At 35.7% G+C, this 64,354-nt stretch overlaps 1 protein-coding gene across 1 annotated transcript; it reads right to left on the bottom strand.

Annotated features, from left to right (window-relative positions):
* Positions 1-4,597: 4,597 nt before the first annotated feature.
* LOC142354635 (chymotrypsin BI-like) lies at positions 4,598-19,703 on the bottom strand. The gene is made up of 3 exons (XM_075406970.1): positions 19,496-19,703; positions 5,900-5,962; positions 4,598-4,924 (listed from the first exon to the last, which is right to left on the bottom strand). Exons 1-3 carry the CDS (start codon positions 19,605-19,607, stop codon positions 4,767-4,769), a joined length of 333 nt encoding a protein of 110 aa, XP_075263085.1. The 5' UTR covers positions 19,608-19,703; the 3' UTR covers positions 4,598-4,766.
* Positions 19,704-64,354: the final 44,651 nt, after the last annotated feature.

Genomic DNA, 64,354 nt, shown 5'->3' with positions numbered 1-64,354 from the left:
AGAAAAAATCAAGAAAAAATCAAGAAAAAATCAAGAAAATCTGAAAAAAAACTTTGAAAATCAACGAATGCAATTGAAGATGGAAGGACTAATAAGTTGATTCAATAAATTGATTCAATAAATTAATAATAATTTTCTACAAATTTGTAGATTCAAGTATTGCAATCTTTAATTTTTTTTTTTTTCAAGTCTAGGTCTTAAGTATAGGATTCTAGGATTTAAGACGAACGGATACCGTATAAATAAGACGAACAGTTATCTTGTAAGATTCTTTTAAGACGAACGGTTATCTTGTAAGATTCTTTTAAGACGAACGGTTATCTTGTAAGATTCTTTTAAGACGAATGGTTATCTTATAAGATCTTGTAAGGCGAATGGCTATCTTGTAAGATTCTTGTAAGACGAATGTTTATCTTGTAAGATTCTGTCAGACGAATGTTTATCTTGTAAGATTCTGTCAGAAAATCTTGTAAGACGATGCATCCTCTTATAAGATTCTGTCAGAATCTTGTAAGATCTTACAAGATAACCATTCGGAGTTGTCCCGGGTATACCACAATGTTGTTTTTATGGGAATGTTTTTTGTATTGGCAAATATACAATAATGTTGCTTATATGTGGTGGGGCTATATTGGGAAAAACCCCATTCATTTCTAGAACGCATCGACTTAATTGAATTTTTCAAAAAGATTTCTTATGCAATTCTACGCTACTCTTATGTTATAGCAAGTCGTCTATTTGATAAGATTTCTCTCTTAACAAAAACTCAGGCAAAAATACTTTAGCAAAAATTTATGCTAACCGTCTCTACATTCGTCATAATCTTCCTTCGGTCACTAAAATTTTAACTGAAACTAATTCAATAACTTTCACACCGTCATAATCATAATTTTCCCAAATCTTATTTTAAGATCCTTTTTATCCAATTTTCCCAATAATTATTACGGCATACCACGCTGCGCGTTATGCCTCTACTCTTTGTAAAAATTAATGAGCTATTAACAATATGAACAGATTATTTGTGCCCAACTTAATTACTTGTGCTCAACAAATTACTGGACTAAACGTTGCAATGATATGTACTCTCTAAGTTGGACCGCCAAAAACGGAATATAACCCAATTTTCCATCTTTTTCGTTTTAACCCATCCCCCAGTACGGTGTTTACCAGCTAGATCCCCCCCCCCTAATCTCACCACAACAAAATTAGAAGAAGCAAGTGTGAGTGAATTAAAGATCATAATGTAAAACACGACAAGTGCTATTGGAGGTTGCAAACACTATACAGAGAAAATATTCCTGTTTGCATATTATCAATTCAATGTACCTCAGGTGCCAAACCAGGGATATTCTCAGAGATTGAGATCAAAAAAGCAGCACTCTTGTCAAAGAGTGTTAGTAACTACCCGAGTCGGAATCGGATGTTAATCTTGCAAGATCTTGCAAGAATCTTGCAAGATCTTGCAAGAATAACATCGGCTCGCAAGAATCTTGCAAGATTACCATCCGTCTTGCAAGATTCTTGCAGGATTAACAACCAAAACTTGCAAGATTTTTGCAAGATTGACATCCAAACACCATCCAAAAGAAGGCAAAAAAACGTCTAAAAAAACAAAAAAAACGTTAAAAAAACGCCAAATAATAGCCTCTGAGACTCCAAAAAACCACAAGAGAGCCATGTTAACACAAAATGAAAAGTCAAGAGGAGCACGCCAAAAACTAGTTACCGACAGCAAGGATTATAGATGATATAGGGCATATTAATTTCTCCTGAATTTTTCTAGTTTTCTGCTCGGACTGACTTTGCTTCCTTCTAATCTTCCATTGAGGAATATTATCTAAACCTCAATAAGATTTTTTAAATGTTTTTTTTTCACTTATGGCTACATTTTTAATATAATTTTGTTGTTTGAGTATGCAGGCAAATTCTAGGTAACGTATTCTAGGTAAATTGCACGCATCAAATTTTTGCAGGTAATTTTGCAGGTATTGTTACCTGCAACTTTGTTTACCTGCAAACGTTAAAATTACCTAAACATTTTTTAGAGTGAAGCTATGAAACGATTTTCAAAAGGATTGGAAGGCCAAGAAAAAAGACAATTTGCGAATTTCACCATGTACCTATTTCATCAGCAAAAAACGTTATTTCACCCACCACACAAAACGTATGATCATTCGGATTAGAAATTTTGCCGATTGAATCATTTTTCTTTTTTTTCTGGGGTTTGAAATTCGGATGTTAATCTTGCAAGAATCTTGCAAGATCTTGCAAGATTAACATCATCTTGCAAGATCTTGCAAGATTAGCATCGTCTTGCAAGATCTTGCAAGATTAATATCCTTTTGCAAGAAGCTTGCAAGATCTTGCAAGATTAACATCGTGTCTCGACCAGGGTAAATAGATGTAAACGAGAGATTATTAGCCAATCAGATTCGAGTATTTCAATTGCGTATAGAATTGCGTCCAATTCACGTACAAAGCTCGAAAAAAGTGCAAATAACATAATTTCAAGTAAAACTAATCATAAGACCTATCAAATAAGACATGATTCGGCTCAATAATTTCCGGGTTTTTGGATTCATTGGTACAAAATGGTGACTGGCATTGAGCTGATTCGTTATCAGACAAAATACCGGCCAATAGAGCATCAAAAAATGCCGTCTAAAAACCACTTGTCGATATGTTCGCCGTAAGCTTAATACGTTACGATCTTATTACGTTGATTTGTCGATTTATAGCATTATGTTGCTTAATATATCGTCTGATCGAATTGAAACTATTCATCACGGTTGAGTGTTTTATACCAACAAAGAGTCCCATACTCACTCAGAAACGGGATTTTTCCCATTAAAGCCCGCTCACCCCGAAATTACATCCAGGTTGAAGTCATGCTGTCAAGACATCTCCGATCAGAGCGACTTGGTTCGCACAGGTTACGTATGCTACTCAAAATTACATGGACATTGAAGTGTAATAGTGGCACGATAATCCTGGAAATGTTGAAACGAATGTCTGATCAGCTATAATGTTTCAACTAAGGTCTGGACAATGTTTCAGCAATGTTCTTAAGAAATTTTGCGCAGGGGTCACACGAGAGTAGGTTCAGAGCGCAAAGTATGGAGATAAAATGTCACAAAATCTGATTACAGAGCGTCAACTGACCGTTTACAATTGACTTCACTTTTTTTACTCTTTTTTGAAGACTCAAAAATTCCAGGCTTTTCAACATAATTTTTTTTAAAACTTTAATCACTTAGTTATGTTCTCACCAAAACAAAATATCTCTTATTCAATTTTAGGTTTAATACTATAGGCTGGAGTTTCATTTTTTGTACAAACTTCAGCTGTCCATAACATGTAATAGAGAATGGTTTGATCAGAGAGCAAAGACTGTCGTATGGTTCTGTCTTACGGATTGTTGATTGTACCAAAGTCTACAAAAAATCTTGGGCCACACGCAAAACTTGCTCAAACGAAGGACTAATCAGAGACCACTTTGATCAGGCATTGTTTGACGAGAGTTGGCTGATCTTGCACAAAAATCTCACTATTTCTGGGTTGCACGAAGATCTTATTAGAAGTCATTCCGGTCTGGCACGGTCTGATCAGAAGCTAAAGCCTGAACACAGTCTGATTAGAGGTGCCTTGGGTCTGAGACCTTAACTTGAGCGTTAATTCCGAACAGACAAAAACAGTTTCGAAAGGTGTTATCATTCTGAGTGGAATTTTTCAGTTTTTTTACTCATCGCAGTCTCTTAATTTTTTTCCGACCTCTCGACTTTGTCAGCCCATTTTTCATTCAAGGAAAAAAGACTTATTTGAACAAGAAAATGAGCACATTAAAGTCTACAGAAACTGCATTAAAGTCTACAGAAACTAAAATAATACACGTACGCAACTAAAATCCCAATCCGTCACACACGTACACAAACAAACACAATTACACACAAAAGCAAACACACAGAGAAAGACACCGATTTACAGACAGGGAGAGAGAGAGAGAGAGATATATATATACAGATACATTCAGATACTTACAGACACAGCCAAACACATAAATAAACGCACAGATGAGCGGATACATGAACACACATACATAAGAACAAAGAATCTTACACACACATACACAAAGAGCGATGCACACACACAAACACAAAGGACACAAAAACACACAGAGGGAAGAGACAAAGACACACAAAGACACCCATACATAGATACATGAACACAAACCCAGAATCATGCATACATCCAGAGGGACGGAGACACAAAAAGGCACCCCCACATTGATACGTGAACACATACAAATATGCATGCATAAATATACACACAGATACCAGCACACACACACACACACTCACACAAAAACACACACAAACACACACACACACACATACACACACAAACTCATGAAACTAAAAAAAACGTCCACTAAACTAAATAACTTTGATGACGTTCGTTTGATTTTCAACAGTCGGTCTTAACAATATTTGGACTCAGATTTTTTCGCCCTCTACAGTTTCAGATCGTCTCTCCAACAAGTCCGACAAATCTTTTCTGACTATTCAGATAAAAAAATGGAAAACCAAGAAATGTGACATTTTAATTGCAGACAATCTTGGCAATATTTCCAACAGTGGCGTTTCCCACCCAGCGATCGTTTTTGTTTAAAATTATTCTTCAGGCAGGTGTTTTTTTATCTCGTCGTGAACACTCAGTTCTGTTGGTTTCCAATTGTTCACGTTCAGATTATGTCTAGGGATCTCGGCTCAATAATTTTCGTCCATTTTTTGTTGTATCCAATGACGGAAATAAGGAACTCTAGTGTAGACAGTCCACCCATTACAGTTACCTTCTGGACTATAGCTCACTACACCGTACAGACACATTGGTTTATCATCCGGACCAAAAGGGTACATGGGGCCTCCTGAATTGGAAATAAGTGATTATGTCAGAATTTAATCACACCTCTTCATATTTTGGGGGCTGTTTTATCAAATATTTTCTCAGTGTGTGAAAGATTGATAACATATTTTGGGATCTATTCTGCCCCCCCCCCTCCAGCTTAGTGGGCTTATATCTTTTACGAACCCCCCCCCCCCCCCCCCCCCCGGCTCACGTGTTATTTTTTTTTACATCGTAACCTGCTAATTTGTAACAATTTTTTTGGTACGGTCTGGTTTGATATGGGCGAATCATATGGGCGAATGGGGGGGGGGGGGAGAGGGGAAATGTTTTCACTCTAAAGACGATGTAAGAGTGAGAGGATAATGACAGAAATGTAAGATGGCATTATCTGTAGTAATCTTGCAATAATTTGGAAACTACTATACTAACTTCTCCCGAAGCTATGTATCAATAGGGTAACATTAGGTGGAATGGGGACATGAGGGTTTATTTTAGAATTTATTTCCTGAAATTATCATTTTACCAATAGAAGTTTCACCCAAGAATTATATAATGGTGGGGATTGCTAGTGAGGGTGGAATATCTTGCTGTAAATCAAAATAATGAAAGAATTAACTTTTTTTCTCAGTAATTAAGCAATCTATTCCAAAAATTTTTGGAGACTCTTCATTAAAACGGACCTCTGACTACAGTATCTGTTCGAATTGAACAGCTCCTTAGAACAACTAAAATGCTGTTAAAAAATTTTGCCTATAGTCTACTAACAAAACCCATGAAATTTTTTAAAATCTCAACAGAAATCCTTAGAAATAGAGGGCGGCTTAGACTTCACCTCAAAACAGAAACGCTTAGAGTCAGTTTGGTTCGATCTGACCATTTTTGCGAAAGGACTTTTGGATTAATGCCAGAAAACTCTTACTGTCGGTTACCAAACTCGGTAGGAAGTGGCGGTTGAAACTACCTAAATAATTTTTATGAAATTAATAATTCTTACCTGAATCACCATAACACGGGTCGCCATCGGTTGAATTGACACAAATGTAGCTGTCGTAAAGAGCTGAAAAACATGTTTTCTTTCTCTTAAGAATAAATAAAAACAAAATCCTTCTACAAATTATGGCAATGCCACGTAGGTTCTGAAAGTGGGGTCCGGGTTGCAATCAAAATCTTTGATTTCATACAAGGATTGTATATGATTTCACACCATCCACCGACCTCCAACTAATGAACTCGATTGTACCTAAACCATATATGATTCTCATGAAATGTTGATGAAAATAGAAAATCACCTGCAGGATTCGGAGTTAAGATCTATTCACATGCCAATCATGTAAAATATTTCTAGCTAATCTAAGTTTTCTCTGTATATTTTCGCATAGATGACCACTATAAATACAAGCTAATTTTTGTATATTTTCAGTTCAAAATTTAATTTAAAAGTCAACTTATTGAATTTTTCGACCCGTGTTATCGACCATTTCTGAGTACGATTCTTATATGAGACCAAAAAAAAAATTATATGATCCTTGTGTGATTATCAGGAAATCACACATGAACCTAGTATGATTACCAAGAATATGCATCTATTTTTCATAAAAAAATTTTATTTAGATTTTTTTCGGTAAGGCATCACCTAGGTAATTCCCTGGCATCAGATTGTCATCCGCCAAAAGATCCTAACACACAATGTTATTTGCAAAGTTGAGCACTAAGTAAAAGAGTAAGTCCAAATAGATAACTAAAAATTTGACATTCTCTGAAGCCAGTTTTTACCAAAAAATGCTCTTTTATAGGGATTTTTTTTAAAAAAAGTGCATTTAACCTCAAACGCTTTTTGAATGTGTTTTAATTGCACAGACAATCTTTTAGCGCACACGAAGAATGTGGATGGCAAAAGCAATATAATAAATTAGTGACTTTTGACCTTGCAAACATCTCTTTACCCCCTTGTACCCAGGGAACCTAGCACCCAGAAACCCAATGTTTTCCGAAACTCAACTAATATCTTAATTTTTCAATCCTCTGACTCGTTATCAAAAACCCTCATATCTCTTATTTTGAAGGTCTATCAAGATTGAGACGAACTGAAAGACACTTCAAGTAGTTAATCAAACATTAAGACGCTACTGAATGACTGCTGCACTACTAAAGCTGTTGCACTTTCACTCCAATGATTACTTCCGTTTTCTCCAAATCAACTTTTTTCAAAATTTTGCAAAATTAATAAATTTAATTACTTTGACTTGAATTAGAGAAAATATGCAAAAATATGGATCTTAAATCGCTTTTCAATTTATTCATATGATTGAGGAGTGGGATAACTTTGAAATGGTTGTAATTTACCATACATAAAAGGAGGCAGATAACTAAGAGTTGCAAATCCAATTTCATAGGATTTTTCAGTTTCTACAGTATAACCCTGGCCAACAGAACAAAATTTTTTAACAAACAAATAAGTCTGACGTTATTGGTATGTTTATATGTATTTTTCGTTATTTTATTTCAAATGGTTATGGAAATATGAACCAGATGATGCAAAAAATAAGGCCTTGATTTAACAAACCAGACAAAAAAGTCCGAATTAGCTCAAATAAGATAGCTCTACCACAAAATAATCCGACAAAGTGCGTTTATGTATGACTCTGCTGAACCACGCAAAGTGTAGCTACTAAAGATTGAAAGAGTGACAATTCAAATGTGTGCAATATTGATCAGACCGCGTGATACTGGCGAATCGGCGTTGATCAGATGATCAGGCAAAAAATTAATATGATTCAAAGTTGTGCGAAATAGTTTAATTCTGTTTGACGTTGTGCAATTTAAGATAATTATGATCCGAAATAGCGCAGACTGAAAGAAGGCGAGTCTATGATTCCACAAGTCAGAACGTGAAAAATAGCATCATTTAGAGCTAGCATGCTTTATATACTAAAATTCTGTTGTCAAATTATATTTTAGACTTTTTATGTCACATCCTCCATAAAGCTTCTTAAAATAGTAACCTAGGAAACTGCAATCAAGTTTCACGATGAAAAATAATTCAAACAAATGAGCAAAATATTTAACAATTTTTCCCGGTTTGCAGCAATCTCTAAAAAAGAAAAAATATATAAAACTGTATACACATGTAGAAAGCCATGGTACTGATATGAACCAATAGGCACAAGTTTGACAATATTAGTGTTGTTTGTTTCCACTTGCAGTATAAACTGATTGATAGGTTAACCGATCAATCACTCTCATTTCACACAGGTAATTAAAGTAAAATGGCGACAAAAAAGTTAATTCGGCTTGACTAAGAGACGGACAAAATCGGACTATGAAAGAAGCAATCTTTTTTGGGAAATTTTGATCTGTAATAGCAGTTTCATGACTTGAATATGTGGTGTTTGTAACGGCTGCTCTTCTATCAAAGTCAAGGAAAACTTTACACCGCCCAGTTCGTTTCTGCGGATATTGTGTTTTTGCAGTTAACTTTTGTGAACTGTATTATCCGCTATACTGTAGATTACCGTTGCATTACTTGTTGCTTTATTACTCCTGCTAATTAATCGCTCAGTTTTGCTTTATAACAAACTTGTTTCGCTCAGAATAACAAAATAATTCAAATTGAAACACTCAAATTTTGTTTGTGTTTTGGTTAATAACTCAACTTATAAATCGAAATTTCAAAGTATCTCGAAGTACAGTCCTTGGTAATAGACTGTCTATAGAATGCAGTAGTCTCTATACAGTCCTCTCAATAGAATGCAATAATGATTAACCTGATCATTTAAGTAACCAAAAAGCGCGAACGCAAAGAAAAACTTTAACTTTGTTTTTTAAATATTCGCTTGAATATCTAATTTCTTGTCATTAATTGGCCTCAATGACACCAATACTCAAACTATCCTAGGCTTTGGTAAAAAAATTAAGAGAAACTGACTATGTGCTTTGTAGAAGTTAACCATGTAGAACTTTGTCGTATATTCTGTATCAATAACAGGTTGATTTGCAATCCAATCGCAAATAATCTGATGCAATACTGTTAAGTCGCAGTATTGTTTTGCAGGTGGTTGAGGTAGTTCGAGTTTGAGTTTCAGTTTATCTTCATTTATGACGATTGCGTAATAATAATAGTTGCTAAATATTAATGTTGAACAAATTGAACAAATCCGTATGGCTTCGATAGAATGTAGCGTTAAACTTCGCTTGTCATGCTATTCTAAATTGGACTGCCTGAAGGTACCTTGAAGCGCTATTTAATTTGATTTCTGAGTTATTAAGCTCAGCTGCAATATTGCCGGCCCTCTTTTCCATCGCGAAAACATCTTTCCCATGTAGTACTGGGGCGAGCTTCACTAGTGGTCTCTTGTACACTCCGTCGTTCGTTCGAACTATCGCCGATGGAATCGCACCGTCATACCGTCATACTCCGTAAATCGACCTAGATTGTAATATCCACGCTTATTGCTGTTTTCGATCAACCAAACGAGACCGCCTTCCTTAAGGGTTTTCTTCGCCGTAGAGCGCCATTTTTGTCGGTTGTTCAGAAATGGCAGGTATTCTTTACGAAATCTGTCCCATAAGAGCTTTGTATAGGCTTGAGTTTGTCGAAAGAACTTTCGATGCTCCACAGATTCTTCTGCGCATGGTAGATAGGGTAGGCAAACGTTCCTGTTGCCAAGCAAGAAGTGATTGGGGGTCAATGCTTCTAAGTCATTAACATTTGAACTGACTGGAGTCAACGGTCTTGCGTTCAAAGTCTGCTCCACAATAGACATCGTAGTTGAAAGAACGTCCTCGGGGACTGATCTGTTCACAATACTGCATACATTGCTTTCTAACAACTACTCACCAAACCGCTCCCATACTCCTCCAAAGTGAGGTTCTGCGGGTGGATTAAACTTCAATATGGTTCCTAGTTGAACTAGATGTTCTCCGATCCCTTCTTTGTTCCATGCTGCAACGTACTCTGCAAACTCTCTTTCAGCTCCAACAAAGTTTGTCCCGTTGTCACCGATGATTGTACTTGGTTTGCCTCTTCGTGCAATAAATCTCATTATTGCATTGAGACAACTATCGGTGTCCAACTTGGGTACCACTTCTATATGCACCACTCTCATAGTTAGACATGTGAAAAGTCAACACCATCGCTTTTCGTTCCTTCGCCCAATCTTCACAATTAAAGGGCCAAAGTAGTCAACTCCAACATTTGTAAAGGCTGTTGAAGCATCCAACCGCTCTTCGGGTAGATCTGCCATTACTGGTGCTATCGTTTGTGCTCTGCCCTTTCTGCAGGTAACGCACTTGTTCTTGATTGATCTTAAGGCGTTCCGTATGCCTAGGATCCACATCTTCTGCTGAACAATGTTTCTTATATGCTCAGTGCCCTCGTGTTGATTGTCCTTGTGCTCGTTTCGCAAGAATAATTCAACAGCATGATGTTTCCAATGTAGCAAAATTGGAAGCTTTGCATTGAAGTCCAATTGATTTTTGCCTATTCTGCCTTTGGCTCGAATAACTTCTTCCTCATCTATCATGGGTGCGAATTGTAGGATTTTGCTGCTTTTTATGAATATCCTTTTCAGCTTTGAGAGATTTCATCTCTTCACCAAACTGTTCTTGCTGTAGTAGTTCAAAGATAGTTGCCTTTGTTTTTTCTTTTTCTTCAATGCTGACTACGAGTGTTGCTGGTTTGCGTTTGTTCAATGCTCGCTGTACGTATGCCACTGTTTTTACTAGTCTGTTAAAGTTACTGAATCGTTCCCACTGAATAACAGCTTTCTTCTCTTCAGCCTGTATCATGAAGACTGATGAAGGCATATTCTCTTCGTCTGATGCAAAGATAAGGTTCACTTGCTCTGGCCATTCACTTTCTGGTCGTTTCAACCAAGCTGGCCCAGTGAGACACTCACTCTTCTTGAGTACTTCAATGTTGATTGCTCTGGTGCCGATGTCCGCTGGATTGTTAATACCGCTGACATGTTTCCACTGTGAAACATCAGTTGTATCTAGTATCTCAGCCAGTCGATCGACCACAAACACTTACGATGGGAGTTGTGTATCCGCTCCAATACTGTAGTTGAGTCTGACCAAAAACTTCAACTATTTATCTTCATTTCATGTTCCTTGACTATCTGTTCTTTCAACCTCACTGCCATGACTGCCGCTTGCAATTCCAATCGCGGAATTGAAAGATGCCTCATCGGTGCCATTCTGATTTTTCCAATGACAAATGCTAAGTCAGCTGAGTATTCCGTTGGTTGTGAACGTAGAAAGGTCACTGCACACATCGTGTCTTCGGATAGATCAGCAAACACATGAAGTTCGGCTTTATCCTTCTCTCTGTAGAAGTATCTTCTATCGATGCTTGTTTCAGCCACTATTGGAAGCTGTTCTTTCCATCTCAGGATTTTTTTTTTACTGGACTCCACTTCGTTGTCCCAATGTTGTCCATTCTTAGTCCAGATGCCTTTCAGAAGTCGTCTCATGTGAACATTGAACGGAGCAAACAATCCGATCGGGTCGAATACTGAAGATACCAGCGACAGAATCTTCCTCTGGGTTATAGAGGTTTTCACTTCCTTGTTGGTACCTCTACACACTTGAAGGCTATCATCAGTAACGGTCCATTGTAGTTCTAGCACTGAGGATACTTCCGTACTGGGTTTCATTTCGACTTCCTTCGTGTTGCTGGAAGTCTTCTGGGATTGCTTCGTTAACTGCGTCGTCGTTGCTTATCCACTACTTCAATTCAAATTCATGTTGTGAGAGAGAGGGTCCCGTTGATTGAAGACTTCAATTGCTTCTTCCGGGGTTTCTACTGATTTGATGAAATCGTCCATGTAGAAGTTGTTTTGTATTGCCGTTGTTGCTATTGGATACACTTCTTCGTTGTCCTGTCCCACTCGCTTGAGAGCATAGTTTGCGCAGGTTGGAGAACATTTAGCTCCAAATACGTGACGTTGATTTTCGTATATTTGAACAGGTTCATTTGTTCTTGGACGCCATAAGAACCTCAAGCAACTTCCATCCTGTTCGAGAACTTGCACTTGTAGAAACATCGATTCGATGTCAGCTGTTAGGGCTATTGGTCCTTCACGGAATCTGAATATTGTTCCAATCAAGCCATGTAGCAGATCAGGTCCTGCTAGTAGCTTATCATTTAGGCATATGTCTTTGTACTTTGATGCGCTATTGCAAACACGTCTTACTTTGCCAGGCTTGTTCGGGTTTAGCACTGGATGGTGTGGCAAATACCATTCCTTCCCGAAGGTGCCTTTCATTTCGGACTCTCCACTATCTTTGCTAATCCTTTTTCTACATCTGTGTCTATTGACTGTTGATACAAACTCTTCAGGTTTGAGTCCCTCCAACCTTCGCTCCAGTGAATCTTCGCTCCAGTGAGTAAAGCTGACCCAGGGCTGAGCTGTAATTGTTCGGTAGGTTTGGCTCTGGTTCACTCGCCCGTGAACCTTGTCGTATTCTCTAGCATCTTTTGTGCCTGCAGTTCCTTCTTTGACCGACTGCCGACGTTGATTTTGGAAGCATAGGTTTCTATGTCCCACCAGGTTTGGATATTCTCAGCCACTTTCACATCTTCAGTGAAGGCGAAATGACAAACATTTTGTCTTCTTTTGCCCGTAATGAGTCAACTGACTACCCATCCTAGCTCTGTTAGAACGGCAAAAGGTTCACTTCGTGTTCCTATCTTATCGTCCAATGGGCGTTGTGGCTCATAAGCATCTTGGCCAAGGATGATGCCAAATTCCATCAAGTTGAGGCTTTTGTTGGTTAGAACACTCAAGTGATTGAAGCTTTGCTTCAGCTCGTTGTAGTTGTAGTTTGTGTTTCCCAAGGATATTGACGGGTGTGCAAACGCTTCAATTGAATGCACCTTTCAATGTAGTCCCTCTATTTTGAGAGCAACCCTTTCTGTCTTCAGATCCTTCCGTGTATGCCGGCTATGTTGAATGTCACATCGGTGCCTTGGGCTTATAACATCTCTTGCACACTTTGATTGATGAATGAAACAGTTGATCCACTATCGAGGAAAGCATTTGTGTTCAGCCTGTTGCCACCGCTCTGTATTGAGACAGGAGCTATCTGAAGAAAGCTAGTAACTTCGTTACTCTGATTGAATGTTGCTGCGCTTACATTGACTGCGTGATTGCCCTCGTCTACTTGGTTTTCTGAGTTCATCAATCGGTTGTGCTTCTTGACGCATCCATTGATGCCGCACGCATTGACTTTACAACCTTTGATTGCATGTCCTTTACCGAGACATCCGTAACATAAGCATTGCTTCCTCACTGCTGCGTACCGATCATTCACACTCATGTTCCTGAATAGTGGACAGTCCCATACTTTATGAGTGCCATCAGCTAGCGTACAGTGATCACTTTGCGTTTGCTTCGTTTCCGTCACGTTCGAACTTGCACTGAAGTTCAATGTTTTCGAGAACCGTTGGTCTCTATTTGTGCTTCTTCGGTCTTCCTCTCTTCGCTCTCCCTTGAAAGCTTGAAACCCTTCCTGCACGAATGCTATCCTAGATAGCCACTTCTCAAAAATAATCAAATCAAGCCAATCTTCATCTTTATCATCAACATAGAACCACCACTTCTCTTTGAGAACTTGGGGTAGCTTGTCTACTGCCTCATACAGTGTCGAGCTTGGTTACAGATCACCAATCGGCTTGTACTCTTTGAGCACATTCACAAAGTTCGGAACAATAACTGAGAAACTGATCAGACCTGTTGAGTCGTGAGGTTTAACCTGACTTGCTTTGCGAAGACTCTCAAGCTGTGCATCAATGATCACGTGAACTTGCACTTGTAGAAACATCGATTCGATGTCAGCTGTTAGGGCTATTGGTCCTTCACGGAATCGAATATTGTTCCAATCAAGCCATGTAGCAGATCAGGTCCTGCTAGTAGCTTATCATTTAGGCATATGTCTTTGTACTTTGATGCGCTATTGCAAACACGTCTTACTTTGCCAAGCTTGTTCGGGTTTAGCACTGGATGGTGTGGCAAATACCATTCCTTCCCGAAGGTGCCTTTCATTTCGGACTCTCCACTATCTTTGCGAATCCTTTTTCTACATCTGTGTCTATTGACTGTTGATACAAACTCTTCAGGTTTGAGTCCCTCCAACCTTCGCTCCAGTGAATCTTCGCTCCACTGAGTAAAGCTGACCCAGGGCTGAGCTGTAATTGTTCGGTAGGTTTGGCTCTGGTTCACTCGCCTGTGACCCTTGTCGTATTCTCTAGCATCTTTTGTGCCTGTAGTTCCCTCTTTGACCGACTGCCGACGTTGATTTTGGAAGCATAGGTTTCTATGTCCCACCAGGTTTGGATATTCTCAGCCACTTTCACATCTTCAGTGAAGGCGAAATGACAAACATTTTGTCTTCTTTTGCCCGTAATGAGTCAATTGACTACCCATCCTAGCTCTGTTAGAACGGCAAAAGGTTCACTTCGTGTTCCTATCTTATCGTCCAATGGGCGTTGCGGCTCATAAGCATCTTGGCCAAGGATGATGCCAAATTCCATCAAGTTGAGGCTTTTGTTGGTTAGAACACTCAAGTGATTGAAGCTTTGCTTCAGCTCGTTGTAGTTGTAGTTTGTGTTTCCCAAGGATATTGACGGGTGTGCAAACGCTTCAATTGAATGCACCTTTCAATGTAGTCCCTCTATTTTGAGAGCAACCCTTTCTGTCTTCAGATCCTTCCGTGTATGCCGGCTATGTTGAATGTCACATCGGTGCCTTGGGCTTATAACATCTCTTGCACACTTTGATTGATGAATGAAACAGTTGATCCACTATCGAGGAAAGCATTTGTGTTCAGCCTGTTGCCACCGCTCTGTATTGAGACAGGAGCTATCTGAAGAAAGCTAGTAACTTCGTTACTCTGATTGAATGTTGCTGCGCTTACATTGAATGCGTGATTGCCCTCGTCTACTTGGTTTTCTGAGTTCATCAATCGGTTGTGCTTCTTGACGCATCCATTGATGCCGCACGCATTGACTTTACAACCTTTGATTGCATGTCCTTTACCGAGACATCCGTAACATAAGCATTGCTTCCTCACTGCTGCGTACCGATCATTCACACTCATGTTCCTGAATAGTGGACAGTCCCATACTTTATGAGTGCCATCAGCTAGCGGACAGTGTTCACGTTGCGTTTGCTTCGTTTCTGTCACTTTCGAACTTGCACTGAAGTTCGATGTTTTCGAGAACCGTTGGTCTCTATTGGTGCTTCTTCGGTCTTCTTCTCTTCGCTCTCCCTTGAAAGCTGAAAACCCTTCCTGCACGAATGCTATCCTAGATAGCCACTTTTCAAAAATAATCAAATCAGGCCAATTTTCATCTTTGTCATCAACATAGAACCACCACTTCTCTTTGAGAGTTTGGGGTAGCTTATCTACTGCCTTATACAGTGTCGAGCTTGGTTGCAGATCACCAATCTGCTTGTACTCTTTGAGCACATTCACAAAGTTCGAAACAATAACTGAGAAACTGATCAGACCTGTTGAGTTGTGAGGTTTAACCTGACTTGCTTTGCGAAGACTCTCAAGCTGTGCATCAATGATCACATGAGGCCTTCCAAATTTCCTCTCCGGAATACTCCATGCAGCACCATAGAGCTGTCCAGAATAGCCCATTCCAGAGATTGCTGAATTTGCCTTGCCTGTCAGTAGAGTCTTCGGATGGCTCAATTTGTCTGTGTCTGGTGTTGGTCGTTGATCCACTGTAGCAATGAACATACTAGACCACTCCGGCCATTCGAAAGGGTTTCCGTCGAAGTTGTTCAACTTCAGCTTTGGTAGGTTACTACTACCTGAATAGCCAGTGTTGTATCGTAGACCAGCTCTGAGGGAAATTTCTCGGTCTTCAACACTTGAGGTCGGTCTCGTGAACTGCGATAACGTGAGAAGTGACTATACCTGTTCGCTTCAGGAGTTACTTCGAAGCGAGCTGTTTTTCGCTCTCGTGTTAGAAGGTTGTCGATCCTGCTGACCCAGTCTTAAACATCCCTCTTCTTTGGGGTCCAGTTGAAGGGTGCTTTAACTCGAGCACCAGTTGATTGGGAACGATCATCATTGTTCCCTAATGCTGTTCACTTTGCGTTCTAGCTCGCGCTCTTCCTCCAGTAGTTGGTACTTGGTTTCGAGTTCATTCATTTGCTTTTCCAGCTCTAGCATCCTCCACTCGAACCGTGCTTGTTCCAGTCGCACCTTGGTTTTGAATTCGATATCGAATTTCTTTATCCATTCCTCGCGCCTTTGCTTTGCTGAAGATGTTTCCGAAACATTCTCCGTCTCTTGGCCGCTTGCTGTTGCTCCATTTTGCACTGTTTCAGCAACTGGGTTGTCCGTTGGGTAGTTGTCACTGTTCTCGGTGTCGTTCACTTCACTGCTTGAGTTGTGTTGCTTTGCTCTGCATTCATTGCTGGCTGCGTGCCTTTGTTTATATATTCAAGCCAATGATAGTTCAATTTTGCTTTGCACTTCCTTGCTTCTTTCAGATGCTCTTCAACGAATTAAGCTTGATAGGGAACAAGCTTAATTCGACGTTGCAGTTGCTTGGGAATATCTTCCTCTGAAGATGAACAGTCTTTTGGTAGATGACCTTTAGTTTGTTTGGTCGATCTGAATCTTCAATTATTTTGTATCCAATCCATGTTTTAGAGTTAACTTCTTCCAATAAATCTTGGATTTTCTTGTCGCACCTTTGAGCTGTTGATTGAAGCTCCTCTCTGCCGGTTGTGCTTGGATTGCCTGGTTGCTGTTTGCTTTGCTTGTTCTTTTTAAGCGAGGTTAGCTCTTCAACGTATTTTGTGAATTGCGCTCGTACCTTTCGCTCTGCCTCACTGGTGTTGCGCTGTTGATTTGTTTGATTCTCTTTGGGGGGTGCCTTCGACACACACTTCATCAGATTGGACAGCAGTCTGCCATCCACTGTCCGGGTCGGCGGACCAAATGTAACGGCTGCTCTCCAATCAAAGTCAAGGAAAATTTTACACCGCCCAGTTCGTTTCAGCGGTTTCAACATTGTCCGGATATTGTGTTTTTGCAACTATTTTTGTGAACTGTATTATCCGTTATACTGTAGATTACCGTTGGATTACTTGTTGCTCTATTACTTCTGCTAACTAATCGCTCAGCTTTGCTGTATAACAAACTTGTTTTGCTCCGAATAACAAAATAGTTCAAGTGAAACAATCAAATTTTGCTTGTGTTTTGGTTAATAACTCCACTTATAAATCGAAATTTCAAATTATCTCGAAGTACAGTCCCTGGTAATAGACTTCGCTATAGGATGCAATAATGATTAACCTGATTACTTAAGTAACCAAAAAGCGCGAACGCAAAGAAAAACTTTAACTTTGTTTTTTAAATAATCGCTTTAATAACTAATTTCTTGTCATTAATTGGCCTCAATAACACCAAAACTCAAACTATGCTAGGCTTTGGTAAAACAAGTAACAGCAACTAACTATGTGCTTTGCAAAAGGCTTCTCTGACTTAGGAACTGTGTTCCTCAGAAAGAAAGTTTAGAGAATATCAAAGTTAATTCTCTTTTCACAAGTCAAAGAAAAATTCAAACTGTACAATCACTAATATGATCTACAGAAACAAGAAACAATAACAAGTAATTTACCGCTCAAGAAAGGGTGCTTCAATACGCACTGTATAACAGTTTATTAGGACAAAGTTAACGAGTTTATTCTGACTTTGGTAGTTTTTCAAGCTCCTTTAATGCTGCTAGTCACGTGGATTTACATGTCAAATTCAACTGTTGATTGGTTGTAGATAATAAGGTCAACAGAATGTGAACACTTTTCCATAACGTCACTTTTTTAGTGTAATTTTGATGTCATGCGAAGTTTGTTAACCATGTAGAAGTTTTGTCGAATATTCTGTATCAATAACAGGTTGATTCGCAATCCAATCGCAAAGAATCTGATGCAATACTGTTAAGTCGTAGTATTGTTTTGCTGGTAGTTGAGGTAGTTCGGATCTGAGTTTCAGTTTGACTTTATGTATGACGATTGCGTACTAATAATAGTTGCTAAATATAAATGTTGAACAAAATGAACAAATCCGTATGGCTTCGATAGAATGTAGCGTTAAATTTCGCTTGTCATGCTATTCTAAATTGGACTGCTTGAAATGACCTTGAAGCGCTATTCAATTTGATTTCTGAGTTATTAAACTCAGCCGTAATAGTGTTTTGACTCCAAACATTGGGCCTATGATTTGGACTAATACGATTTGTTCAGATGAGTCGGGACGATGATTTAATAATGTATTTTCATAAACGACACGTGCAGTTACTTCAACGGCTATTTGCCACGTATAAAGGATTACAAAAATTAGTTACTTTAAAATACGTGGTCTTCAAAATTAATGTGGACTTGTTTTCCCAGGCTGAGATGCCAGACTGGAATCAAGAACTTCCAGACGGTACAAGAAAGAAAGTGCTTATGCCCAGAATTTTGTTTGTTCATATCCAGACATTTGCGAGTTCTTGTCTAAGTCTTATTGCGTGTCGCGACTTTCAAGGGTTCAGTTCCAGACTTCACGAAATATTTCTTATACTAATTATATTAAATTGTTGTAATAAAGTAAATTACACGGTCCAGCAGCTTCCCGGGTCGAGGTTTGGCGGTGAATTTTCGTAAGAAATGCGGTGAAAGCGGTGAATCGCGGTGAATTACTTATTTTCACCGCGTTCTCAGTATTCTTAGAAAAAAGAACCTTCCCCACACGGATTCGAAACTCTGCCCTCCTTCATGCCTTCAACTGCTTAGTCCACTGCGCCAACTGTCACTTACTTCCTTCAAATTTCTTGTGAATTTAAATCAGATTGAGTTAACTTTGGAAATCATATGCGGTGAATTTTTGTAAGAAATGCGGTGAATTTCGCGGTGAATTTTTGTAAGAAATGCGGTAAAATGTGGTGAATTATTTTTTATCACCGCATTCACCGCTTTCACCGCATTTCTTACATTAAATTGCCACAAAAGTCGATGCGGTGAATTTTTGTAAGAAATGCGGTGAATTTTGCGGTGAATTTTTGTAAGAAATGCGGTGAAATGCGGTGAAATATATAGTTTCACCGCATTCACCGCAATCACCGCATTTCTTACAAAGATTAACCGCATTCACCGCATTTCTTACAAAAACTTACCCAAAAACCTCGACCCGGGTTAGTTATGATCGCAGTCAATCAATTTCTTTTTTGCTTTCCGAAAACTTTTGTGCTTTCTTGTGCAAATATGCACAGATTCATCAGATTTTCATCCGTTCACCAAATTTTCCTGTATCTGTGGATAAATTTTTGAGCACTTATCCAACTGATGTTAATGGTTTCACAATGTTCAGCGTGGCTCTTCTTTTCCCTGAGATCTTGACGTTTTGATTTCACCTGTAACCTCAGCCTGGTTTTTCCCAGATCAGGCCAATTTTAATTAAATATTCATATATCTATAATTTTTTTTTAAATTTCACGGTCCCCCAGATTTTAAAAAGCAAATCTCTTCCTAGCGAATTTAGGTTGAGCATGGCCAAATGATGAGTGATTAAAATTGTAACCTACTGAAACTCTCATTCTTGCATGTTTCGTTTGTAGATTCATATAGTTTGACTTCTTTCAGTACCTCGGGAAGCTTATAGGTTGTGACATTAGTTAACGGATCAATTTCGTTCATTATGCCAAGTCCACACACGCCAAGCTGGTAATCCAAGTAGCTGTTTTCCTCACAAACTTTTATTTCTTCATTATAGGGAATTTTTTCCCATAGCTTCAGCAGGGCAATGTCATTTGTTCTCTGAAATGACGCTAAAATTTTCAGTACCAGTAGCAATAACGCTTTCATATTAGCAAAAGAAAAGTTATTTTGGTTTCTAGGAAATTGCCGGCGAGGGACGTAAGCAGTCGTCTTAAAATAAAATATAACAAAAAGACGTTTTTGAATCTTGCCACTTTTGTGTTAGTTGAAACATATCCGTTATCTCATTTTTTCCTGTTAAATTTTTTAAATATCTGATCCTCATGTTTCTTCTTTAATTGTGATTGGCAGTTTACTCCATGTTGGAAACAAAAACTCTTATCGTTGAAAATTTACTCAACCTTGACTTAAATTTTGATGCTGAAAACGATATGGTAAGGTGGGTTTTTGCATTTATGAACATATTTTTGATTATATTGTCCACAGGAATTTATGTTTTTAATTCTGTGCCGCTTTTAAAGTCATCAGAGAACACTTTTGCTGAAAAAATTTTTTTTCATTTCAAGCGGACAAAAATTCTTCCTACTTTTACAATAAACAAAAATCGACGCTTTATCTGTTTGAAACAACTATCTGAAACAAAATGAAATGAAATGTATCAAAGATAACATAAAGATTTTAATCAGTTTTTGTTAAAAAGCCATTTCCTAATTTTTCAGTAATCAACATTACTTGAAATTGCGAAAAGACAAGGTCCAATAATTTTTTGTTCTGTGGAAACGAAACAAGTTTCCGCATGCACTTACCCTAAATTTTTATTGGCGGAGTTTTATTGCAGTGACTTGAGACCGAATACAAAAATGTGATTGTTCTTGTTGACAATGCTTTAGATAATTGAAAAGCCGTTTATTGTGTTTTTATTCCACAATTAGTATCGAGAGGAACTTTTCTATCGTTGAAAAACATTTAATTTTGGATACTACATATACTGTATCCGTTAAAAAAGGCTAAAAATTGAAGGTTAAAAATTGAAGCAAATTTGAACCAAATCAGATTAGTCTCCGTAACAACAGCTCTTCTATCAACGACAAGGAAAATTTTACACTGCCGGGTTCAGATTTGCTTCAAATTTTAGCCCTTTTCTAACGGATTTAGTATGAAGTATCCAAACCTAAAGAAGCTCTAATTGTTTTTCAAAACTAGAAAAGTCCCTCTCGATAATATTGTGAAATAAAAACACAATAAACGTCTTTTCAATTACTTATAGCATTGTCAAAAAAAGACGGTGTTCAAAAAGGAATTATTACAAGATGCAAATCCAACAACATTATTGTTGACAACCAAAGACATTGTTCTTAACCAGCTTCAATAATGCCATCAGTTGGAACTGAGCTAGGCTAAGCTGAAGCCAAAAATTGAAATTAAGATAATGCTTTGAACAAAGTTTCTCTTACTTTAGAATTTTTTTATCAGAACGAAATATTGAGCATATCAAATTTAGTTCCTTTTTTCATACGTGTCAAAGTTAAGTAAAAATTTACAATCAGTGAGGTGATTTCGAACATTGATTGGGTACAACTATGTGGTCAGATTTTTGGACACAAGGAGTTTGGTTTCGAGTTACGCCACGCTTTTTGAAACGGTGATTGCAGAATTCACAGAAAGTTGGTAACTGCAACTGCATCTGAACTCAATTCTTTGTAATCGTAGATTCGATTTCTTATTTCAAGAATACGCGGCAATCATAATTTGATCAGGAAGTAATCGACTTTGAGAACTATATATATGCTAACCACGTACTGTTGTTAAATTAGGAAGCTCGCTCTTAAAATTGACAAGTCTTTTTCCATCACTGAAACAATTCCTCCATTTGTTTTTGTTTGTAGAGGACAGTGTTTCACGATTGGTCTCTTGTAGACTCAGTCATTCCATTGAACTATCGCTGATCGAATCACAGCTTCAGAGCCATCGATGATCTCCTTAACTTTACCCTAACTGTAATATGCTCATGCTGCTGTCATCGATCAACAGAACGAGAGTGCCTTCTCTAGGGTTTTCGTTAACCGTACATCGATGTTCGACAAACTCTTCTACATATGGTAGCTAGGATAAGCAAACATTCTTTTGCCAAGTAGGAAATGGTTGGGGGTCAAAAACATCAGAAATGAGTGAAGTCAATGATCATGAGTTCAATGCCCACTCCACAATACCCCTCGCAGTTGAAAAAACGTTGTCAGTGACTGATGAGTTAACCAAAACTGCATAAGCTTCCTTTTTTGAATTTTTTATCCAACCATTCCCATACTTCTCCGATGTGAAATGCTGAGAGCGGATTGAACTTCAAATTGACCCTTTTTTGAAATAGATGTTCTGCTATCCTTCCGTTTTCCTTGTCTCGCCGAGCTCTGCAAACTCTCATTCAGCTCTAACAATTTCCAACCGATGTCGCTGATTGTTCTACTAGGCTTGCCTCTTCCTCCAAAAAATCACATGATTGCAATGAGACAACTATCTGTGTTTAAATTGGGCACCACCATTAAATGAACCGCTCTCATAGTTAGACACCTAAACAGAAAATACTATCGCTTTTCATTTCGTTGCCCAATCTTTAAAGTGAAATGACCAAAGTAGTCCACTCCACTATCTTTACAGGATGACAAAACATCTAACCGCTCTCCGGTTAAACCTGCCATCAGTGCTGCCTTTGGTGCTTTGCCTTTTTACAGGCAACACACTTGACTGATTTTAGGGGGTTTCGTATGCCTAGAATCCAAATCTGAGCCTAGGATCTGCCGAGCAATGTTCTTCTACACCCAAATTTTTGACTATATTGTCCACAGGAATTTATGTTTTTTATTCTGTGCCGCTTTTAATGTCATCAGAGAACATTTTTGCTGAAAACATTTTTTTTTTTCATTTCAAACGGACAAAAATTCTTCCTACTTTTACAATAAACAAAAATCCACGCTTTATCTGTTTGAAACAACTATCTGAAACACTTACCCTAAATTTTTATTGGCGGATTTTTATTGCAGTGACTGTAGACCAAATACAAAGATGTGATTGTTCTTGTTGACAATGCTTTAAGTAAATGAAAAGCCGTTTATTGTGTTTTTATTCCACAATTAGTATCGAGAGGAACTTTTCTATCGTTAAAAAACATTTAAAATTCTTTAATTTTGGATACTACATATACTGTATCCGTTAGAAAGGGCTAAAAATTGAAGGTTAAAAATTGAAGCAAATTTGAACCAAATCAGATTAGTCTCCGTAACGGCAGCTCTTCTATCAACGACAAGGAAAATTTTACACTGCCCGGTTCAGATTTGCTTCAAATTTTAGCCCTTTTCCAACAGATTTAGTATGAAGTATCCAAACCTAAAGAAGCTCTAATTGTTTTTCAACACTAGAAAAGTCCCTCTCGATAATATTGTGAAATAAAAACACAATAAACGTCTTTTCAATTACTTATAGCATTGTCAAAAAAAGACGGTGTTCAAAAAGGAATTATTACAAGATGCAAATCCAACAACATTATTGTTGACAACCAAAGACATTGTTCTTAACCAGCTTCAATAATGCCATCAGTTCGAACTGAGCTAGGCTAAGCTGAAGCCAGTAATTGAAATTAAGTTAATGCTTTGAACAAAGTTTCTCTTACTTTAGAATTTTTTATCAGAACGAAATATTGAGCATATCAAATTTAGTTCCTTTTTTCATACGTGTCAAAGTTAAGTAAAAATTTACAATCATTGAGGTGATTTCGAACATTGATTGGGTACAAATATGTGGTCAGATTTTTGGACACAAGGAGTTTGGTTTCGAGTTACGCCACGCTTTTTGAAACGGTGATTGCAGACCTCACAGAAAGTTGGTAACTGCAACTGCATCTGAACTCAATTCTTTGTAATCGTAGATTCGATTTCTTATTTCAAGAATACGTGGCAATCATAGTTTTATCAGGAAGTAATCGACTTTTAGAACTATATATGCTAACCACGTACTGTTGTTAAATTAGGAAGCTCGCTCTTAAAATTGACAAGTATATTTCCATCACTGAAACAATTCCTCCATTTGTTTTTTTTGTAGAGGACAGTGTTTCACGACTGGTCTCTTGTAGACTGAGTCATTCGATTGAACTATCGCTGATCGAATCACAGCTTCAGAGCCATCGATGATCTCCTTAACTTTACCCTAATTGTAATATGCTCATGCTGCTGTCATCGATCAACAGAACGAGAGTGCCTTCTCTAGGGTTTTCGTTAACCGTACATCGATGTTCGACAAACTCTTCTACATATGGTAGCTAGGATAAGCAAACATTCTTTTGCCAAGTAGGAAATGGTTGGGGGTCAATAACATCAGAAATGAGTGAAGTCAATGATCATGAGTTCAATGTCCACTCCACATTACCCCTCGCAGTTGAAAAAACGTTGTCAGTGACTGATGAGTTAACCAAAACTGCATAAGCTTCCTTTTTTGAATTTTTTATCCAACCATTCCCATACTTCTCCGATGTGAAATGCTGAGAGCGGATTGAACTTCAAATTGAACCTTTTTTGAAACACATGTTCTTCTATCCTTCCGTTTTCCTTGCCTCGCCGAGCTCTGCAAACTCTCATTCAGCTCTAACAATTTCCAACCGATGTCGCTCATTGTTCTACTAGGCTTGCCTCTTCGACCAAAAAATCACATGATTGCAATGAGACAACTATCTGTGTTTAAATTGGGCACCACCATTAAATGAACCGCTCTCATAGTTAGACACCTAAACAGAAAATACTATCGCTTTTCATTTCGTTGCCCAATCTTTAAAGTGAAATGACCAAAGTAGTCCACTCCACTATCTTTACAGGATGACAAAACATCTAACCGCTCTCCGGTTAAACCTGCCATCAGTGCTGCTATCTTTGGTGCTTTGCCTTTTTACAGGCAACACACTTGACTGATTTTGGGGTGTTTCGTATGCCTAGAATCCAAATTTGAGCCTAGGATCTGCCGAGCAATGTTCTTCTACACCCAAATTTTTGACTATATTGTCCACAGGAATTTATGTTTTTTATTCTGTGCCGCTTTTAAAGTCATCAGAGAACATTTTTGCTGAAAACATTTTTTTTTCATTTCAAACGGACAAAAATTCTTCCTACTTTTACAATAAACAAAAATCCACGCTTTATCTGTTTGAAACAACTATCTGAAACACTTACCCTAAATTTTTATTGGCGGAGTTTTATTGCAGTGACTTGAGACCAAATACAAAGATGTGATTGTTCTTGTTGACAATGCTTTAGATAATTGAAAAGCCGTTTATTGAGTTTTTATTCCACAATTAGTATCGATAGGAAATTTTCTTTCGTTAAAAAACATTTAGACATTCTTTAATTTTGGATACTACATATACTATATCCGTTAGAAAAGGCTAAAAATTGAAGAACTAAAAACTGAAGTAAATTTGAATCAAATCAGATTAGTCTCCCTAACGGCAGCACTTCTATCAACGACACGGAAAATTTTACACTGCCCGGTTCAGATTTGCTTCAAATTTTAGCCATTTTCTAACGGATTTAATATGAAGTATCCAAACCTAAAGAAGCTCTAATTGTTTTTATTTTCAACACTAGAAAATTCCCTCTCGATGATAATTGTGAAATAAAAACACAATAAACGTCTTTTTAATTAGTTATAGCATTGTCAAAAAAAGACGGTGATCAAAAAGGAATTATTACAAGATGCAAATCCAACAACATTAATGTTGACAACCAAAGACTTTGTTCTTACCCAGTTTCAATAATGCCATCAGTTGGAACTGAGCTAGGCAAAGCTGAAGCCAGTAATTGAAATAAAGTTAATGCTTTGAACAAAGTTTCTCTTACTTTAGTATTTTTTTATCAGAACGACTTATTGAGCATATCAAATTTAGTTCCTTTTTTCATACGTGTCAAAGTTAAGTAAAAATTTACAATCAGTGAGGTGATTTCGAACATTGCTTGGGTACAACTATGTGGTCAGATTTTTGGACACTAGGAGTTTGGTTTCGAGTTACGCCACGCTTTTTGAAACGGTGATTGCAGAATTCACAGAAAGTTGGTAACTGCAACTGCATCTGAACTCAATTCTTTGTAATCGTAGATTCGATTTCTTATTTCAAGAATACGTGGCAATCATAATTTGTATACGTGAAAGTAATCGACTTTGAGAACTATATATATGCTAACCACGTACTGTTGTTAAATTAGGAAACTCGCTCTTAAAATTGAAAAGTCTTTTTCCATCACTGAAACAGTTCCTCCATTTGTTTTTGTTTGTAGAGGACAGTGTTTCACGATTGGTCTCTTGTATGCTGAGTCATTCGATTGAACTATCGCTGATCGAATCACAGCTTCAGAGCCATCGATGATCTCCTTAACTTTACCCTAATTGTAATATGCTCATGCTGCTGTCATCGATCAACAGAACGAGAGTGCCTTCTCTAGGGTTTTCGTTAACCGTACATCGATGTTCGACAAACTCTTCTACATATGGTAGCTAGGATAAGCAAACATTCTTTTGCCAAGTAGGAAATGGTTGGGGGTCAATAACATCAGAAATGAGTGAAGTCAATGATCATGAGTTCAATGTCCACTCCACATTACCCCTCGCAGTTGAAAAAACGTTGTCAGTGACTGATGAGTTAACCAAAACTGCATAAGCTTCCTTTTTTGAATTTTTTATCCAACCATTCCCATACTTCTCCGATGTGAAATGCTGAGAGCGGATTGAACTTCAAATTGAACCTTTTTTGAAACACATGTTCTTCTATCCTTCCGTTTTCCTTGCCTCGCCGAGCTCTGCAAACTCTCATTCAGCTCTAACAATTTCCAACCGATGTCGCTCATTGTTCTACTAGGCTTGCCTCTTCGACCAAAAAATCACATGATTGCAATGAGACAACTATCTGTGTTTAAATTGGGCACCACCATTAAATGAACCGCTCTCATAGTTAGACACCTAAACAGAAAATACTATCGCTTTTCATTTCGTTGCCCAATCTTTAAAGTGAAATGACCAAAGTAGTCCACTCCATTATCTTTACAGGATGACAAAAGATCTAACCGCTCTCCGGTTAAAACTGCCATCAGTGCTGCTATCTTTGGTGCTTTGCCTTTTTACAGGCAACACACTTGATTGATATTGGGGCGTTTCGTATGCCTAGAATCCAAATCTGAGCCTAGGATCTGCCGATCAATATTCTTCTACACCCAACGCCTTCGTTTTGATTGTTTCTGTGATCGTTGCGCAAGAATCTTGTTTAGCGAATTTGACTTTTTAGCATTGAAGTCTAATTAGCTGTGGCCTGTTTTTTTTCTTTGTCACAAAGTCCTTGTTTTTCAAAGAAGGGGCAAACTGTAGGTTTTAGTCTCTTACTGGAACTGTCTTTCAGCCCTGAGCAACATCGCTTCTTCACCAAATTGTTCTCGCTGTAATAGCTGAAATATAACTGTCTTCGCTTTCTCCTTTTCCTCATTGCTGACTATAATTAACGCTGGTTTGCGTCTGGTTTGCGTCTGCAACCGAGTTTTAAAATTGCTGATTTTTTTAAAAATTAATAACAGCTATCTTCCAGCTTGTGTCATGAAGACGGACGATTTTACCTCTCTGCATTTGACGCAAACACTTGGTTCTCTTGCTCAGGTCGCTCACCGTCGCATTGATTCATCCAGGCATGAACAGTGAGCCATTCAGTCCTCTTGATTTTCTCAATGTTGATTGCTCTTGTGCCAACGCCTGCTGTATCGCTCGTACCACTCACATAATTCCACCGCTAAATAATTGTTGTATCCAATATCTCACATATTTGATTGGATGCCATTTGTGTGTCCACTAAAGTGCTGTAGTTCAGTCTGACTAAATGTTGCAGCTATGTATATTCGATTTGTTTCACTTGACTACTTGTTCTTTCAGCCTTAGAATCAGGCCTGCTGCTTGCAATTCCAATCTTGGTATTCTTAGATGTCTCATTGGCGCTACTCTATTTTTTCCAATCATAAAAGCTAAGTCATCTCAGTGTTCTTTTCGTTGTGGAGGGAGATAGGCCACAGCACAAATAGTGTCTTCAGACACCTCAGCAGTCAAATGACGCTCAGTTTCTTCCGCCGCTGTTTTGAAACGCCTTCTATCGTCGCTTGTTTCAGCTGGCTGCAAATCAAAATGGTTTTAATTACTTCTGGAATTCTTCTCATTCACCAGGCTCTACTTTGATGTCTCGCTCTTGCCCATTTTTGTCCGGATTCCATTCAAAAGTTGTCTCATTTGAACGCTGAAATGGAGCAAACAATCCGATCGGTTCAAAATTGAAGATACCAGTGGCAGAACCATTCTCTGAGGTGTGAGTTTTTCGATTGGAACTTCTGCGCATCTGAACCGTAACATCAGAAACATTCTCTTGTATTCCGAGCAATGCACTCCCTCCCCATTAGTTCCCACTTTGACTTGCTTCATGCATCGATGTTGCTTATTCAGTTTTTCAGTTCAAATTGATGCTGCGAGAAAAGCGGTTGCAACTCATCGAAGACTTCGAATGCTTCTTCAGGGGTTTCTACCAATTTGACTAAATTGCCAATTCTTAAACAAAGCCGGGGATGCATATTGGCTTCTTCATCACTTACAACTGAGCTTAAAAGTTCTGTGACTGGATTTCGCATAAAGTAGCTCAGCGATTGGTTGCGTTACTTTTCCTCGTGGAAAATCTTTTCAATTTCTACTCTTTTACGAAGCAAAAAAGATTTTTATGTAAAGAAGTCACATAATTGTAAATTGTAAACAAAGTACCCTATTTGAATATGAAAAACCAATTTTTTTGTAAAGAAAATAAGCAAACTTTGTTGAAAAAACTGTTCAAATTTTTTTAAAAATTCTCTCAAGGCTTGGAGGATTTTTTGAGGTTCTACAAATTTCGAATTCGACATCCCATCCCTTATCGCGAGAGGTTGGCCCTGTACGTTGGTTTTCATCAGATATAATTCTTGCACGCACGGTGTACTTTAATCGTTAATAAATAGTTTTAGGAAATGGTTGTGAAAAAATGTTTTGATTGTAAATTTGTGCTAGTTTGGTCATGTAAAAGGAAAACACGTGAAAACTAAAAGAATGGCCTTTATAAGCAAAATTAACATATATTAAGCAAATTTACATCAATTGTTTGAAAATTGACATATATTTTGGACTACGGTAGTCGTTATAACAATATCGCAACTTTCGCTATGTTCGGTGTTTCCCAACAAATTGCCTTGGTGCCTGATTGTCGCAGTTATTTCAAAACCTACAGATAGGAATTTCCAGCTTTCCTTTAAATATGAACCAGTTTGCGGATAATCTTGTTGGAAAAAATGGTGAGTTTTGCAATCAACAAAATTATATAGGAGGAATATAAACAAAAAAGGAAACCTCTGAAAGTTTATTTTTTAAAAGAATAATTTCATTACGCCGCAAAAGTATACCCAATTTGTCAAACGCAGAATTTCGCATTCTTTGTGTCTCCTGTTCACTTTTTCTATGTTAATACACTGCAAATGCAACAAAATTGCAGAAAACATATACTTAAGCAACAACAGTCTAAATTGAAGAAATTCCGACAATCGTGTTCACAAAAGTGACCAAATTTTAACCACGGATTTTAAATACAAGCTATTTATCCTGTTTTTCTCGCGCATCGTAAAAGGAATCCGCTCAATTTATTTATATTTTTTGCACTCTATTCTAAGTCTAATTAAATGCGTGTACATTTAGTGATAGCAATCAAGCGACAAAAAGTGGTTTACAGGTTAATCATATACCATATATGGCTCAAACGTATCACAATGTTTCTATTTGATGTAACTCGTTTGTCGGGAAAAGAATTGGCATCACCTTAACCTTTTCCTAAGGATTTTACAGAAAATATGAATTTTTTTTCAGGATAATAGATATGAAAAAAACCATCAGCTGATATTTTTGATAGTCGCCTCATAATTTCATCAAAATTTTTCAGTCTTTTTTGTATTCCAGTATCAGTTTTTTCAGATAATTCTATTAATTTCAGACAAATAAAATAATATGTAAAAAGGTTTTTCTTTTATAAGCTCAATGGTCGAATTGGCTATTTCCTCAAAAAACCTAGCACAAATGTAGTTTTTTAATCAATAAAACGATGATTTGTCCTAAAGACACTTATTACCTGCTCTCATTTGTCCGAAACAAAATAGGACTGGAAAAAGGAAAACTTCGGTACAAAAATCATATGTGATTTGATCACTGATTTTCTTGCTAAATTTGGTTCAATGGGTTTGTATTTCAAATGTGCAAAAGAATTGATAAATGGAGTTTTGTCAAAATTCTTGCGTCCATTTACAGGTTTACAGGTTTCTCAAAAAACCCTCAAATGTGCGTCTGGTTTTGACGCCCATGTTTTTACGGAAAAATCCCTCCAAATTTCGACCGCTTTTTATGTCTTTTTATAGGTCTACAGAGGTCAATAAATTTTTGAATCAAAATTTTTTTTTGCGTTTTTTGAAAGGTTCATAGGTGCCTAGTAGTTTTTTGCGTCTATTTACAGGTTGAAAGGTGTCTAATAATTTTTTTTTGCAAAAAATCCTCCACTTCTGTTTCTCTCTCTTTCTCTCTCTCTCTCTCTCTCTCTCTATAATTAATTCTCACAAATATTAAACTTATAGGCAAATATGCACAAATGCAATACCTCCATGGCAGTTTCTAAAGATTGACAGTTGAACACAAACATTACATTGCCAGTTTATGGCAAGTTTTGTTTTAAACTCAGCATTTAAAACTTCTTACAAAGTTTAAATTTTTCTGTGCTTGCCCATGAGTTGCCGTTCTATTTTGGGTGTCTTAAAGATTCCGTTCAATTGGCTTTTCTGTTGCATTGGTACTGGAAAGAGAAGGTTGTATATCACATTTGAAATCCCAAATAAAAAAATAATTTCTAAACAAATATAATTTATGGCGTCATTAAACTACTTTTAGATCATTTTAAAGTCTTCAAGTCAATTTTGCAAGCTCAACTAAGAATGTTTTAAATTACTTTTGCGTGATGAAACGCGAACTTTTGATTACCCTCAAATGCGAATGAGATATTTCATTGCAAAAGTTGGATACTTAAAGTGATCAAAAACGTGCTACAAGACTTGTCACCCATTTTACAATTATAAAGTATCTCCTTTTCCTAAAAATGGCGTAACCTCTTTTGCGAAAAGTGAGATATAAATCTTTTCTCCTAATTTGTTTCTTTTATGTATCTATTTTTGAGTGGTGGATAAAACAGGGAAACCAGCGACCAGTAAAATTGGACTCTTTCTCGTTACGCTAATCGCGCATGTCGAGTCGGGCCAAATTTTACTGCTAATTGGTTTCCTTGCTTGTAACAACCAGTAGCTTGTAACAACCAGTAGCATGGTAACAACCAGAAAATTGTAACAACCAGTAGCTCGTAACAAAAGAAAGCTTTGAAACAACCAGTAGCTTGTAACTTCAGTAACAAATCTTCATTCTGATTGGCTGGTCAGTAACGCGTAAAAGGTTACTTCACAAAGAATGTTCCAGAATAATTCTCCATGTGGGGACCTTTATTCTCCACGGCACTTTTTGGCCATTCACCATGGCTTTCGCCTGGCTACACAAAATATAGCTCTTTTGAAAAATAACATTGTACAACTATAAAGTATCTCCTTTTCCTAAAAATGGCGTAACCTCTTTTGCGAAAAGTGAGATATAAATCTTTTCTCCTAATTTGTTTCTTTTATGTATCTATTTTTGAGTAGTGGATAAAACAGGGAAACCAGCCACCAGTAAAATTTGACTCATTCTCGTTACGCTAATCGCGCATGTCGAATTGCGCCAAATTTTACTGCTAATTGGTTTCCTTGTTTTATCCACTACTACATATTCACTCTGGGTCCAACTTTAAATTAAGAAATGGTTTAATTCTAGAAAATAATAATAAGCTCGTTTGCAAATTCGCCGATACATATTCACTCAAATTCTATCAGTTTCTGTCTCACTTAGTATCGAGTAAACTATGCTTGTACTAACCAGTAGCTTGTAACAACCGGTAGCATGGTAAAAACCAGTAGATTTTAACAACCAGTAGCTCGTAACAAAAGAAAGCTTTGAAACAACCAGTAGCTTGTAATTCCAGTAACAAATCTTCATTCTGATTGGCTGGTCAGTAACGCGTAAAACGTTACTTCACAAAGAATGTTCCAGAATAATTCTCCATGTGGGGACCTTTATTCTCCACGGCACTTTTTGGCCATTCACCATGGCTTTCGCCTGACTACACAAAATATATCTCTTTTGAACAATAACATTGTACAATTATAAAGTATCTCCTTTTCCTAAAAATGGCGTAACTTCTTTTGCGAAAAGTGAGATATAAATCTTTTCTCCTAATTTGTTTCTTTTATGTATCTATTTTTGAGTAGTGGATGAAACAGGGAAACCAGCCACCAGTAAAATTTGACTCTTTCTCGTTACGCTAATCGCGCATGTCGAATCGGGCCAAATGTTACTGCTAATTGGTTTCCTTGTTTTATCCACTACTACATATTCACTCTGGGTCCAACTTTAAATTAAGAAATGGTTCAATTCTAGAAAATAATAATAATAAGCTCGTTTGCAAATTCGCCGATACATATTCACTCAAATTCTATCAGTTTCTGTCTCACTTAGTATCGAGTAAACTATGCTTGTACTAACCAGTAGCTTGTAACAACCAGTAGCTTGGTAACAACCAGTAGATTGTAACAACCAGTAGCTCGTAACAAAAGAAAGCTTTGAGACAACCAGTAGCTTGTAACTCCAGTAACAAGTCTTCATTCCGATTGGCTGGTCAGTAACACGTAAAAGGTTACTTCACAAAGAATGTTCTAGAATAATTCCCCATGTGGGGACCCTTATTCTCCATGGCACTATTTGGCCATTCACCATGGCTTTCGCCTGGCGACACAAAATATAGCTCATTTGAACAATAACATTTGTTAAAGAAGCATAATTAAGGCATACGAACTAATTATCAAAACCTGGACATAAAATATACGGATTTTTGGCAATATCTCGAGAACGAAAGAAGGATCAAATTCAAACTTTGTGAATGTATAACTATTAGTTGGATACACACTCTGCATGAGAATGAGGTCTGTACGCCAAGGAGGTGGAGTGGGGCTACCTTTTTTTAATTCTATAACCAATCTTAATACGTGGGGAAATTTTTCAAATGTAAATAGCTCCAAAACTGTTGGTTCAAAACTGAGCAAACTTGGTAGTGACTTTCACAGGCCTATATTATAAGACATGCAAGAGGAAAGAACTAAATCGAACCGATACTTTTCGAGATAATGAGATTCAAATTTCAGATTGAAACAAAATTTAGTGATGATTGTTATCATTTCATCCAAATAAATCTTCAAATATAAGTTCTACAACTCCAGCGTTATGGTCATTGACATAAACGCCAGAATGGTATCCTCGAATACCCCCCTTTGAATATTCACCAGATTCGTGGAGAAAAACTAAAGCTATTTTAAGCATTTCTCACAAATTTCTTTCAGTTAATTTTTTGTGCATAATTTGCAACATATTTGCGTTATAGTCTATTTAATTCACATTTGAGTTTTAGTCTGACTTCATAAACTATTTGTGGTTGCTAAATTTGAAAGAAAGCTAATTTTACATATTTTTTTCATTCTAAAGAATTAATTTTTTCCAAAAATCAAAAAATTTATAAAATTTCAAATCAAGAGTGAAATCCCTGTTTAATCACTCCAATCCCTATCGAAGTGATGCCCCAGTACCAAAATACTATTTATCGCGCTTAAAGAGTGATTTCCCTCTTTTTTAAATAAACTTTAATATTATCTAAATTTTTTAATAAATTTTAATTTTTTTTTACTTTTCTATATTCTTTATTTAAAATTATCTATACTCTTCAATAAATTTATATTCACTTTTCACTTTTCCTTTTTCTATATTCATTCCATTATTAATAAAAAATGATACAAAACTATAATATTTACACGAACAACTTTCCCCAGTTTGGGAAATTTCTCTTTGAGGGGTTAAATTTCTAATAAATCCTTTAGGTAATTGTACATCTGGGTGTTGACTTTTTACATGAGCTCTTATCCCATCATATCTCACAACAGAAGGACAACATAGACAGCTGAATAACTTTAGCTGAAGTACAATTTCTACAAGTATACTTACTCTCATCAAAATCAGTTAGTGGTTTTACAGAATTACATTTATTAGGACTTTTAGTTAAGATATTGGTGTTAAAGTTAGAGTTAGAGTTAGAGATAGAGATAGAGTTATAGTTAGAGTTAGAGTTAGAGTTAGAGCTAATGCTAGAGTTAGAGTTAGAGCTAGAGTTAGATTTAGAGCTAGAGTTGGAGTTAGAGCTAAAGTTAGAGTTAGAGGTAGAGTTAATACTAGAGCTAGAGTTATATCCAGATTCATCTTTAAAAGAACAATCAGTTTTCATCGGCGAATTTGCAACACAACTTCGTTGAACAAGTTCCTGGATACAAATACCACTTGTTGTTTTATCATCACATTCACATTTACTAATTTTATCTTCATGACATATTGAAAAATGAATAGCTAAATTAAAAGAGAGTCCGCATTTATGTTTAAACTCTAAATATTTTATAACTATTTATAATTGGCCAAGTTTCAATTATACCCATCATATTTAGCCAATTTCTCAATTAAACTTTTAGTATTATCTTTAGACAGCAAAAATAATCCTTCAAAGTTGTATTGAGTGCATTAGTTTCAAATCTTCAATCTAAAATCTCTTCAAGGTCTAACTCTTTATTATCTCTAACAAAATTTATAATTTCTTCTCTAAATCCTTCATTTTTTCATATAGTTTACTTAAATATTTTTGTCCCTTTCTATTTAGAGTTCCCTTCTCTTCATCTATATATTCCTCTTGTATCTTCATTCTTTATTTAAAATTATCTATACTCTTCAATAAATATATATTCACTTTTACTTTTGCTATATTCGTTCCATTATTAATAAGAAATGATACAAAATGGTAATATTTACACGAACAACTTTCCCCAGTTTGGGAAATATCTCTTTGAGGGGTTAAATTTCTAATAAATCGTTTAGGTAATTGTACATCTGGATGTTGTCTTTTTACATGAGCTCTTATCCCATCATATCTCACAACAGAAGGACAACATAGACAATTAACTTAAGCTGAAGTACAATTTCTACAAGTATACTTACTCTCATCAAAATCAGTTAGTGGTTTTACGGAATTACATTTATTAGAACTTCTAGTTAAGATATTGGTGTTAAAGTTAGAGTTGGAGTTAGAGATAGAGATAGAGTTATAGCTAGAGTTAGAGTTAGAGTTAGAGCTAATGCTAGAGTTAGAGTTAGAGCTAGAGTTAGATTTAGAGCTAGAGTTAGAGTTAGAGCTAAAGTTAGAGTTAGAGGTAGAGTTAATACTAGAGCTAGAGTTAAATTCAGATTCATCTTTAAAAGAACAATCAGTTTTCATCGGCGAATTTGCAAAACAACTTCGTTGAACATGTTCCTTGATGCAAATACCACTTAATGTTTTATCACCAAATTCATATTTACTAATTTTATCTTCATGACATATTGAATAATGAAAAGCTAAATTAAAAGGGAGTCCGCATTTATGTTTAAACTCTAAATATTTTATAACTACTTATAATTGGCCAAGTTTCAATTATGCCCATCATATTTAGCCAATATCTCAATTAAATCTTTAGTATTATCTTTAGACAGGATAAATAATCCTTCAATGTTGTATTGAGTGTATTAGTTTCAATTCTTCTATCTAAAATCTCTTTAAGGTCTAATTCTTTTTTATTTCTAACAAAATTTATAATTTTTTCTCTAAATCCTTCATTCTTTTTCATATAGTTTATTTAAATATTGTTGTCCCTTTCTATTTAGATTTCCCTTCTCTTCATCTATATATTCTTCTTGTATCTTTTCTATTGTATTAGCAAAGCTACTTTGTAGATCATCTGCGAAACAGGTTCCCTGATCATGGTGTAAGGGGCTCTGCCCTTGGTTCTCCAACATGCTTTGCAGATCTTCCCCATAACCATAATTACCTAATGTACTTGCTCTACTTAACATACTACTTGCATCCATCGCTACAAGCCCAGCATTTTTTACTGTCATATCAGGATAAATATAATTAAATATCATAAAACCGGGACTTAAAATTCCTAAAATAGTTGATATTAATCTAAAACCATCCGCTTTATTTTTTTCTTGTGTTAAAATATCATTCTGTATTTTAATACCTTTTAATGTAAGAAGTTTATTAAAGTAGAACTGATCAATATCATGATTAATAGTATTTCTATCTGTAGCATTTATCAGGAGTGGTTCCATATATGATATAAGTTTATTTTTATCTTCACTTTCTAATTTATCTTTTAAACTCAAGGAAAACAACTCTCGAATCATATATCATAGTTCTATTCTTATCAATAATAATAAAAGTATTCTCTTTTCTATTATATTTAATTACACCATAACGAAGTTCATCTGTCATCCCATCGGTACAATTATAATAGTTACTATTTAACTCACTAATTATTTTATTGAAGTTATGTTCACATATATATTTATATATATATATATATATATATATATATATATATACATACATATATATATATATATATATATATATATATATATATATATATCATTAAAATTTTTAAATAGATCAGCTCCATTATAAGTTGTTAAATAAATTGTAGCACAACTCATTCTTGCTGTTTTAATTATTTGGGCAGGTTTATGACACATTACAATCATTTGAACATTATAATGTCTTCCTTCTGTGAAATAATAAGCTTTATCCTTATTTAACTTATCACCCATATCATCAAGTACTATTACACTATCTTTGAATTTGGACTTAATTTTTGATAAGATCAAATTTATATCACATGTATTAAATCCAATATAAAACTCACCAGTCTCAGAATCTGTCCAATCTCTATCATCTTTACATACTATGATTATATTTTTAGCTTGCTGTTGGTTTTGGTTTTGGTCTTGGTTTTGGTTTTGATCGGTGTAACCGCTTGGTTTACCACAGAGGGAGTCTGTTCGCAGATCTAAGTATAATTTTAAATATTGTCTAATAAAATAGGTTTTGCCTGTACCAGTTCCACCAAATACAATAGTATTTAATGGTGACTTTTCATATTCAAATCTAACTAGACTCCTATTCATAAATCCACCAAAGCTTTCTTCTAGTTTTGTATATTTACTTGGTTTTGAATCATATATTATATAACACATTCCAAATAAGAAAAGGAAAATTATAACTGCGCTACCTGTCTCCATTTTTATACCTATTAAAAATGCTTATCCTAACTTTTGAGGAATTCAATAATAAATTTAATATTGATAATAATGCTATGAGTGATATCAGAATAAAAGATATAGGAAAAGATATAAGTCTAACACCAATTGAAATCGTAATGAGAGATCAAACCCCAAATAACACAAGTGAACCTAACGTCAACATTATTGTAAATCAACATCCAACTGATGGTACAAATTGGATTTTAGTTATAAGAAGAGAAGGTGGTCCTGTGTATTACTTTGATTTTTTTGGTGTTGAGACCCCACCATTATTTTTAGAAGAATATGTTGATCTAGGCTCTTATGAGAGAATACAACATTATGATGAATTTTATTGTGGAGCTGATTGTTATACATGATCTATCTTATTGATAGAGGATTTAGAATTAACAAGGTTTCGAATATTCTAGTTAATCAATGTATATATCCAGGAATATATAATGAGGTTTTTGTTTAGGTTGTAATATTAATGATAATGATAATGACAATGACAATGATAATGATAATGATAATGTTAATGATAATGATAATGATAATGATAATGATAATGATAATGATAATGATAATGATAATGATAATGATAATGATAATGATATTGATAATGATAATGTTAATGATATTGTTAATGATAATGATAATGATCTACGAAGTTGCCTTCGTAATAAAGTTAATGATAATGATCTACGAAGTAGCTTTGCTGATAATGATAATGTTAATGGTAATGATCTACGAAGTAGCTTTACTAATAATGTTAATGATAATGATAATGATAATGATAATGATAATGATAATGTAAATGATAACGATAAGGTTAATGATATTGATAATGTTAATGATAATGATAAAGTTAATGATAATTTTTTATATCTATTCGATGAAAAACATCAAAGGGGTGAACCTAACAACAAAGAATTTCTTAGTATCAAAATCTATGTAAACATAAATGAAGATGTACAATCATGGCTAAATGATGATAATATAATTATTTAAGCTACACTCCCAGAGAACTTTAGATGTATAATATCTGGTCCAATTGAATGTTTTAAGAAATTCTTATTAAAAAAACTAATTCTGGCTAGCATGTACTCTGAAAATCTATACATCAGTATATCTACTGGTGATCAATATGAAGGTGTAGAGAGTTATAATCGACGAAGTCGCAGTTCTGTTGACGATAAAGCAGATGTTGAGTTTGTTAAAGTTATAAAAGATTTACCCTCTCGTGATCAACTACCAAAAAAAATAAAGAAACTAATGATATTAGATGATGTTAGAGCCAAAGAACCAGTTATTAATGAAAACTTTTATAGAAGTAAACATAATAATTGTAATATGCTATATCTTAATCGAAATCTATTCACAATAGATAGACAGAGTGTTAGAGAGAACTGTAATCTATTTATTTTATTTGAACAAAGAGTTCAAGCCCTCATATCTATATATCAAGATTTCTTTATTAATGTTAAACTTAGTTATAATGATTTTGCTAATATATAATAATGTATGGAAAGAGCCTTATAATTACATTGTCATTGATATAACTAAAAATAAAACTATTAATGGTAAACTAAGAATTTAGTTTTGTAGTTTAGTTTAAGTTTAGGTTTATATCTAGACTAGATGGCGGCTTTGCCCAGCTGTTTACACCCGATCTGCGAAGCAGCTTCACTGATGGGCTTCGCCCAGCTGTGTTAACACAGATGCGAGGTAAAACTTAATATATCGCCATTAAAGTCTATAGGTCTTCCATGCTCATCTTTATTATGAAATTCTATATATTCTATTCTATATTAAGTTACATTTTGATACAAGGACTTAGTTGGTATAATTTTCATCAAGTAAATTGGTGGTTCTGTTAGAGTAAAAGTATACATTATGTCTGTGTTATTGCCATTATCTTTAACACCAGATATAATATTGCAATGAATGTTAATAGTACTAAAACCCATAATAACAGCGTTTTTCTGAGATGTATTATTACCTTGTTCATAAACTATTTTTCTAAGGCCCAGTAATTGGGCTATTGAAGTTTCTATGTCAAAGTTAATTGCACCTTGTTTTACTTCCATTAAACTTTTCATTGTATTCTTATCAGATTCAATTATAACATTACAATCAGTTTCTTCTTTTATTAATTCTGCTATTTCGAATAATTCATATGCTCCTGGTATAATAGCTAAAATAGGGGTATCTGACCATATTTCACCCTTGATATCATATATGAATTGATTGTTCCTTCTATTCACATTAAACACCGAATTATAAACAGATAATCCAATTAAACCTAATTTTGATGAGTTAAGTATAGGTTCACTAAAGTTAAACTTTTCTCATGGCTTTATCATTCTAAAGTTGAAAAGTATGCTCTTCAATAGTTTTACTTAGAGTTTCATTTATCTTTCGTATTTCATATAAAATTAACGAAGTTGTATTTCCTGTGATTAAACTGTCGGTCATTTTATTATATTCAAATATTAGATTATATTTATGGTGAAACATGGGCGAAGCCCCATAGTTCTATTTATAGCTTTGGTTATATTTAAATATTAGATTATATTTATGGTTATATATATAGCTTTTGTTATCCGCGAAGCGGTTACACCGATAAAAATAGTTATAGCTTTGGTTATAGTTATAATTAAAGTTATAATTATATGTGAAGTTAAATTTTTTACTTATAAAAATGGATCTTAATTTGGATACAACTAATGGTTATAATAATGATATACACAAAAGTAAGATTATAAAACATAAACCTAATAATCTAGCAACAATGAATACGGTTAATACTAACATTAATATCATACTCAATAGAGAAGAGAATCATTTAAACTTGTGTGATTCGTATCTGGAGATAGAGTTTGTTGTATCAGATTATACTGGTGGTGTATTTCTAATGATGCTAATACAGACATTAGAGATATATCATGGTGTGTGCATAGTATTGATCCTAGTAATGACAATAGAATTATTGTACAAAAAGGGTTTGAGTAAAAAGAATAATGTATACTTTAGCTACTATGAAAGAAAGACATTTTATGAGAGTGTACCCAATGCTACTAACTTCTTGTTTGATCTAGGCATGGGAAGTGGTATAGAAAGACCACAATATAAAAAAGTTGGTTTTGAAAATAATAATGTTAAAGAACAAACTCATGATGCAAGTACATTTGATATGATGAATGTTACTGAATGTTATTGTAAGATTGGTAGCGATTTTTATCCTGAGGGTAGAATGAATATTTATTATGGTACTAATAATTATAACGAGGCTTTCAAACAGATTGTTAGCTTTAAAAAAGATTATAATGGGCTACCATATAATTTAAAACCATATATAAATCATAGAACGTTCAAAAGTAATTATAGAATATATGAATTTGATACTGGATATCAAATTGATCATATAGGTCCACAACCAACACAAGTTAAATTTAAATTTAGTGCTGCAAATGCCAATGTTATATGTCATGTATTAGTGTTAACTAGAAAGGTTATTAGTGTTAATAGTGATGGTAATAAGATGGTTTATATAATATCATAGCTATAGTTTTCGTCATTGTTATAGTCATAGTTAAGGTGAAACATGTGCGAAGCCCCCATAGCTCTAAACTATTTCTTATTTGTCTGAACAAAACCCTTAGCATAAATAATATCTAATTTGTTTTTATTCTCCAGAGAAAAACCTCTAGCTTCAAGCTTTGTCTTGGGCTTAGCTTTAGGCTTAGGCTTACTCATAACAACAAAGGGATTATACTTTTCAACTTCCATTATTTTTTTATATATAGAAATGAGACTTTTACAGAAATTTAAAACTAATTCATATTGTGTTGGTGGTAGACATTATAGTGGTACGATTAACATAAGGGTTTTATTACTTCAAAAGGCACTAAAATGTTAAAAGGTAATTGTGTTAAATGTAAGAGAAATAAGTCAATGACTGTTAGTGATGCATAAATAGAAGCTGAGGGATTGAAAGATTTCCTTAAAACTGTTGGTAAAGCTACGGTTAACTGTGGAAAAAAAGTTGCAAAAAGTTCAGTAAGAGTATTAGAAATAGCAAGTAAAATATGAAGTGCAACTGCATTTAGAATCCCTAGAGCTGCTTTATCAGCCACACCAGATTTAATTAAATTTGCAACTACTGGTGAAGGTATAAAGGTAGTACAAAAAGAAAGAGGTTTATACTTAGGTAAAACGAAAAGATAATTTAGTTATGGCTAAGGCTAAGGTTAAGACTAAGTCTTTAGTTTCAGTTAAAACTCTATATCTATCTATCTGCGAAGCCAGTTCCTGGATAAATATTAATACTATTATTGTTTTTACTATATGGTTTATTATTACTAAACACTGTTAACTTTAGCTTAAAAAAAACACTCAATTTATTTTTCTTGTTCTTCTTTTGTTCTTCATATACCTTGACTAATTCATAATATTCATCTTTATCTATTTCATTATCTTTCATTGATTTAGTATATAGTTTATTAAACTTGTCGCTAAACTGTTTACTTAAAATATACATTTGTGAATACTTTAAAATTTTATTTGTTATTTTAGTTTTAATTGTTTTTGATAATGAACCACAAACATTTGCTGTGGCAAAAGCTGTTGGTATAGAATAAGGTAATCCTATACCTGTTAATGCAACTGATGTTGATGTTGCAGTTGTTGCTATAGATGATAATACTATTTCTGTTATCTCGGCCACGTTAATATAATTTTTATATCTACCTAAATTCTTATTATAGTTATTAGTTTCAGTTTCATAATAATTTCTAATATCTTTATTTTGTTAATATTGTTGTTTAATTTATTATTAGCTTGAATTTTTTCGTTTATCTGTTTCTCAGCAGCTTCGCGTATCATTCGTTCTGATACTGAAGACAGATCTGGACATAGTAATCTCTCACTCGGTGCTGTTGGGTGAGTTATAGTTTCGGTTATTTTAATTACTAAAAATTCTTTCTATTTCCTCATTATATCTTCTTGATAAAAATCATATTGCATCTCTAGTCTTGATTTTTCTTTGTTGTCTACTAATGTACTTTTTTAAAAATATAGCAATTATAAATTGTACTATTGTCCTTTTATTCTCTATAAGTGCTTCATCTATAAAAGAATTAGTTTTTTATTAACTTCTTTAAATTCCTTTAGCCCCGTAGTAAACATATAATCTATTTGTATGTTATTGATACTCTGATTAAACTTATTATTATCCAGCTCTAGTTTCAACTGATTATACACTTTTCTTAGTTCAATTATATTGCTACTTACAATTTCTTTTTTTAATTAGATGATGATAAGTTATTGTCATAGATGATAATAAGTTATAGATCATAATAAGTTACTCTTTATTAACAACATCTTTTTCATCTAAGGGAGGGTGCACATTTATAATTTTATAGGTATCTTTCATGTCAATACTATCATTATCTTCTAGAAATAAACCACGAGCCTTACTTATTGTTAATTTGTTCACGATAGCCAAGAAGTGGCTTCCCCGATTGATATTTCGCTTGGTTAAATCTATTTCTTGTCATCTTTGTAATCGTTTACAGTAAGAAATGAATCTACCAAGTAGCTGACAGTGGGTCTATCCAGCGTCGCTGGTTTAGGACCCTAGGTCTATAATTAATGATTCTAAAGCTTTATTATTAGATTCAAAATCAAACTCAGATTTTAATAATTCCTGTTCGTAATAATTACCTTCTAATATCTCTCCATTCATATCTTCTATTTTATATGTTGGTGGTTGTGTGTTCAAAAATTCAATAATTTAAATAGTTCTCTATTCCAATTAGAAGTGTATCCCTTAGAGAAGATATTACGTTTATCTGCATTTCTAACATAATCAGCACCTTTAATTTTTGGTGCTGCTTTGGTAGATTTAACATAGTATCTAACTTTATCAGGATTATTTGAAGCGTCAACTGGTGTCATATTAATTGTTGAATAAACGTTATTGTTATATGTTATGACTGCATCAGTTAATATATTTACACAATTACCAGCACCATTGTTGAACATTGATTTATTAATTATGTGTAAAAATGTTCTATTAAATCTCTCTATAAACACAGCCTTTAAATCACTATAAGTAAAATATAGTTTTGTTTCATAATCTTTAAGTATAGATTTAAATTTTTTATTGTAAAATTCACTACCTCTATCTACCCATAAATTTTGTGGTTTTCGACTTTCAGAACCCCCCTGTGGACCTTCTGACAGGATTGTTTTAAAACCATTAGTTATAAAAACACCAAATTTATTCGTTAATGGAATAGCCCATGCATATTTTGTGAATATATATATATATATATATATATATATATATATATATATATATATATATATAACAGTTAATATTAACTTATAATTATTATTGTATATACTTAGAGATGACTTATCAGTTAAATCAGCTGACCATGTTTATCTTTATATAATGGTATTATTCTTTCTCTTCTAAACATTGTTATTTGAGGACTGAATAATTCTTTAGCTAATAGTTGTTGCTGTTGTTGTTGTTGTTATTGTTGTTGTTTTTCCATCATTATTTATTTACCATTTTCAAAAACAAAATTATCTTGTTGTGCTTGATTAATAATATTCATAGATAATAGTTGCTTAGATATATCTAGCATTTCATCATATAATCCATCATGACCAGCTTTTGTTTCTGGTATTAATAATTCTAGTCCTTCTACTAAACCATTTAAACGGCAACTTCGTTTATTATTTGGGTTGGGTTTGCTATTTAACCCCTGCCATATACATCATCTTTTACCCCCATTATATGTTTTATTGTTCTATATCTAGCGCTTTTCTTATCCCCCTTCCCTGCATCATATCTAATATCCTTTAAAAACCTTTTAATTTTGTTTTCATCTTCCTCAATAGTATCATTATATGTTACATTTGTTTTAGTAAGAAAATCAGTATATCTTTCTGAAAACTCATATACATTATCCCTAAATAAAAATGCACCCTGCTCTAGAGTTATATTAACACCATTCATATTATATCTCCTAGTAGGTAAATCTACGGGTTCTAATTTTAATTGAGGATTAGTTTGAGCCCCCATGTCATGAAGAACAAAAACTGGTGCTATATCTTGAGTTTCCTTTATAATCCCCTTTAGCGTTTCATTAATCTTGGAAGTGTTTTCAACAATCCGAGAAGCGGTTTCACCCATCTGCAAAGCAGTTTCACTGATCTGGGAACCAGCTTGCTGGATCATATTAGTTTGTTTATCTAACTCTTGATTTTGCCAATCTATTGCTCTTAATGTTTGTTCACTTAATGCTAGATTGTGTTCATTATGGGATAGCCATGTTTCACTGATTGCATTTAACGTTTTATTTAAGGGATCAAATATATCTTCTATGTCACCATAAAATTCATGTTGTGTTAATTCTTCGAATCTATTCTTTCCGTTTTGTGTTTCTAGATTATTTAATTTTATAAGTTTATCTAGCTTAGTCATTTTTTATATATAAAAATATTATTATACTAAGTAGGTAGGTCATTACACAATCTAATAGCAGCTTCAATAAACTTTCTATCTACCTTAATTGTTAATTCTTTAATATTATTTCTTTTTACCTCTAATCATTCTTTCAACAGGGATGGGTCTGCTTGGTAGATGTTATTTATTAAATCCCTTTTAAATAGAAATAGATTCTCATCATGGGGATATATTTTGATGTTGTTTACGTAGAATCTTTTGTCATCGAATGTATTTAAATTAATCTTATTTGTTTTTGTTTTTGTCATGCTATCCCCAATTTTTTGTATTTTATTTTCTTGTACAGTTCTCTGCGTGTTATACATAACTGCATCATATTATTCTTTGTATTTAGCGTTATTATGCTTCTTTACACATTTCTCCTTAGTTTTATTTGCGTAATTTTTAAAACTATATGTCTTAGGTGTTAGGACCACAAACTCTTCAATAATCTTACTCCCCAATTCATCTTTGAATTTCCTGGGGACTTTATTATTGGTTTTGATTGGTGGTTCTAGATTACTTAAGTCCATATGTTCATTATCGGCACTACCTTCATTATAACTTAATACGAAACTATCCGTATCCATATAGTGAAGTGTTAGATCTTTGAGGGATGGTTGTAGAATATTATGAAATACATTATACATATGTAATTTACTTAATTCTAAGATAGTAACGCCTACATATACTGGAGATTCATATTCTGTTTTTTTCTTTATATATTCGGTTTGGCTATAATATCTATATCTAGTTATATACTTAAAATTTGGTTTACTATACTTTTCATTATCTTTTCTTCATCGTGTAAGAATTTACTTTGGAGGAAGTGTAGGGGATTCATGCGCATTCTTCCATATAGGGAGGTGGTCATTAATTTCCTTGCATCCTTCTCTGCTTCAGTTTTACCTGTTGCTCTTTTATTTGTATTATTTTGTTTATAACTTCTACATATATAATCATGTTTAAATTTAATTACTCTATGAATTTTAGTTACTTTTACTCCCATCTTAACATAGAACTTTAACATGCTATAATGAACCATATATTCTGTTTGAATGTTTTGATCTAAGATTATTTTCTCTGATCTTGCTTTGCCTCCATCTCTTTCTCGATATGCCAATTCATTATCATTTATCTTTCTCTTTTTAGGCTTTAGTGCTAACTGTTCTGTTCTCTCTTCACAAATATCAGTATAATCAATATCACAAACTATATAGTAACCATGATCACTATCATCTGGAGTATTCAATATTGCATCTTGAGTAGTAGTAGTAGTAAATTGGAAGTCCTTATAAGGTAGTTTTTGCATCATTGCATAACCATATAGTTTGTTTGCGTCTATGTACCATATGGACTTACCATCACTGTTATTAATATATCTATCACCCAATATTCCACATATACCACCTCTTTTGCTCCAACAAAAACATCTAACATTTGTTTATCTTGTAATGTATCTAATGTAACACCACTTGACATTAACCAACAATCAAAACTATAACCTGGTAGACTAACGTAATGTAGTGGATTGAGCTTGAATTCTTTCATGCTTAATTTAACATATTCATTCATGCAATAGTATAATATTTCGACATCATTCTGTAAATACTCTATAGTTATATCTCTACCGGTTTTATGACTGTTTTTATTAAAGTCATTACTGTCATTATTAAAGTTATGTACTTCTTCTTGTGTTGGTAATTTATTCGAGAGAGAGGATTTGAAGTCTTCTATTTTCAGATTAGCTATAACCTCTTGGTAGGTAGCTTTGCTACCATTGGCAGTTTCGCTGACGTAGGTGTCTAAACCAAAGTATTCATATGGATATAATGTTTTAGTTTTACATCCGTATATCTTTGCCATTTGATCTAGAGGCATAGCTAGGAAGTTATAACTATCTAAGAATTAGAGACAACCAATACTAAACATCTTAGACTTGCCAGCAGCTAGTGGTAAGTTATCTACTTTTCTTTTATCATTATTCTGTTTAAAGAGTTCGCTGTATAGTAGGTTGAAGTCAGCCAGAGCCATTGTGGAATATTACAGGAATGAAGTTTTGTTGTTTGTACCTCAGATTACATATTCTACATGCTCGTCCTCTATATTTACCAGTTTCATGAAAATGATCTCTTACTTTATTAAAACATGTTTTACTGCAGATATGACAAGTGTTATTGGTTTCATGATAAATTTTATTTTCTTCTGTAAATATCATTTGTTTCTTGCGCTTGAAGTTATTCTCAGTTTCTATTTCTAATAGATCACTAGAAAATCTTTCGATACAATCACGACCGAAATAGTATTTGAAATTACACTGCCAGATGTAACCCACATTTATTGGTATGTGTTCAGCTATTACATATTTGCTAGTTGAGGTCGAGACGTTGGTGACACAACATTCTATATCAGCAGTTGTAATATTTTTTTATATTCTGACGTTTGTGTTCATTTATAAAAGTAATTTTCTTCTTCTTAGGACAAACAACATCGGGTTTGAGAGAGTTGTTACATTCATGTTTGTCGTATTTAATTTGAAAAGTCTCCATTTTCATATTTTGCGTTATTAAAAATATAGTCAGTATTGAAAAATACTTTAATAGATTTAACTTCTTCTTTGGTTCTCTTTTTATACTCACACTCGGCTGTGATCTTATATTTAAAACTCTTAACTTTTCTGAACCGGTAACAGTTTTTAGTTTCTTCTAAAGACTAATTAGTTGCTTCGTCTATGTCTTCAATGTAATTCCCACCTTTATCAGTACTATAAAATTCTCTCATGTTCTGACTGGAGTTTATATCAAAGTCTTCTTTGTTTTCTAAATACATGCGATTGTGACTATATGAGTGAGTAGTTAGAGCTATTTTATTCCTAAATTCTTCATGACATTCTATACATTCAAACTTAATTCTGGTGTAGATATTATCATCAGTATCTGTTTTAGTTTTAGCTTTAGTTTCAGTTTCAGTTTTAGTTTTAATAATATCCTTAGTACTATTAGCAAAGCTACTTCGTAGATCTTTAGGTCTGAGAACGTAATCTTCTTCATCTGAATTATACATCCTCTCCAAGATTTCATCGGTGAAGCCGCTTTGCGGATCTTCCACTTCATCCTCATACTCCTTTCTCGCCTTGTTTAAGTGTTCATCACCTAAATTATGTTTGACAAATTGTTTCCTTGTTTCAAAGGCCAAATCACAAATATAACAAAAGTTAACGTTTTCTACTTTAGACATTTTTATTTTTATAGACAAAAAATTCATTTTTGAAAACATACAAATTGAAAATGTCTATATCAGTAAAATGTGGTGGTTGTAGAGATAAATCATGGAGAAAAGGTTGTGATAAATGTTTAGATAGTTTATTTGAATGTTATATCTGTAAGGGTTACTTTACGAATAGAGATTATAATAATCATATGAATATATATTAAAATGATACTAGTCTATATATAACTTGTATTATGTGTAATGAAAATCAACACATCAGTGGATTTAGATTTAAAAATTTTAACTGTAGATTATGTGTTTATTTAAATGGATATAGATATACACATGTCAAAGATAGATTCGAGGAATATGCTGAAAGATTTAACATAAAGGTGTGAAAAAACGAAAAAGTGGTGATTATTTTAAGTGTAGATTATGTGTTTATTTAAATGGATATAGATATACACATGTCAAAGATAGATTCGAGGAATATGCTGAAAGATTTAACATAAAAGTGTGAAATAACGAAAAAGAGGTGAATTTGCAAACGAGCTTATTATTTTTTTCCAGAATTAAGCCATTTCATAATTTAATGTTAGACTTAGAGTGAATATGTAGAAGTGGATAAAACATGGAAACCAGTTAGCAGTAAAATTTGGCGCGATTAGCGTTAGGAGAAAGGGTCAAATTTTACTGGTGGCTGGTTTCCTTGTTTTATCCACTACTTTGCGCGATTTTACTCAAGCGGAAATTTTGGGGTATACCTCTGCGTCGTAATGTTGAAAAAGAACTTGTTAGAAAGAGGGAGCTGGAATAAATGGGTCACGATTGCATTTAAAAAATATATTAAACAATTAAAATTAGATATCTCTCAGTCAAGTTTGTCTTAGGAACGGAAAGAAACTAGCAGAATAAAGAAAAAGTGACGTAGCAAAAAGAGAGATGAAACTTGAAACTTTTCCGCCAGGTCAATTAACGTTACATTTTTATCAATTCCCAAAATTTTGTTATCCGGCACTTTCATTTGTTTTATTGTCAAATTTTGAATCAAATAGTAAGCAATTATTGCCAAACAATGTTACTTGCAGAATAGTTGGATGTTACATTATATCTCAATTTTTTCATGCTACCGTACGTTTTTCTCGTTCGCTTTGTCAAAACAGATAACCGTTTCTTAGTAAGCTTACGTAACCATCATTTTTTTTTTCACAAATGTTGAAGTTAAAAAAATGGTCTGTGATTTCCATTTTTAACATTATTATTAACATTATTACATTTTTTCTCCAGTTTTGAGAACTAGTATAGACCACTGCCTTAGAGAGTTCGTCCAGTTCCAATCAATGCACTTCACATCAATTTTCTGTGAAATTAAACCACCGACTGAACTTACTTTAAAATCAATTTTCAGTAAAGATTTTAAAAAATATGAAAAAAGAGAATGAGTAAATATTTCAGATATTAATTTTCCGCAGTAGCCATTCAGGATCCATGCAGTTATGTTTTTCAGTTTCTGTTCACAAATTTTAAGTTCAATAATTTTATTTCTTCTCGAGGAAACAAGGCCTGAAAATATCAACCTAACAGTTTTTAGTAATTGTTTTGAAGAGATACTGTATACAATTAAAATTTAGATAGCAAACATAATTCTTTGGGACACTTTCATATGACTCATTGTACATGCATTGTCTCCAAAATTGAATGGAATATGTATTTATTACTTTAAAATTTTTTGGAGCAACATACAATCTGAATCAAAATTCGTTTTAACAAACGTACCGAAGTTTGGTTGAAATCCTCGTGAATGATAATTTTATCAACGACATACCCATCTGTGTCGGGATACTCTTTTGTAAACATTCCATCGACAATCGAAACGTTATCACACGGCGTCACTAAAACGGATAATAATTACTTTTAATTTGATTCTGTTGAGGAATCTGTAAAGACTGAAGCTACACAAAAAATATAACTATTTGGGCAGAGAATAGTTTCTCAGCCAAATCCCACAGAAGTTAATTGCTCAAATACACAATTTTGAGCCCCAGAACCTCAAATCCCCGAAACTGGGATAATAGGTTAAGTAGCTTTAATAGTGTCTACCGGAACCAAACAAAAACTAGTTTTGAAAAATCTGGCTCGCACTTCCCACCGAATTCTGACACCCAATGTGGAAAGCGCTCAAAATTACGAGTCAATATTTGCCACACGGCAATTATTTAGCCTAAAGTGGAGAACACTTCCAAAGAAATAAGATTATGCTTACCTTCGGCGGTAAAACCATTTCACAAAATTTAGTTTATCCTCTTACGATTTAAAGTTTTAAGGCTAATGAAATGAGGGAATGAAAACAATTAACTTGCCGCACAATTCTCAATGGAATGCGCATTGGCAAAAGATATTGAAAATTTTAAAAAGTTTTTTAATACTTGTTTTCTCTTTTATTTTGTGTCATTGGAATATCTATGTACGAACAAGAATTATACCCCGCGCTATCTTGAGCTCTCCACTGCTCTGATATCGTCTTCCCTAAATTTTTCCATATCTGAAGAAACATTAATTATTAGATTAATTGGTGTAGCTTTAGATGGAAACTTATGAAAGTTTTAGATCTTTATGATGCATAATTCAACAAAGTCAGCATATAAAATCTTTGACTGCAATATTAATTGTCTATTTATTGTTTGATATCTTATAAAACCATACGTGCTATTTGCTTTGACTAGTGCGTTCCATTTCTCATGTTTGTTGTTCGCGCAGTTGCTGCTTATCAGAGATTTTCTGGATTTTTTGGAGTTCTCGAAAAAAGTTTGCCAATCTGTTTAAACTTAAAAAAAAACATAAAAAAGTGAATCTGGTTGTTCTTACTACAAGTGATAAAATTTTAGAGGTTTCTCCTAGCTCATAGAATAGCGTTCGAACATTTTTTCTTTGCCCATCTGTTTTATTGGGTCAGTTTTTGGGCCAAAAGCAACAATTGCTTTGCAGTTTCCAAAATTGTTTGTTGCGTGTCTTGTGTCCCTCGTGGTTGAGTCTTTCAATGTAAGATTACTTTTTCAAAATTGAAATGTGCCAAACTTTCTCTGTGGAGCCGAGGTAAATTGTTTTTGCAATTGCATTATACGCTGCAGTGATATTCTTAAGTTTAGTATCTATAGCGGTAATTTTGTTGCTCTTATAGGTTGTTTCTTATTTTCTTTCTAAAAATTTCGTGTTTCACTAGGAGAGATAGTAATCTTAGTGCGTGAAAAAAAAACATTGTTCCATCAGGACATTGTTCCATATATGGTAAAACTTCGGGGAATTTTTGTATGTTTTCTGTGAATCATTCTGTAAGCTTTTTGAAGCCTGTTATATGTACTAAACTTCATAACAACTGTGCTAAAGTCTGAGCACTTCTGATAATACTGCTCAAGTTAACTCTAAGTCTGGCCATTCTCAAGTGAAAGTTGATCTCCTTCAATTTACTTTTTTGTTATTTTGTTAGCACATGGTGCTTGATTTGATAGTGGTTTTGCTTACTTCTGATTGCTAAGCGTCTGCTACCAACAAGATCGTGTCTTTGAAAATCACGCAAAATTGTTAATGATGAAAATAAACACACGTGTGGTAACAATGATTTGATTCGGTAGCTAAGCCATGATTGAATAAAATTAATAATTATCAATTTATCCAACACACTACTGAGTTTCCATGAAAATGTAACGTGTTGGAGAAATTGATATTTATTAATTTTATTCAATCATGGTTTAGCTACCGAATCAAATCATTGTTACTATCAGGTGTGTTTATTTTCATCATTAACAATTTTGCGGGAGTTTTCAAAGACACGATCTTTTTGGTAACAGTCCCCCTCATTTTTGCGTTGTAGTCAAAACAAAAAGGGTTAATAATTTGTTGAATGTTGTGAATGTTACAACTGTTTATTAAACTGTTTAGTAACTGACCTGCTTCGATTTTGATTGTTTCCTGGTCACCAATTGCAAGTGCCAACTTGGTTAGTGGTCTTGTTTAATTTCCGAACTCAGTTCTGATTTTGCACGATCTAGCTTTTCCATCATTGCTGTGAAACAACTTTTCCACAATACCTACGGGCCAAATACCTTGTCGAGTCATGTCTACTAATATTGACACAGGGTGACCAACTTCGAGAAGCTTCTGATCTTTTATCCATTTGGTTCCCTTAGCCATTGTGGGCATGACCTCGCGCAGGAGTCGTGCGCAGAATTGATTTGAAATGGTGATACACTTTTTCCAGTCCTTGTTGTAATCTTTAGTGATTGACAATAATGACGGCAAACTTTTTTGAGGTCAACCGATAAGGAAATTGTTTGGCGTGTTTGGTTGATAAGACAAACCCTTGTCCGGAACGTAAGTCAGAGATCTGCTGTTGAGGATTTCTTCAACTTGAGTTGGGAAAGAGTAAAAAGTTTCTTCGGTCAACATTTGGGAGCCAATAACTGAGTAGAGCATTCGTTTTGAGGACTGCACAAGTCTTTCCCATACTCTCTGAGGTGAGATGCGTATGGTGGAATAAGTCTCCATTCAATTGTGTCTTTCGGTAACCGATCGCTGATTTTCTGGTGGTCGAATTGGTTTATTTTTGTAATAAGTTCACGAGAGGTGCCAGCGAAATTTCTACTATTATCAGAGACAATGGGGTTTCTCCGTCGGGCAGTAAACCTTAGTGTCGCTTGAATGAACGAATCAGTGCTTAACTGATAAGCTGGTTCTAGATGATCGGCTCCAGTGGTAAAGCACGTGAAGATGCAGAGGTATCTCTTTGGACAGGTTGTCGCTGGCCTTTATTGCGAATGGACCAAAAAAATCTGCATCTGTTTTTTAAACAATAAAGTTTTGAGTGCTCGAAATTCTGAAGTCTGGCAGAGGTGCCATTTGTAGTTGCATTGCGCTTGCGTTTTGTCGACGGCAATCAAAACACCGATTAATTTTTGGTCGTAAAGGTGAGCGAAAGCTGAGTTCTGTATGGCCATTGTGACTATGAATATCTCTGTGCATTAAAAAAGCTATATGTTCTTTGCCGCTTAGAATTATTGTTGTTTGCATGCTTTCGTCTAGTTAATTTGCAACAGCAAGGCCTCCATTTGCTCTGATAACTAAGTCTTTGGAAATGAAAGTTAGGAAGTTTTTGACTTTAGAGTGCGCTGAAACGCTTTTGTCTTTGCGAAGACAATCCAATTCTTCCTGGGAAAAGAGTTCTTGGGAGTGTCTAAGTAGATATATTTTGCTCATAGCGACTGTCATTATGGTCAAGTGGAAACTTCTTGTTGTAATTTTGAGATTGCTGATGAACAAAATTACAAAGACGAAACCTCGTTTGAGTTTTTCAAAGCTGGAAACCTTTTGGGATCAATGAGTGGCTGGTTTGCTTTTGAAGGAGCCATTGGAGCTGCCAAAGGTTAATTTGAGACGTTTGTCGGAGGCCAATTTGTTGGGTCATTTTTGAGGAAAACCAACGACTTTCACGTTTGAACTCTTTTAGTTTTGACCCTCTTGTTCCGTCGTCAGCTGGATTTAAGACTCTGTTTCGGCAACTCTGTTGGCTACGTACATTTTGTGCCTTTCTGACCATAACGGGGTTTTACCTATTGTTACATCGAGTTGTTGCTTTATGAAAAGGTTTACCCGATCTCCGACGACAACTGCTGCCAGTTCTAGTTTAGGAATGCTTTGCTGTCGAGTTGGGGCAACTTTTGCTCTGCCTATGATAAAATTGATTGAACAAGTTGAATCTGTATACTTAAACGATCTGTAAACTACATTTTGTAGTGCATATTTTCTACTTGAACAAGAATCGTGGTATTTCGATGCTAGAATCGTCTCTGATTTCTGTCATAAGTGACTTCAGGGTTGCATCAAAACTGTTGTGTAAAGGGTTGTCCCATTGTTTTCCTAAACGCCATTTGTCCTGAGTGATTGTTCTTAAGTGGACGGTGACGGGCGCAATACAACCATTTGGGTAATAAATTCTTCAAAAATTCTCTACATGGGGTTCTCTACATCAACTTATTCAAATGTTCTGCTGATGAAAGCAAAAGAGTCTCTAGACACCAACCACTGTAATCCTAAAACTCTCTCGGTATCAGTTGTTGGAATTTGTTTGTCTATTTCTCCATGTTTTACTATAGGCGGCTGCATTGTAGACTCTTTTGTATCGTTGGGATTTTGATCTTTTTGAGGGATTGACTTCATTGTTTCAAGTGTAATGGAAGACCATATGGTTAGATTGAAACTTCCAAGCAAAATAAAAATTTTCAGATCCTTTGAAAAGAAAATTGCTTCTTTGACTGAAACTGTTGAATGATAAAGGTCATTCATGTAAAAGGAACGTAAAACTAACTTAGAGACTGTTGACAGTTGTTCTCTTCTGTTCGCCGTAGGGCAAAATTGTAGCACGTTGGTGAGCACCTCGCTCCAAAAATGTGCCTTTTAAATTGGAAACAAACTGTTTTTTCGTCTTTTTTACAGAGAAATCTTAAAAATTTCCGATCCTGAGGTGGAACACTACGTGCATGAACATGCCTTCAATATCTGCAGATATGGCAACCTTTTCTGCCTGAATTTGCAGATAACACCGGTCAAGTTTTGCATCAAGTCAGGCCCTGGCATGAGTTGACTAAAATGAGTTCAACTAATTTTTCTTTGTTGGGATTTATGACAGGTTGATGCGGGAGATGTCATATGTTTGAAGTCGTTTTATCTAGGCAAACCTCTTCAATATAGTTCAATTTCTGATCTTCTTCGATTGTTTTTTGTTTTTTTTTTGCTAGCAGTTCCGGATCTCTCCCAGGCGCTTAACTAGGGCGTCGAGTTGTTTGAAGGCCAGGGGGAACTTTTTTGCAGGTCGAGTTTGTTTTTTCATGGAAGGCCAACATGGTTTTGTTCTTCCATGAACTCCCCAGTAATTTCTAAAATTGCTGATGCCCGTTTATCGGTGTCTGATTTTGTGAGGTCCTCATTGGACGGAAAGTTTTTAACTTTGTACCAGTTGAGCTCTTTGTTGTATAGACTGTTGTCTATTTCGCAGTACTCTCTAGACTGACCTTTGACTATTTGAGATTGGCATGTTACTGCTGAAGGCAGATCAGTTTTGCCAGACGCAATCCATCCAAATTTTGTCTGAATAGCACTCGCTGTGATTGGAGGACCACAGTGGATCTCTCTTCGCGCAATGAGGTCAAATTGTCGCAGCCAATCAAAATAAAGGTTTGGTTGAGGTCGACGTTGTGGTATGCTATGTGTTTCAAATGTGCATAATGCTCGCAAACTTTTCTGAAAGTTTTATTAGAGTTCAATCTTTTTATTGAAAGGTTGACGTTAGTGTATGTCACACTTTTTGTTCCATGAATACTTTTGTGCGGTTCTGTGTGCTTGAAGTTTTCACTAAGAACGATTCCAGGTGCCGAAGCAGTTTTCGTTAGCATCATTGATACGAAGCTTCCATTTTCCATGAAAGCATTAATTGACTTAAAATCCCTTGAAAGTGTTACGGGAAGTATCTGAAGAAGTGAGGAAAGTTCAGATAACGCAGAAGTCCAGCAATGTGTTTAGTTTGCTGACATATTTGACTCACCATATAAATGGGTATGACGACGTTTATTTCAATTTCTTCAGATCTGCGTTGAAGGGCTTTCCTTTGATGAATGTCCAAAATTAGGGCAATTGAAACAGGCTTTCAGTTGGTAGATGGCGCCCTTACGCTGCTTCGCGGACAATTTTTGAATTTTTTGCACCTATATATTCTGTCGTTGCCGTCCACGAATACATACTTTGAACCTCTGCCATTTTGCAGAAGGTTTTGTTCTTCTCCTAATAGTGGCAGTTGATTTCTGGACTTGTGAATTGTCTTTGACTTTGATTTTCTTCTTTATTTGAATTTGACTTTATGGCGGAACTCTTGTTTTGCGTGGATACGTATCCTGATGTACCTTGAAGTTGACTTTGAGCATATCTAGAGTGGGCATGCCAATAATGAAAGTTTTTGCGTCCTTGAGTTGTTGAATCAATTTTGCTCAACTTGTTTTGGGTAAAAGGTACTAAATTCTCGTAGGTTTCGTCAGTTACGGAGAACCATTCAGCGAACTGCTCCAAGGAGGGAGATTCGATTTGATTCTGTGCGCAATGTTTGCTCCAGTCAACTAATTGGATGTAGGGTATTTTTTGTATTGCAACTTGGGTACTCCTTGTTGACTTCAGGTCATGTTCGTATTCCAGGCGTGTAAAATTATTTACCAAGTCATTTATAAAGATAATGAAGTCAAAACTTTTGGGTCGCTGGGCTGAGGGGCTTGAAAACGATGCAAGTTTTTCTAAATATGCATTGACGATGACGCTAGTCTTGATCTCTTGAACGTCGGCTAAAGCTTAGTGATAGCAGTGTTCGTTGCATCCGTAGCCTTTAACTAAGTTCTTGGCTTTTCCATTGAGAAGTGATTGTAAATGCTTCATCTTCTTTGTAGTGCTGAGTGGCCTCGTGTCTATCACAGACTCAGATGACTGTATCCAATCTGTCAAAATCAGTGGATTGCCATTAAGGGTATCAAGTTTTAGTGTTGGGAGGCTTCCTGATGAGATTGGGGAAGTGGCAAGCTGTTGCCTTTGAGTTTGGTCCTGACTATATGCAAAACTAAATGATGATTGATGTTGATGTGGAAAGGAATTTTGCTCAAATAAGTTTCTGTCACTTGTTGCATGGAAGGGCAGGTTTGAAGTTTCTAAATTTCGAAACGTTGTCGGTTGATTGGAACTAAGTGTGATACCTGTGGAAGCTGATAAGGTTTCTTCAGGAATCTCTCTTTGTTCTGATTCATTTCGTTGTGTTTGTTGTTGGATCCTTGTTGTCAGTCTTGTTTCTGTAACTGCTGAATTGTTGACACGATCACAACTGACTTTGAACTTTCTTCGGACCATATTAAGATTTTTGCGTGAGTTGCGCTTGACTGCTAACGTCGCGTCTAAAATTTGACAGTGTTGCGATTCGGTTAGGTTGTGTAGGAGAAGCTCATTAGTCTTTTCTAATTCAGATGTTAACTATTCAAATTCAGTTGACTTTTCTTTTTTCCTTATACGAACTCGTCGTTTTGCAGGTTCTCATCGGTTCAAATGTCTTTGATTAGGTCGTTTTTGCTTAAAACGCAGTGTTTGTGAAACCTGCGCTGACTTTCAACGGTTTTGGCAGGCATGATGAATTTTATAAATAGAAGTCAGTTAGTAAAGGATTTTTTTTGAGCAATGGAAACGGATGTTCTGCTCGATACAATTTTTGAAGCTGTGTCAGTTTGCTATATCTCCTGCTTACTGTTTGATGTTAATATTTTGGGTCATATGTATTCTCAACTACTAAATTGGATAATATATGAGATCTTTTAACTTTGGGAGATTTGTCCTGCTAACTGACCAGCGGCACCTCACGGAACCCGGGGTCAGTTATAAGACAAAGTTGTCTCTACCAGCTGACCGATGGCACCTCACGGAACCTGGGGACAGTTAGTAGAGATATTCTGGAATTAAACAGTAAGCTTTCAAGTAGTTGAATTGGCACCTCACGGAGTCTTGTGAACAGTTAAGAGAATCAGAATTTGACAAAACTTAGGTTGAGATGAGAACTACCAAGTTGAGCAGATGCAAGCACATGAATTCCGTTTGCATTCGGATTTGTTGCTAAGGCCTCTGTTGTTCAACGTTACGTTGTAATCCTTGTACAAAATTTTTTGTTTGATAAGGTGGTGAAGGTTTGAGCGACCAGATTCGTTGAGGTGAAGCTGATCTTTAGGACTGAAGTACTTTTCTCCTGATATATGCTGATTGAATCCTCCGTTTTTCCAGTTGACTTGGGGTTCGTGAGTATGAGTTCTGTGGGACAACTTCTCAAGGATTTCGTTTACTGCTGCATATCGCTGTTTGTTTTCGTTTGGTTCTGGTATTCCTATTAAAAATAGTTCTATGGTTCTTTCGGATAAGAATTTTGCGAGTTCAGTTAACTGATTTGCAATGTCAGCTGGCATTTTGTCTGAAGGTTGGCAAGTTATGCAAGTCGTTACCTCCAATAAATAGTATAATTTCAGAGTATTGATTGATAGGGGGACCGAAGTTATATACGTCTTTGATGGTTGCGCCGGGAAGAGATAGGAGATTCAGGTTTCCGGATTCAAAAGGTCTTCCCTGTGAATTTGTGATCAAAATAAACTTCGTTTCTGCAGACTTGAGAAGATGATATCGCATGTCGCATACAATCAATTGGCGTCAAAGAATTATGTGAGTTATGATTTGAGGAAAAAGTTTGGGTGCTCAGGTGAAGTAGATCCGAGTTGTTGTTGCTCGGGTTTCCAGTTTGCCAGGAGACTGAAGTTCCGAAACTGATGCTGGCTGTTTGACGTAGCTGGGGACTTGGTTGGCCAAGAAACTGGTTGCGAAAATCTGCTGCTGGTGTGGAATCCTGGTTGGCCAGGGTAAAAGTAGGCCGGGGAACGCCACTTCTCGTTGGTTGCTGCTGCTGGAAATCTTGTTTGGCCAGGAAAATTGATGCAGATTGCTGCTGCTGGTTGGTAACTGATGGTGGAGAGTCCTGGTTGGCCAGGCAAAAAACTAGGTTTGGGGATGCCGCTTGTCGTTGGTTGCTGCTGCTGGGAATCTTGGTTAGCCGGGAAAACTGCTGCAGAACGCTGTTGCTGGTGGGAAATCCTGGTTCGCCAGGAAAGAAACTAGGCTGGGGAAAGCCGCTTGCCGTTGGATGCTGTTGCTGGGACTCTTGGTTAGTCATGAAAACTGCCGCAAAACGCTGCTGCTGGTTGGTATCTGCTGGTGGGGAATCCTAGTTGGCCAGGAAAAAAACTAGGCTGGGAAATGCCGTTTGTCGTTGGTTGCTGCTGCCGGGAATCGTGGTTAGCCAGGAAAACTGCTGCGGAATGCTGCTGCTAGTTGGCAGCTGCTGGTGGGGAATCCTGGTGGGCCAGAAAAAAGTAGGCCGAGGAAAGCCGCTTGTCGTTGGTTGCTACTGCTGGGATTCCTGGTTAGCCAGGAAAACTGCTGCAGAACGCTGTTGCTGGTGGGAAATCCTGGTTCGCCAGGAAAGAAACTAGGCTGGGGAAAGCCGCTTGCCGTTGGATGCTGCTGCTGGTACTCTTGGTTAGTCATGAAAACTGCCGCAAAATGCTGCTGCTGGTTGGTATCTGCTGGTGGGGAATCCTGGTTGTCTAGGAAAAACTAGGCTGGGGAAAACCACTTGTCGTCGGATGCTGCTGCTAGGATTCCCGGATAGCCAGGAAAACTGCTGCAGAATGCTGCTGCTGGTGGGGAATACTGGTTGGCCAGGAAAAAAACTAGGCTGGGGAATGTCGTTTGTCGTTGGTTGCTGTTGCTGGGAATCCTGGTTAGCCGGGAAAACTGCTGCGGAATGCTGCTGCTAGTTGGCAGCTGATGGTGGGGAATCTGGTTGGCCAGGTGAAAAAACTAGGTTGCGAGATGTCGTTCGTGGCTCGCTGGTGCGGCTTTTGGGGAATCCTGGTTAGCCAGGAAGAAACTGGGTTTGGGGATGCCGCTTCTCGTTCGTTGCTGCTGCTATGAATCCTGGTTAGCCAGGAAAACTGCTGCTGAACGCTTCGGCTGGTTAGTGGCTGCTGGCGGGGAATCCTGTAGACCAGAATGGCTAGGGGTCAACCGGAGTCTGGGTGGGGAAGCTCGTTGACCGAGATGGTAGGAGGTTTCACCGACGCCTGGGTGGGGAATCTCATTGACCACAATGGCTGGGGATCCAACGGGGTCTGGGTGGTAAAGCTCGTTGACTGAAATGGCAAGGGGTTCCACCGCCGCCTGGGTGGGGAATATCGTTGACCACAATGGCTGGGGGTCCATTCGGGTCTAGGTGGGGAAGCTCGTTGACCGATTTGGCTGGGGGTTCCACAGTCGCCTGGGTGGGGAATCTCGTTGACCACAATGGTTGGGGGTCCATCGGGGTCTGTGTGGGGAAGCTCGCTGACCGATTTGGCTGGGGGTTCCACCGTCGCCTGAGTGGGGAATCTCGTTGACCACAATAGCTGGGGGTCCACGGGGTCTGGATGCGTTTGCTGTTTGTCAAAAAGGGTGGTTGGACGTCCTTCAAAACTCAGTTATTATACATTTTTAGACCTTTTAATAACTTCCGACCGAGGTGGGGTTTTGAACTTAGCTTCGAGTGGCAGTTGCAGTCTTAGGTTTGTGCCCTCTAACGTTGATGTGCCATTTCAGGGAAACTCAGTAGTGTGTTGGAGAAATTGATAACTATTAATTTTATTCAATCATGGCTTAGCTACCGAATCAAATCATTGTTACTATCACGTGTGTTTATTTTCATCGTTAACAATTTTGCGGGAGTCTTCCAAAGACACGATCTTGTTGGTAACAGCGTCTATGCAAATCAATTGAAGACTGTTTAAATTGATTATTGGCGCTAGCTGCATGATTTTCCCGTTAGGTGCCTTGACTGACTTTGACAAAAAACGTAGTTCTCATTTTTCCATATTTTTTTTCTATTATTGATGCAAAAATTCAATTGTAATTTTATATTTCAACCGGCGGATGGACGCACAATTTTTTCGAAACTTGGACACGCGACTTCTTCAAAGTTGTTAACCACGTTTAAAAGAGATTTGCGTGCTCCTAGCTCTTCAAGCAATAAAAAAAGTGTCGTTTCCCAGCCACACATCTCACACCAACAAACAAAAGCGTGTATGTAAGCAGCTATGAATTGTGGAAACATAGCCCCTCGCGATGGAAAGTTTGGGTGGCCTGCATATAGCATTTGTCACATCTGTACCCAGGTCGAGGTGGCCAGACCGAAGTGACCCCTGATCAGACAAGTTTCGAGCGCACACATGTTCCCGGTGCGCTCGAATTACATGGTCTGGAAAAGGCTTCGAGCGCACTTTTGTCTGGACAATGGTCTGGAACTTGCCTGATCAGAGGCCACTTTGTTCTGGGACGGTCTGATCAGAGGTCACTTTGGTCTGGGACGGTGTGATCAGAGGCAGTTCCAAGCGCACACTAGTTTGATCAGAGGCCGATTCGAGCGCACACTAGTCTGACCAGAGACCATTTCGAGCGAATTTTTTCTCAAGTTTTTTTTGTTTTCTTGCTGACTTTTATTGTCTCTGGTAAGAGTCAAAAATAAAACAGCATTTTGATCAGAACTTCATCTGAAAATATGATGGCTTGGATCAGAACCAAGGGGTCCAGCTGATAACAACTGCCGGTCCCCTCACGAAAAAATTGTGAATCAAAGTAGATCAAGACGTTTTTATGCAAAGCTGTCTAAGTTCATTTATTCAGTTAAAAGCATAAATAAATGGCATACTCGTTAATTTTTTTGATCATTTTTGTTTTTGATTTATTTTCATTAGCAATACCTGCAGGATTGGCTTTTTGTTAGTTGAATATAAGATTGATAAAATGATAGATGAAATGAATATATTATAACGATTTTGAGAGATCTGTTCATGTTCAAAATCTTTCTCTGATCACACTATTTTGAACGCACTTTTGTCTGATCAGAGGTAACTTTGACCGCACTTTAGTCTGGGACAATATTTCGAGCGCACTTTAGTCTGGACAATGGTCTGGAACTCGTCTGGACAATGGTCTGGAACTTGTCTGATTAGGGGTCACTTCGGTCTGGGACGGTCTGATCAGAGGTCCCACTTGTCTGGGACGGTCTGATCAGAGGCGATTTCGAGCGCGACCTCAACCTGGGTAAACTTGCATTTTGGTGATATGATTTTGTGAGCAATCGTGGTTTGTCAAAAAGAGATCTTGCATTAACAATTTAGAATAGAGATATTTTCCTGATCGATTAGAATGAGATCTTTAGCTGTGGCTGTTCATGACAAAGCATAATATATATGAGAAAATTAAATTTTTTAATGGACATACACGTATGATAGTTCTCAGATGGTGCATAAAAAATTATAATATCCAGATGCGTATTTAGTGTATCGATAGAATTATAGAATTGATACAATTTCATGAGAAAACCAGTGTTGATTTGTATTTGTATACAACAACTGAGTGTGTACTATGGCATCTAGGTTCTTTTGTTAGTCTATAGAAGACGTCTCTAGGAGAGATGCTTTGCACTATTAACCTTCGTAAAAAGATGGTTCTCATTGTTACGGTCTGTCAGAGTGACACGTTTTTGTTATTTTCAGCTTTTGAATAAGTTCAGAGAGAACATTAGTATAAGTACATATTCAGGTTGAAAACAATCTGCGATATATATTAATTGCAAAAATTCTCAGAGTTTTTGTATGTTTGGTGTGAATCTTTCTATAAGCTTTTGTGTAGCCGTACTAAAACTTCGCAGTGACTATGCTTAAATTTGAGAACGTCCGATGATTCTGCTTAAGTTAATGCTGTGTCTATACCAACTTTTTTGAACGTATCAATTGAAAGTTGATCTCCTTCAATTTACTGTTTTGTTATTTTGCTAGCACTTTTGGTTTTTGATTTAATAGCGCTCTTGCTGACTGCTATTACTAAACCTTAATGAAAATCAACAAATTTTCCAAACCTGACTTCATGCCCATTCTCTTGGAATAAATTTAGAAAAGTTTAAAGAGAGATTTGCGTGCTCCTAGCCCTTCGAACTATCAAAAATGTGTCTTTTTCCAACAAAAATTTCAGACCAAAATACTTTTTGACGCAGCATGCACAATTAAGTTCAGATAAGGGAAAATGGAGTTCTCTAAAATAAAAACAAATGCTTGTAGGATTATCTGCGTTCAAATGAAACCAAATTTGTGACTATTTTTTTGCTATATTTTTCAGTCAAGGTTGTTTTTTGAGACTTCAAATTGGTGAAATGTACTGCAACAAATTTGACACTTAATTTAATAGAAAGTTCAAAATTAGGAAGATTTAGCTAGACGGGGCAAGACGCTCATGGATTTTGCGTAGCGTTCGAAAGCCAAGCGTGGTTGGCTGGGTTTTTAGCAAGGATACCAGGTCGAAAAGCCAGTGGGTTGCGAAGAATAAATTGAAAAGTACCTTGTTTGGTTTATTTAAATGTTTGCCGACGAGCATCACCATGAAGGTCAAATTAGATAAGTTAAGGTGCATAGTGATCTTCGTTAGCGGTATTTAATCCAACATTTTATCATCGTTCTTCAGTTTCTGTGTGAAAGGAAGTTTGTTTCATGCTGTTAATATAACAATTAACGTGACCAAAATTATAACCACTTTTGAGATCGATTTTGTAACGGGAATGTTTATACCGCTAAAGCACGCATAATTGACAAACAAAAACGCGTATTCAGATAGTCCTAATTTTAAAAATATAGCCACTTGTAGGGGCAAAGATTAGCAGCCTTTATTTAACATTCTCAGATTTTGGTGATTTACTTTGCTGAACAATCTTGGTTTGTCAATATGAGATCTTGCATTACTGATTTAGTGTAGAGATATTTCTTAATCGATTACAATCAGATCTTTAGCTGTGGCTGTGAATGACAAAACATATTATATATGAGCCAATTAAATTTTGAAACGGAATTACGCAAGATAGCCTTGAGATGGTCAAAAAATATCCAGATGGGTATTTAGTGTACCTGTAGAATCGTAGAGTTGATACAACTTTTCGATACCCAATTTTAAAAAACCTTTTTTATTTGTTTCTCATTATTTGTTCTCCTTTTCGGTAACCTTCAAAGATTTCCCTTCAAAGATTAACCTTCAATTTTTCAAAAGTACAGTGTGAAACTGTACTTTTGAAAAATTGGCTCACCAAACTCTACAATTTTGCGCATGTTCTTTAAAGTTGAGGAAGCCAGCAAGAAACAACTAGTTAATAATTAAACAATAGTAAATAAATAAATAAAAAATACTATACTAACGGTATCGAAAGCAATGTGCGGCTGTGAGAACAAAGCTCTCGTTGATAACAGTACCCCCACAGTAAAGGGCAGGAGGATTAAAATTTGGTCTGTAGATTCTCACACGAGTGAAGAAAAGTCTCGGAGGCGAATTAGTTCCATTTATTATAGCTGTTCTTTCGCTGTTCGAAATCTCTTCGTCATTAAATTGAAAAGGTAAACAAGTGGCCAGAATTGTAAGCACCAGTGATAAATAATATATCATCATGGATATCGATCCACACGTTCTGCTGAAGGGTTGAAGTAACGGTTTGACAAGATCAAATAACCCGGATCGAGTTGTCAGCGCGAAAAAAAATGTTAAGATCGGCATTTAGTGCGTTGAAATTATGTAAGATCAATCCTGAACTCGATGTGAATGAAATATCACTCTCTCTAAATTTACGTTGTACTCATAAGTTTGGCGTCTCCAAGCATGGATCCTACATAACTTTGGCGTCAATATATAAGTAGATCTTTTATATTATTAACGTTTCTACGCAAAAATTTTACAAAAATTTAGCGTTCCTAAGCGTATAGATCTTACATATATTTGAGGTTTTTAAGCGTAGATCCTATATAATTCAAAGTTTTTATTTCCAGTGTTCATCATACATAAATTAGCGTTCAGTTTATGTTGATCAAACTCAAATTCAAAGTTTAAAAGTGCCCAATTTTTGGGTCGCAATTGGCCAGCTGATGTC

The sequence above is a fragment of the Convolutriloba macropyga genome, chromosome 15, assembly GCF_964194025.1.
Source record: "Convolutriloba macropyga chromosome 15, txConMacr16.3, whole genome shotgun sequence".
Lineage (NCBI taxonomy): Eukaryota > Metazoa > Xenacoelomorpha > Acoela > Convolutidae > Convolutriloba > Convolutriloba macropyga.
Note: the sequence above shows the minus strand (reverse complement) of the source record. Positions and strands in the feature narration are given on the sequence as shown.

Bases quoted from the DNA above. Each gene is read 5' to 3' on its own strand.
- LOC142354635 (XM_075406970.1), bottom strand. From the start codon at position 19,607: ATGAACGAAATTGATCCGTTAACTAATGTCACAACCTATAAGCTTCCC. The intron at 5,963-19,495 runs GTAGGTTACAAT...CATGTTTTTCAG, and splicing joins ATGCAAGAATGAGAGTTTCA to CTCTTTACGACAGCTACATT. The intron at 4,925-5,899 runs GTAAGAATTATT...TTTCCAATTCAG, and splicing joins CCCGTGTTATGGTGATTCAG to GAGGCCCCATGTACCCTTTT.